At 53.2% G+C, this 69968-nt stretch overlaps 1 protein-coding gene and 1 long non-coding RNA gene across 4 annotated transcripts; both read right to left on the bottom strand.

Moving 5' to 3' along the window:
- Positions 1-53007: 53007 nt before the first annotated feature.
- On the bottom strand, positions 53008-57485 carry LOC133273362 (uncharacterized). The gene is made up of 2 exons (XR_009744762.1): positions 55943-57485; positions 53008-53635 (listed from the first exon to the last, which is right to left on the bottom strand). It is a non-coding gene; the product is annotated as an uncharacterized LOC133273362 (long non-coding RNA).
- Positions 57486-59265: 1780 nt separating this feature from the next.
- Positions 59266-63235, bottom strand: FOXA2 (forkhead box A2). 3 transcript variants are annotated; one of them, XM_061461718.1, is made up of 4 exons: positions 63085-63235; positions 62678-62814; positions 61891-61960; positions 59266-61318 (listed from the first exon to the last, which is right to left on the bottom strand). In XM_061461718.1, the coding sequence occupies exons 3-4, from the start codon at positions 61957-61959 to the stop codon at positions 60056-60058; spliced, it is 1332 nt and encodes a 443-aa protein (XP_061317702.1). In that variant the 5' UTR covers position 61960; positions 62678-62814; positions 63085-63235; the 3' UTR covers positions 59266-60055. The 3 variants fall into 3 exon arrangements, with proteins under 3 accessions (XP_061317702.1, XP_061317703.1, XP_061317701.1); XM_061461719.1 differs by having other exon boundaries at positions 63068-63157; XM_061461717.1 differs by lacking the exons at positions 62678-62814; positions 63085-63235 and having other exon boundaries at positions 61891-62555.
- Between the last annotated feature and the right edge of the window lie 6733 nt (positions 63236-69968).

The raw sequence follows: 69968 nt of genomic DNA, 5'->3' as shown, positions 1-69968 counted from the left end.
CAGCTGGATAATGTGCTCCATTTGAGGGTCTACCATCAGGGTCCATGGCTGTGTGCAGACTGGGAGACTAGGAGCAATCCTGGCATGGCACAAGGTATCCCCTACTGCAGAGGAGCTGCTGCTGGGATAAACCATGGTTGGAGGGAAGAGCTTCTGCCTTATCTCCATCCTGAACTTCTGTTACAGTTTGAACCCGTTACCCCTTGTCCCATCACTACAGTCCCTGATGAAGAGTCCCTCCCCAGCATCCCCAATGCCCTCCATGCTCTGTCTCCCTGCTCCTCATGTTACCCCCACTGCTCAGGACCTGGATGATGCCCCAGTGTGAGATGTTCAGCCATCAGCTGCTGGCACCATCCCAGCTCCCCATCCAGTGCCTGCAGCTCCTGCCTGCCCGACAAGCTCTCCTCTGCATTTCCTCCTGGCCTCAGCCTTCACTGTTTGAAACTGGCTTTTGATTGAGAGATTCTTGCAGCGGGGCCAAGACCTTCCAGCTCCCATTCCTTGCGTCAGGAGCTCCCCCTTGCTCTGCTGACATATAGTCTTTTCCACAAGATATTCCTGATGCAGAGAGCAAACACTTTGCTGTAAGGAAGCAGCTGAGGCTCAGCTCCATGGAAGTCCTGCTTCCAGTGAGTGGCTCCAGGGCTTTGCTGCACCAGCCTTTAGCAACCAGCACACGCTGAAGCTGCCGATCAGGATTGCTCTCTCTGGAAATACAACTATTTTCCTTGGACTTTTAGCATCTCTCCTTAAGCCTGTGAACGTGTCACATGCTCTTTAGCATCTTAGAGAAAACAAACAGATACAAGAAGATGCTTTAAAGCCTGGCATCCAAAAATCCCTTCAATTCCGCCCAGAACTGAGGGTCTCCCCCAGAGCAAAGCCTTGAAAGAGCCCAGCTCAGTCTGAGGTTACAACAGTGCTTCATTTGATAATGAGATACTGCTGTGGGATGAAGCACCCTCAGCGGGTTTGCTGATGACACTGAGTCGTGTGGTGCAGTGACGTGCTGGAGGGAAGGGATGGGATCCAGAGGGACCTGGACAGGCTGGAGAGGTGGGGATGTGAACCTCATGAAGCTGCAAGCTCCTTACCAAGTGCAAGGTCCTGCCCCTGCGTCAGGGCAATCCCCAGCACAAACACAGGCTGATGGAGAACGGATGGAGCAGCCTGAGGAGGAGGACTTGGGGTGTTGGGTGAGGAGCAGCTCCCCATGACCCAGCTTCAGTGAACGCTTGAGCCCAGAACCCCCCAGTGTGGGAGGTGTCCCTGTGCATGGCAGGGGCTGGAACTGGATGAGCTTTAAGGTCCCCTCTAACACAAACCAGGCTGGGATTCTGTGATCCTTAATACAGCCTTTAAAGTGCTGCCTTGCCCATAGCCATTTGATGAGATGGATCTCCCCTTCAGGAGCCTTCTCTTCTCCAGGCTGAACCAGCCCAGCTCTCTCAGCCTGGCTCCATAGGGGAGGTGCTCCAGAATACCTCGAGCTGGAAGGGACCCATAGGGATCACTGAGTCCACCTCCGAGGAAGATGCTCTCTCATTTGATTTGCCTTTTCCATGGCCAAACCCACTGGCTGGGGTGCGGAGAACAGCAGGACTCCCCATCACCACTGCTTTCCAAGGGAGGACAAGCTTCCCTTATGGGAAGACCTCCAGCACCGGCCGGAGTCCTCTGCTGCGGCCGCTGCTGCCGATGTTTTAACAAGAGGCCCCACAAGTATTTAACTGCTGCAAAGGGAGCAAACCTGCTGTAGTGGTGGGGTGGGATGGATGTGTTTGCCAAGAAGAGAGGGTGAAAGACTGTGGAATTTATTGATTGGATTCCCGTTGAAACACAAATGCCTTCTCATAACCCAGGAGGAGATAATGGCTTGGCAAACAAGTACGGACTGAGTGCACTTGGCTGGAGGTATTTATGTTTTGTCCCAGGGAACTGAAAGGAGAGGGAAAGGTGAGGACCCCATTTCACTTTCTAAGGATGTTCTTTCCTCTGCAGGGGGTGGGTGCATTCCTGGGGTGGACAAGCTGCTCCCCGGTGGGTCCTCATGGTGCAGGACCTCCATAGCAAACCCTGCCTGGTCCCAAAGCCCGGGCGGCAGCTGCAGTGAGGATGCTCTGGTTCAGCATCCCCATCACATGCATGTTGTGTGTCTGTCACACTGTCAAGTTACCATTGGTCCTTCAGGTGGAGAATGGCCAAGAGGAGGGAACCAGGGAGAGGAGCTGCCTGTTAGCAGGATGGTTTCACCTCTTTCCCTCCCATCCTTCCAGCACACATTGCAACGGGGTGCCCTGAGCTTCTGTACATGCGGCATGTTGCTCTCCCATCAGGCAGCATCTCTGTTGGGGGGGTGTGAAAGGAAAAATGGCAATTGTCTTGGAAAAAAAACCAGCCATCCATGAATCCCATATGGGGAAAAAAATTAGAACTCCTTTTAAATTTTCATAGACTCATGGAATGGTTTGTGTTGGAAAGGACCTTCAGGCTCATCCAGTTCCTCACCCAGCTGAGAGCAACAGCTTTGCTAGCAAGCGTACAGAGGCACAACCCCAGGTGGGTGAATTTAGCTGTACCTAAACCCATGTGTCCAAATGGGTTTCCCCCAGAAGCTGTGAGGGTGCTGAGGCGCTGGCACAGGGTGCCCAGAGAAGCTGTGGCTGCCCCATCCCTGGCAGTGTTCAAGGGCAGGTTGGACACAGGGCCTTGGAGCAAGCTGCTCTGGTGGAAGGGGTCCCTGCCCGTGGCAGGGGTTGGAACTGGAGGAGCTTTAAGGTCCCTTCAACCCAAAGCAGTCTGTGACTGTACGGTCTTTGGTTGCTCTGCCTGCCTTTCAGGCATGTTCACCCATTCTCCCCCTCCCTATCTCCATAGAGACACCATTGTCTGCTCATGCCTGCCGCAAGCTTTTCCCCCTTTTTCCCCCCCTTTTTTTTCTTTACTTCCTTTTATTTCTTTCTTTTCTTCCCCCCCTCCACGTGTTTCCACACAAACCACCCAAATTTCCATCTCATGAACACCACCTCCCTAAAACCCAGGTGACAGCATCCCAACGGAGACACTGTGCACAACCTAAATGCATCAGCCACCCCTTCCTGCCACCAGCAAATGGAGCTGGTCCACGGGGGCAGCAGGAGCTGGGCTCTGCCCTCCTGCTCCCCAGTGCCCACTCTTGGGATGATTCCCACCCTTCTCCAGGAGGTTTTGCAACCCTTTCCCTGTGTTTTGTCCAGGCAGGGCTCTCAGGGCAGGTGCAGGCAGAACGGGGAGGGAGAAAATAAAGGAGACAGGACTGACCTTTAAAGTTTTGTTCCATCTCTGTCTTGCTGCTGAAAGCGCACCGGCTTACACAAATAACTTTTGACCTCCAGCCCTCTTGCTTGTGTCGCAGCATTGTGCCAGGAGCATTTGTCTCGGGGCTGTGACACATGGCCTTTGTGTCTGGGGGTGTGAGTGAAGGCTGGGGCACCGCGACTGCCTAGGTAGTGAGTTATGAGAGCGCCAGCTTCTCCTTTAGCTGCCTCTCTTTGTGGGTGCAGGAGCAGCAAGGGAGAACGGGGCTGGAAGGGAAAGAATTAAAGGGTTGTTAATAAGAAGAAAATGAAGAAAAATGAAGCCACGCTGCCGTGTTTCGGGGCTGGGTGCAGGCAGGGTCTGGGAGGCATCCCTGCGGCTGTCCGGTGGCAGAGTTAATGCTCTCATCCTGTGGAGTGGGATTTCAGCGGGGTGAGTTAGTGGGGATGCAGTGACACCCATACGGCTATGCTGAGTTACACCAGTTTACAACCTGACCCAGAGCCCTAGAGGGGAACGGTGCCATTTTACACCAGCTGAGGGTCTGCCCTTTGCCACAGGAGCCACCACAAATCAACGTCTCCTGCCTGTGGGTTGGGTTCATCTTATCGAAACACTTGATTTGCCTTGGAAAACAGACCTGGCATTCACCAGCATCTTCCGTGCAAGCAACCCACTCCAGACAGGAGTTATAGGGCCAATCTCAGTGGGCTTTTGTGATTCATTCCCAGGAGGCAGCTGCAGGCATCCTTGCACAAGAGGAATGTGCCTGTTTGCAAGACAAACACACTCGTTATAACTCAGGGGGGCATAATAAGATGCTACCAGGGCTGCATCCCCTCCTAAATCCTAAAGCAGGCAGGTACTGTAGCTACAAAGGAGGGATAAAGGTGCTTGGGAAGCTGACGGAGGGAAGCTGCCTTTCACAGCACTCTCTTATGGATGCAAAGGGCTGGGATAAGGCCAGCATTTGGTAGGGCACATTTCAGCCCTTGGGGAGGCACCGCCTCTCCTCTTGCCTGGCTGAAAGCCTCAGGCACCTTCAAAGAGCAGGAGGAATAGGGTTTACCAGATTACCCCTAAGCACCTGCAGACCTTTGTGAGCCCGGTCCCGGGCTCAGAGTGATGTGATTGATGCGTAACTTACACCCCAATTAGTGGCCAAGTGCTTCTGGGTTTAGCAGTGGGATATTGGCTTGGCCTCTGGTTTGCACCACCAGGGACCACGATGCCACCACAGCATGAGGACGACTCGCCTTCACCCTGCCCCGAGGCCACTGGGCTGCACTGGGTCCCCAGCTCTGCTTCCCACTGCACCTCCACTGCCCTTTTCCAGGCGGCGTGTTATTGACTGTTATTTTGCCACATTCCTCCTTTCCCGTCTCTTTCTGAAGCTAAACAACATCATCAATTCCCATCTCTTTATATCGGGGTATCTAATAAGATAATATCAACTCTAATTTTCCCCTTTCTTCCTTCAGACTCATTATATTTCTCACAAACCAAACCCACTCTTTTGGAGACCTCCGTGCACTCTGCTGTTGATATAATGCTGCCTTTACACGGACAGTACCAACATCATAAGCACATATGTTCTTCCTTTTTTTGTTATCCCTTTAAAAGGATTATTCCAAAGCCAATTCTTGCAATTGCATCCCAGAGAAAGAGCCCGTCCCCCAGGGGTGTTTCATGAGGGGAGCAAGGAAAGCACAGCAAGCACTGGATGCTCACCATGGTGTATGGAGCATCCCACAGCGCTCCCTGCCAGCTGAGCTGCTTGGGATGATGCTCTGCTTTTCCAAAGGCAATCTCCAACTCCTGCCTCTTGGAATTGCATCTTCTTAGGTGGTACTTTTGGCCATCTGCAATCCAGAGGAAAGCAAACCTTCTGTTTGAGGGTGTCCTCCCAAAGCTACCCTGAGCAAAGGCAGGATCCCAGGCCGCCGCTTGCATGGTGAAGAGAAGTAAAGATGATTTCATAAAAGTCAGGCTGTTGAATTTTATAGCATTTAAGTCAGCAAAAATGCATCAGACAATTATATTGCACTTAATACTGGGATAATGGAACCACGAAAGATGTATGTTTGCATTTTGTAAAATTAAACTGTATGCAGTTATTTATCTTTTACCTTAATTGTTTGAGCTTGTTTCTAATGTAAACTGTTGTAATTTTAAATAAATATAATAGAAAAAACTTTCCTAGGTATCGGAAATCCAGAGTAAATTTACTTTGCAAATAGGCTTTGTTGGGGATGGTTTGTGCTGAGGATCTCGACCTGACACTTTCATTCAAAACTATTTTGACTCCTTCAGCGGAGGCTCTATCGCTCCTGAGAGGATGTGGAGAGCTTCAACAGAGGAGAGGAGCTGGCTGGGTGAAGGACTGCAGGTGAGCTGGACCCTGCAGCAGGTCTGGTGTGCTCATTGATCAAGAAGACACAACGTAGTGTTGGATCCTGCAAACAGGGAGCCCTGTGCCTGAGGAGGACCAAGCAAGCTCCTGCTGATGGCCATAACCTGCGCGATCCAGCTCTTGACTTGTTGACCTTCGCATCGCTCGTCTACAAGAGACACGTAAAAATAGGACTGAGCATGGCGGGGCCCGTTTTATGGGTCCGTGTCCTACAAGGTTTGAGTGGTTGAAAGCAAAGGACTTCAGGTCTTTCATCTTCTGTTGCACCACAGCCAAGTATTAATGGTTTGGAAAACATGCCCAAGCGTGTCTTCCTGCTGCCATCGGGTATCTGAGCGCTCGCTTCAGTTTGAGCAATGGCTTCAGGACTCCCAGCAGCAAGCAACGATGTTAGGATCAGGTTTTCAATAAAGTCTATCATCATGCCATGTAAAAATCCCAATTATCCGTACTGAGAAAGTACAGTTCCCTCTTTGTGGCATTTTGAGGAGTTTTAGAGATGATCTTGGTTAAGCCCAAGATGTTGATTAAGGAGGTGAATGCAACTGTTGACTTAGCCCTCGGGGGTTGTTATAAATGTGTCTGTTTGTTTTTCCAGTACCTCGAGGGAAGGCTCCAACAAAGGCAACGCGCTGGGTTGAAAGGTAACCCAAGTGATTAATGACATATACATTCAGCATGACGTCTTTATCACGGGGTGGTCTCATGGATTCCCAGTTGAGCAACCTGCAAAGTGGGAAAAGAGATTGTAAAAGTGAAAGCCCAGTGAAAATTAATTCATTGCTGAAACACCAGTGTCAGACCCCTTCACGTACCTGGAACAGCCCCATCTCGCAGCCCCATCTCACAGGGCTCCTGTGGCAGCTCTGTAAATCATAAGTGATTTTCCTTTCATAGCGTGCAGTGAGTCAAAAAAGGTAAAATAGGAATGCTGGGGTTGGTTCAGGCTTGTCAGCTGCATATGCCAAGAGGATTTTTTGGATGACTGCAGCCCTCTTGACAAAGGGAATTCATCAGGGGGAGTTTAAGATGGGTCAGGGCGCCAGCAGATGTGCCCATGGGTTGACTTGGATTGCTAAACTCAAAAGCTTCTCTGTGGAAGTCCCAGTTCCTGTACTATAACCGCCCCTGATACTCCAGTGAGGCTACAGGGCAGGACTGAGCTTGTACACGTCGGGTACGGCAATTCCAAAACCCCATCCCAAAAACCTGCCCTAAGCCCTCTAGGATCACAACAACTTGGCTTTGGTGTGGATGGCCCTGCTTTGGATCACAGATCTCAGACAGTCAGATGTTTTCCTTGATTTCCCTGATATCCACTATGCATATGATGGAAACAAGAAGGTGCTGGGAGGGAAATACCTTTGAACATCAGCTTTAGGGAAAAGGCAAATTCTATGCAAATTAAGGCCCCCATTATCTCTGAGACAGCGTAAATCCATCAAACACCCATCAGAAACCTCGTCCTGAAACTGGGCCCCTGCTGCTGAGCCACCTCACAGCAGCTAAAGTGATGCTGCGGGTCCCTCTGCACCCCTCAGTGGTGGCTGCTGCTCTTCTTTGCCTTCGGTTCCTTTAGATGGCACCATCCTCCTGTGCTGGTGCCGCGCTGGAGCCCGGCTCCATTAGTATTCACACTGCGAGGAGAGGAAAATTCCTTCATTATGGAGCGGCGGGCACGCGCGGTAATTGAGGTGGTGTCAGCAACTCCATTATCAGCTCTGGTTCCTACCAGGGGGAAAGGTTCACGTGTGTGATGCTGGCAGCCACCTTCCTCCTTTTTATAGGCATCACTGGGAGGATAATCTTTAGATACCACCTTCCTGCGTGGCAGCCTGTGGGACAGGTCCTGGTTTGGGGAGATTGGATTATTCTGGCTATGGAGCTGGGCTTTCAAGAACTGGGAATGGGCAGCAAAGGGCATCCTGGACCATGGGCCCCATACGAAGCCCACCAATGTGCTGGGGGATATGGTGAGCTGGGCAGTGGGTCCCTGGGGCTTCAGTAAGATGCTTTCCCACCTGCAAGAGGTCAGGCCAGGCAGGTTTGGGCACTCTCACTAGCCTCAGCCCTCAGGTTAGCAAGAGGTTGGATGGGTACCAGGACAGGAGGCAGGAGAGAAGGGTTTATAGGTGCATGTATCCCCCTGCAGAGGCTGAGCACCGACAACGACCGAGAGGTTGATCCAAGGTGGCCTCAGTGTGCTGCAGGGCAGTCCCAAAGGGTGAGGAGCATTTGGTCCCATGCACACCGTGCTCTGGGTGCTCTCCATGGAGCAGAGGTTTGGCCCTCGCTCTAATCAGCCACTTGGATCAAGGGAAAGAAGCCTTGGAGGGAGAGGATTGAAGCGGGAGATTTGGACCATGGAGGACGTGGTTGGTCTAAAGGGACCATTCTCACCTGAACTAATGGACCTTTCTTCATCGGGCAGCCTCTTGATTCCTGCCCTGGAGCTGAACATCTGCAAGCCCAAAACCTCAGCAAAGACCAAATCCTTCTTGCCCCTGTACTCTGCTCTGGTGAGACCCCACTTGCAGCACTGGGTGCAGTTCTGGTGTCCCCAGCATAAGCAGGACATGGAGCTGTTGGAGCAAGTCCAGAGGAGGCCACGAGGATGCTCAGGGGCTGCAGCACCTCCTGTATGGAGACAGGCTGAGAACATTGGGGCTGTTCAGCCTGGAGAAGAGAAGCTGCGTGGAGACCTCAGAGCAGCTTCCAGTGTCTGAAGGGGGCTACAAGGATGCTGGGGAGGGACTCTTCATTAGGGACTGCAGTGATAGGACAAGGGGTAACGGGTTAAAACTTAAACAGGGGAAGTTCAGGTTAGATCTAAGGCAGAAGCTCTTCCCTGGGAGGGTGCTGAGGCACTGGCACAGGGTGCCCAGAGAAGCTGTGGCTGCCCCATCCCTGGCAGTGCTCAAGGGCAGGTTGGACACAGGGGCTTGGAGCAAGCTGCTCTAGTGGAAGGGGTCCCTGCCCGTGGGAGCAGGGGTTGGAGCTGGAGGAGCTTTAAGCTCCCTTCAACCCAAACCAGGCTGGGGTTCTGTGATTCTAAATCCCACCCTGTGCTTTGCGCTCCAGGAAGCTGCCTCTTGCCTTTCTTGCTGGAAAGTAGCTCATCTCCACAGAGCTCCAGTAACATCATCATCACTGGGGCCCATCTGGCAGAGCTCTTGCTCATCTCTTGTCAGATTAAAGCTCAGAAAGAGCAGGGATGACCTTCTACAAGGAGGATAGAGCCATGGGGAGTCACCCTCATCGCTAAGGGGTTCAAAAGGAGGTGAAGCCAAACTCAGGCAGGTTTTACCCAGGTCATTCAAGCTCAGGGACAGCAACTGAGCCAGCACCATGCTGAGGCTATTCCTCACCTAAGGAAATCCAGGATAGGGATGTGGGTGCTGATCCCTGCTTTACTGCAGACCCAATAGAGTACAGGCCAGATGTCCCCTGGGCAGGGAAGAAGGGAAAAGTCACAGTTTTATTTCTTTCAAAAACTCCTTTACAGAAAACCACCACATTTTGGAAAAAAAAAAGAGAGAAATAATCTCATTTGTGGTCAAAACTCAGGGAGAACGTGGCCAGAGCAGGAGCTGGGAGCCCCGAGCCTTTCTCACAGTGATGTTTTCCCTCTCTTTGGGGGGTTTTGATTTGAATACCACCTCAAAACCAACAGCACATGAGCCTTTTGCCCCAGCAGAGCCTGATTTTGCCCGTCCCCTCCCTCCCTCCCTGGAAGCAAAGTGCCCCCTTTTTGCTAATTCCTGGCTGCCCTGAAACAATGCAGCAGCGGGAATTCCCGGGGTCAGCCCAAATCCCTTGTTCTCCCGGCCTGCTCCAGGCCCCCAGGAGCTGCAGCCTTGTTCAGGCTTTTAGAAGTGCAAATAATCCCTATAAATGGGGGGGAACAGATCAAGCGATGGGGCAGGAGCTCTCCCCACGCAGCCTGGGAGGACACGGGGCAGAGCTGCTTTTCCCTGCTTGTTCCTCTGCTCGGGATCATTTTTGGCTTTGCGAGGTTCCCTCATTCAACCTCATGAATTCAAACGGTTCTTAAACACGCTCTGGGCCCAGGCAAATGGCAATTGCAAAGTGTTACCATTATAGCCACGGCGTGTGCTGTCGTTAAAGCATGAATCAGCCCCGCATTCACGCTGGGGGTGCCAGTCCGGTGGCACTGATGTGTTCCCCCCCAGGCTCGGTGTGTTTAACCCCATCCAAGAGCGCTCGGTCCACTTGCGGAGCAGCACAGACATTCCTGGCAGTGGCATTTTTAGGCAGTCAAAATAAGCCTGAAAACATGGATGGTTTTAGTGAGGTGGAACCAAACCCCACTGGAACCCCCTCCTCAGCAGGACCAGCGACCCCGCACGAGTCGCCTTTATCTCCCTCTGCCTTTTGTTCCCCTCCAAGCCTTTGTCTATGCCGAGCCCACGCTGCTCCTGGGGCCGGGATTGCTGCCTCCGGAGCAGTCGGTGCCCGGGCACCGGGGATGCTCTGCTCTCTCCCTGCCTTCCCAAACCAGGGTCCCTCCAACCTTCCCTGTGCCCATTGAGCACAATCACCTCCCCGTGCTCATTCCATCGCGGCCCCATGCCTTGCAGCCAGGTCTGCATTCCGGGATGAGCCCGCGGCATCACTGCAGCAGTTGGTTTATTCAGTTACCTGGGAAAACGGGGCTTGCTTCCTCTCTCTCCTGTGTTCCAATGACTTTCTTATTTACTGGTTCAGTTGTTTTCTCTCATCTCTGTTAAATCCACAAAGTCACTCGCTGAGCATCGCACACCGCGTTTTGACCCTTTATTAGGCAGTGCTTAGCTGACGGCAGGAGAAAATCTCCGTCCCTTCCTACATGTATCTTCCTTTTGGATGATCTGACAGAGCAAGTGGGGGGGTGGGAAATGCTCCGTGCAGTTTAAACAGCCTGGAAGTATTTTAATTAACCATTAAAGTTTCATATTTCCTCCCCACAACGACAAAGAGCAGAAGGGAAAGGAAGGGCTGTTGAATTACACGTGCCACCTGAAGGGCAGTTATTTGTAGGGGATGCTGAGGAAAGGACGAGTGTAAACTTAGGAGAAGTAAAAGAACAGCCAGAGGGTGACAATAACAACTGCTGGGAAAATCAAACTACCAAATGCAGCATTTGAACGTGTTGATCTCCAAACAGATTCACCCTCCCCACTCCCGCTGCAGCCGGAGTTTGCAGCTCCTCGGGCTTTCCCTGGAAGCAGAAGCAGTGATTTAGGGACCGGGGGGAAGCTCCTTCCTTTTCCCACCCTCTCCAAAGCTGCGGAGATTCTCATTTGGGAGCGGATGGGAACAATTTTGTCCCCGCGACCCTGCTGTCTAACCCTGTTTGCTGAGTTACGCCGGGTTTGCTGACAACTTCTACTTGAGTAAATTGTATTTAGACAACAATATATTTCATTCAGGTCTTTTGCAATGTCTGGACCAAGGTCAGTTTTATATTCTACTGAAATCATAAAGTGACACTTGAGATAAACAGAATGTTTACTCTCTCCATGTGAGCTGAAGCTGATATGTAAATTTATCCTTATTCTGTCATCAAATTTGCATTTACCCTCTTAGTCAAACACTACAGGGTTCCAAATCAAACAGCTTTAATGGTGGTCAACCCTTTATGACCGATTGCCATATCAGAGAGAAAGAAACGGCAATTTAGATTAAAATGAAAAGAGTAACACAACATAACGAGCGTCATCCGGTTTTCCATAATTGGATAAACTTTTCATCCGAGTGCCTGGTTTGGATGCTTGGCTGCCCGGGAAGCAATCGCCGTATTCTCCCGGTGTTGTTCTAGTCCCTTTATCTGCCCTGCACAGACCGTACTCACCTGTCATGGTTTTTTTTTCCTCTGATCAAACAAGCCAAGTGCCACTAAACAAATTCTGGCCTGGGTTTTATTTCATCTTCCCCCTCCCATTTACATAAAAGAAGGGGACTTGATTCACTGCGATGCGCCCTCGGGTTTTCCTTCTATCTGCAAGGCTCAGGTCGGGGGGGCATGAAACTTGGCAGGGTGATGGGAAGCCCGAAAGGTGGGCTTTGAGGTCAGGCTGCTTCTTCGTGAAGGATTGCAGTATGCTGCTGACAGCTTGCTTCCAGGAACCAGAAGGTACCTGGTGCCATCGCAGCCTGATGCCACGGGGATGGGCTGGGGAAAAGTAAGGCCCTTGGGCAGGAACTTCTGCAAAGTCTGACTGCAAAATAGTACATGGGAAAACACAACCAAGGACTCAGAGTGACACTAGAAATCCTCCAGGAAATAATAAAACAAGGAAGATATTTAGCAGCCAAATAGCACATAAATAGACTCATGGGATGGTTTGTGTTGGAAGGGACCCGAAAGCTCATCCAGTTCCAACCCCCTGCCACAGGCAGGGACACCTTCCACTAGAGCAGATTGCTCTGAGCCCCATCCAAACAGGGGGGTTATGAACTGAGGGATGTTTTCTGGGCCCTGAATGCCCCACAGTGCTAAGCTGAGACCCCACAAGTCATTTCACATGTGCCTCTGAGAGCAGGAGAAGGATCACTGCTTTATCAAGCCAGCACCCAAAGGGAAAAGGTTGAGATTTGTCAGTCACAGTGAACATTTTGGCTGCTGTAAGGAATGAAAGAGGAAATGGGGTTTGAAGCCCGAGCTCCAGCATCAGCTCGGACAATGCAGCAGGAGCATTGCTCCCAAAAGGCGCTCCCTGGATCTGCGGGGCAGGAAGAGAAAGAAAGGAAGAAAAGAACACAGGAGGCACGTTTGGCCGCAGCTCTCGCTAGGTAACGGCAGGTTTGGTGCCTGGAATGCCGGAGCTGTCGGACGGCTCCATCCAGCATCGCAGCCGCACCGGCGCGGGCTGCTCCGAGCTGCAGCCCTCCCCTCCTGCAAACAAAACAAGCCCCCAAAACACCCCACAAGGGAGGCAAAGAACGAGGAGAAAGGGATAAAGAGAAGGGTTAAAAAAAATAGGGAGGAAAAATAAAAGAAAAAAGGCAGGAGAAGGGGAAAATAAAGAGAATTTTCCTTTTCAGCGCGGCTGTCAAATGGATATCTTCTAGTGGGAGGGCTGGGAGGGAACAGATATCTGCCTCTCTCCGGAGCCTGCAAGTATTTCTGCCATTCATGAAGCCAAGGGATGCCACACACATTCTGTTTGTTCAACATAAGCAAACAGATTGTAAACTGGCTGATAATTTTTGTACTGACAATGTCATTTACAGCTGTCAGCCTTTTGTCTGTCATGTTTGCTTTATTCAAATATGAACCAAGTGGACCTCCCTTCCACCGCTTTCTTCTGCATTAAAATCACATCAATTCCGTTCCATTCTGTCTTATCTAAAATTCATTGGAGGCCAATCACTTGGATGAATGCTTTGGGGTTTCCATGGAGGCAAGAAGTCTAGTGTGGACTTCAGGGGATTAGGAAGTTTCAGATTTAAAGCCTTGAAGTGCACGTTTCTTTCAGTTCTTTCTTTTGATTGCGGAGGAAGGGGAAGGGGAAAGAAAAAAGAGACAAGAAAATGATCAGGAAATTTCAAGATAATTTTATTTTTCCAAAGCACCCCCAGCAAGAAGAAATCCCCCTTTTTCCGTGCCTGGACTCACTCAGCTGCGGAGCTTTTCCTTAAGCACTATTCATGGCTGTGATCCTCCCAGCTGAGCTAAAAGGAATATACTGTACCGGCATCTTCATCCCTCCCTCAGCATCCTCAACAGGATGCTGGCCACCGGCTCCTATAATAAATTCAGGCCCGTCTTCAATTAGATTGATTTGGATCCAGCTGCTTCCCATGGTGCTGCCCGCAGGTCTGGAAGCATCTCCCTTTGTTAATAGAGGTCACGGCACTTTGTGTTAAATAATTCACATCAGACTGTGTGTCTGTGTGTCTGTCTGTGTGTCTGGGGGCAGCTGCAGATGTTGCTGTGAGCCCCACGCAAGCCCATGCACCTTTATAGCAGCAAACTTGTCCTCAAAGAGTATTTATTTTATATCAGTGCCTCAGGTGCTGAGCTCGTGTCCATCAGGAAGGAGCCAGCACCAGTGGGATGAATTCACAGTGACTTGTTTTATCTTTGAGCCTCCCAACATGATTTTGGGGTTGATTTTCAGAGCTGGGCATCAATTTGGAGCTGATTTTCCTGGGCTGTTTGTGAGTCAGATACCTGCTGCCAATCTCAGGTTAAGATCATAGAATCATAGAATGGGTTGGGTTGGAAAGGACCTTGAGGTCATCCAGTTCCAACCCCCTGCCACGGGCAGGGACACCTCACACTAAACCAGCTCACCCAAGGGTCTTTCCAACCTGGCCTTGAACACTGCTAGGATGGGACGTTTATCACTTCCTTGGGTAAAACAGCTGACAGTGGGAGTAGCCAAATCATAAACTGAGCATAAATATCTTGGTTTTACATACAAGATGGGCAGAGGGAGAATGGATCTGTTTGCCCAGGGAAAGCTGGGTCTGGGAAGCATACCCTTCCTGGCTGTCCCACCGGGATGAGGACATGGTGATGATTAAAGTCATCTTTTCCCCATCTTCACTCATATTCCTTTCCCTGCACCAAGTGATTAAAAGCCTCGAGTCAAACCTCAAAGAGAAGAAGCCCCAGACTGGTTTGGTGAGCATGAAATATTCAAAAATGTGCCTTTTATTTACCTTCTGGGCCTTGAAACTTGATAAGTGCTCTTGGAGCCTGGCTTGGAGCCCCCATTGCCATGGCAGGGAGGCAGAGCCGAGCCTCCCGGCACAGCACTTGACCCTGGCACAGAGGCAATGTGGCCACTGAGCCACCCCAGCAATGCTGGCACCCCTGCACAAATGGTGATGCCAACGGCAATGGCAATAGCCAAGGTTGTTTTGGGCTAACCCAACAGTTGCAGAGGTTCTCCTGCAAACCCATCATAGAACCCCAGCCTGGTTTGGGTTGGAAGGGACCTTAAAGCTCCTCCAGCTCCAAGCCCTGCCACTGACAGGGACCCCTTCCACTAGAGCAGCTTGCTCCAAGCCCCTGTGTCCAACCTGGCCTTGAACACTGCCAGGGATGGGGCAGCCACAGCTTCTCTGGGCACCCTGTGCCAGCGCCTCAGCACCCTCACAGGGAAGAGCTTCTGCCTTATCTCCAACCTGAACTTCCCCTGTTTCAGTCTGAACCCATTACCCCTTGTCCTGTCCCTACAGTCCCTAATGAAGAGTCCCTCCCCAGCATCCTTGTAGCCCCCTTCAGACACTGGAAGCTGCTCTGAGGTCTCCACGCAGCTTCTCTTCTCCAGGCTGAACAGCCCCAGTGTTCTCAGCCTGTCTCCATACAGGAGGTGCTGCAGCCCCTGAGCATCCTCGTGGCCTCCTCTGGACTTGCTCCAACAGTTCCATGTCCTCCTTATGCTGAGGACCCCAGCACTGCACCCAGTGCTGCAAGTGGGGTCTCACCAGAGCAGAGCAGAGGGGCAGGATCACCTCCTTCTCCCTGCTGGTCACGTTCCTTTTGACACAGCCCAGGATACGGTTGCTTTCTGGGTTGCGTGCGCACACCATCCCTTCTCCTCCCACCAGCCCATGGGATGGGACTTGTCAGGTCAATCTGGTGGTGGCTCTGGCCAGGTTTTGGGGGAGGCTGAAGGGTTTCCCTCTGCTAGCAGCTTCCTCGGAGCTCTGCAAAGTACATCTCAGTCAGAGCTAATATCGCAGTGACCCTCTTCACTGATGCAGATTGAGCAGGGAATGTAAATGCCATGTCTATCAATCCAACCAGCTTGCCTCTCCTCCTCGGTGCCTCCCTGTAACCTCACTTACGCCTCAAGCTCGCGTTCGGTCAATAAAGCCGGCACACACCTACAAATACACAGCACCCATCAACAAACAAACAAGCCCAAGCAAACAGGCAAACAAAACTAATCAAGACATTCCTCCCAGCAGCCAGGAAGGGAAGGAAGGGCTAGCGTTGCATTTATGATTTCTGCTTCCAAGAACTGCTGAGCTGCTCCCACATGAGGCAGTGGGACGTGCCCCGGCCAATACAAAGGTCCTCTCTGGGGTTCCTCATGCCTTTGGAGGCTCCATGTTCCACCACCCAGCCCTGGGCAGAGGTGATGCTTTAGCATCAGACGCTTTTCCCCATCACATTTACAGTGTGCTCAGTAACAAATGTTTTCACCTGGGATTTATGAAACGACCCCATGTCATTTCAGTCACCAAGAGGGTGATGTGGTGGGTCTCAAACCTACCTGTGCCAACAACTTCTCACACTGAAATTGCCAGGCACCAGCCTGCTCCACATCAAGGATAGGTCATGCAAAACCAGGACGGGAGCTCTGGCACTCACAGCATCAGGGACTGCTTCAAGAGCACCAACCACTGCAGCAGGAACTCCAGAAGGGGCTGGAATAAACCAGCACCACAAGGGGAGGATCTGTGGGAAAGCTCTCTGAGAGTTATTAAATATTTACAAACTGCTTGTGCTCGAGAGGCCCTTTCTGAAGGCTTGAGGAGTATTTGGGAGGGGAGCCCTATGTGCTCACCCTCACCCTGGAGCATCTCCCTTGGGCTGGAGCAGGCTGGGGAGGACCTCAGGTGTGATGCTCGTGGTGCCCCCATGTCTCTTGTCCCATGCTGCAGGGGGATTGAGGGCTACAAGCTCTTTGGGGTTATTGATAGAGAAAGTCAGGGTAGAAATAAAGCCCCTGGTTAATTCATGCCCATCTCAGACTGGATCAAGGTTATGCAGTTGTCAGGCTCAGTTTTGGGTCAAGACCAGGCATAACTGGGCTGAGGGGCTGGGGGATGCAGAGCCCCCGTGTCCAGTGAGGGGCTCAGCATCGGCTCATTGCCCAGGGAGCAACCGCAGCGCTGAAGGCAGCGCACGCCTTCCTCTGAATGACTTCTAAACATGAATGCGAGCTCTAAGCTGACCTTTCGCGTTTGGTGTTTCATATTTGGGAATTGTCTTTATCTCCCCTTTTCTCTCCTTTTACTTCTTCTCCTTTCCACAGCCCCTCCAACTCAGGAAACTTTGGAAATGACAGAGATTGTTCCCTTGTAACCCTGGTGCATTTAAACGGTTTCAAATCCCAGCGCTGGAGCTGCTGATGGGTTTTGTTCCCTTGCTGCTCGGGCTCATCTTCCTTTCAAGTTGGGGTCTTTCTTCAAAATTACAAAAGGGAAAAAAGAAAAGGGAAAAGTGGGAAGGAGCTTTTCCCCATCATTTGTCTTGCCGCGTATAATGGTAGAAAAAGAAAGGGGGGAGAGGAGAGGAAACTTTTCCTTTGTTTCAATAATGTCTCATTTCAATTTGAAACAAAACTCAATATGTGTGTGTGCTGCTTTATAAACTCCAAACCTCAGAGAAAATCAGAGAATGGAAACGGCCCCCTCGGTGGGCGCTGCCTTGAGAAACGGGCTTTTAACTGGTGCAGTCGGAACACACAGGTTTGAAGATGAGGGCTGAGGCAGTTCTCCAAGCATGGATTGCTCTGCTTTACCTCGGATTGGTGTCATCGTTTCCTAGACTTTTGGAATTGTGCTGCTCTGCTCTAACTTACTGCTCAAACACGCTGGAAAACTGGATTTTCTACCAATTGCAGGATTTTACTGAGAGTCATAGTTTCCAGGTGCAAATGGGCTGATTGGATGCCATGTAATTGGGCAGAGCACTAGGTTCTGGTGTCTACGCCTCAGGGATCTCCTCATGTCCATCTTCTGGTCTTGGTCTGCTATGGGATGCGGCTGTTCCAGTGTGCTGGCTGTGGTGGCTGTGGTGGGAGCTGCTTTGCCAATGCTCCATGGTCATCGAGGCCAAGAACGGGCCAAACAGTGTCATAGAATCACAGGACCCCAGCCTGGTTTGTGTTGAAGGGACCTTAAAGCTCCTCCAGCTCCAACCCCTGCCACAGGCAGGGACACCTTCCACTGGAGCAGCTTGCTCCAAGCCCCTGTGTCCAACCTGGCCTTGAACACTGCCAGGGATGGGGCAGCCACAGCTTCTCTGGGCACCCTGTGCCAGCGCCTCAGCACCCTCACAGGGAAGAGCTTCTGCCTAAGAGCTCAGCTCAGTCTCCCCTCGGGCAGGTTCAAGCCATTCCCCTTGGCCTGTCCCTCCATCCCTTGTCCCAAGCCCCTCTCCAGCTTTCCTGCAGCCCCTTTAGGCACTGGAAGACTGTTATAAGGTCTCCCTGGAGCCTTCTCTCTCTCAGCCTCTCAATGGGATTTGGGATTGCTGGGGGATGCCATGTGGTCCAACATGCCCCAGAGCCTGGCTCCTAAGGCTCTTGTAGCCAGCACAGTGCTCAGTAAGACCCTGGCCTGGCTTTGACAGGCTTTAGGTCAAGACTTCACCCTGACAGTGCTGCTTCTCACCATCCTGCCTGCCCAGATTTAAAAGCCTGGCCTCCACTTCAAGTCTTGAAGAGCCTTGGCTTCACTTCTGCAGCAGCTCAGCCTTGGGGAGGGGGAATAGATATCCCTGAGGCTCTAAGAAAACCCTTGGGTGATTGACGGCCTTCACCAGCTGGGTCCTTGACGTCCATGAGTGATCCCGGAGCCACGGCAGATACAAAATCAACCAGAAATAAAGTGGGTTTCTTAAGGTTTTGTCTTCCCTTTCTTTCTCATTTCTTTCTTTTCCAAACAAAACCATGGCAAACCCTGCTCGGCCGCCGGGACGCGCTGAAGGCTCAGCCACATGCCCTACAATACCAGCCGTACAATCCAGCCCCACAATTCCTGTCCACTCCTGGGATATTTACGACATATCCCATAGTTGTCATGTCAACACGACAAGCAAGGGCAGCCTTAAATCAAGCTGTCAAGGGGCCAGAACAGTGCTGCTATGTAAAATAACGGCCCTGACTGACACCAGGCATTGCATCTGTCCCGAGGGGAGGTTTACGGCTGCTCCCTCGCTACGTTTGGGTTGGTCCTTTGGAAGGGGAGTAGGGCAGGGGGAGAATATCAATGAGGTGGTGAAGATGGTCTTGTTTTTAGAAAGACAAAAAGGGGAAATTGGAGTTTGTTGGTGTATCAGGTGGTTGCTTTCCTTTGGGGGGGGATTGGTTTGTCAGCGACCTTGCTGCCTGTCCTCCCAAAAGTGATTTAGCCCCATCAGCAATTCTACTATTGAGCCTGGAAGACGTCAAGCAAGCTGCTCTAGTGGAAGGTGTCCCAGGGGGTTGGAACTGGATGAGTTTTAAGGTCCTTTCCAACCCAAACCATCCCATGATTCTGCTCACCACCAACCACCGCTTCACTCAATTTACACTCCTTGGACGCTGCAGTAGGAAGCTTGTCTTCATCCTCACCCTACCCAAAGCAATCTTCCTCCCTCCCACCTTAAATTCATCAAGCCCATGGGGCAGCAGTAGTAAAAGAGCACACTGTTATTGTAGGCAGCTGCTTCCCCAAGGAAAAGGTGCAAACACACTGATTTGGAGGGTGGCTCATCAGACCCTATAGGGACACTGAGGTGGTGGGGTTCTCACGTAGATCACGCTCCTTCAAGTTTAGTGCAAATACATTAGCAGGCTGGAGAATGGGGTTTGCCAGGAGCAGCCAGGAGCTGGTTAAGGAAGAGGACTAATTTTCTATACATTCATACAATTTATCTTTAGGTTTTTTGGATGGAAAGAAGAAATACCACCTGCATCTCAATTCCCCTGCCCCAAAAGGAAAGGCAAATTGGGCAGAATATTCCATTCATGCTTCTGAAACATCAAGATTAAGGAGTATCTCGTGAGTTTAATACATCAGAATGTATAAAACCCTTCTGCATTCACCCAGCATGGAAACCATAGAATCCCAGAACGGTTTGTGTTGGAAGGGATCTTGAAGCTCATCCAGTTCCAACCCCTGCAACAGGCAGGGACACCTTCCACTAAGTAGAGCAGGTTGCTCAAAACCACTGTATTTTTTAGTGCTGGAATTTCAAAGCTGGAAATCCATTTAGCCTTTGATCAAGCTAAACTGAACATTTGAAATGAATATTTTCCAATACCTGTATCATATATATCATATATATCATATACAAGTACCTGCACTGGTGATGCTGACATTAATTGTGACTGCATTTTCAGTTTGTTCATTGCATCATGGTTTCATTTGAGGGTCCTCATGCCCTAAACCACTTTATTACACACTTGAGACTGGAGCATAACCATGTGCTGTGCTGGACCACGGCACCAACCTACTTCTAAACCTCTACCTGACACCAAGACTTTCCTAAAGCAGCTGATTATTCCACATCTGCCCATCATAGCTCCATCTATTTCTATCTATTCAGCTCTGTAGCACCACTAGGAGAGTGAGGGGTGACCTGGGTGGGCAGGAGCTTTACCATCACTGGCACTATGAGCTCTTGTAAGCTCATTTCTGCTTTGGAACGAGCTCCTTCCCTTTGCATTCTCTTATTAAACCGCTGAGGAAATCAGCCTGGGTGGTAATTCGCACCATTAGCAGAGGTGATAAACTGAGCAGGGGAGCAAGGGGGGGCCAGACAGAAAGGTGTAAAGCAATTAGTGATCCCATCAGGAGCCCGCATCCTTCTGGTTGTGCTGGGAAAAGCATCTTGGGATGCTGACGGGGAGTGAGCTGAGACAGAAGTTGGTCCCCAGCACTTTGGTCAGTGTTCATCTTGTGCCTGTTTTGGCTTCCACCACCGCAGTGCCGATAACCAGATGGCTGCAAAGGCCATTACAGCTTCGGGTGGCTATTTTGTGAGCATGCAAATGATATTGCTGGGCTGCATCGCACGGTTGTTTACTGCTAATTGCTAGAGCTGTTGATCATTATTATATTCTGTGGTGACAGGGTTTGTATTTGCATAGTTTCAGCTATCCATCCTATCTAAAATTAGCATGTGGGGTGGGTTTTTATTCAGGAAAAAGAAAAAGTTATCAGTGCCCAAAGAAACCACCGCGGCATCGGCTGGGGTGCAATATCACAGGGCTTTTTTGTATGCACACACCGACACTTATCTGCGAGGAGGATGGAAACCAGCACGATCTGCCTGTGAAGTTTGCAAACAACGTCCCACCCCAGGGTCTGCATCGCATTTCCCTTTGTGTCCTGGCTAAGGGCACGCAGAGGATCACAGACCCCATCCTCGCACTGTTTACTTTGGGAACAATCAGTAATGTATGAATAATAATGCCACCCTCTGACCATGACTAATTGAATTGCAGCATGCTGCGGAGGCAGGCAGAAAGCTTTGCTCCCCTCTAGTCTATCAGCCTTGGTTTTCAAGTAGCAGCAGACAATGATTGATGCTGATGCGCTTTCAAACAAGTCGCCTTAAAACACCTAATGCTAGCACGTATGGACCTGCAGCTCCAGCCCCTGCTAAACACCAGCCTGGATTTATCCCTTTATTTATTTACTCCACTAAAGGTCCTTCTGCAGGCTGGCTTTTTCCTTCGGACAAGGTCCCCCTTGCAGCAGCCTCCTGGTGTGGAGCAGAGGGGGTTTACTTGGCCCCATCAGCGTTAACAGAGCCAGGGCAATACATCCTGGCTTTCCACAGGGATATGAGGAAAGGAGGGATGGCATAGCTGCCCCTTCCCTACAGAGGGCTGCCTGTGGACAGCAGCAGTACAGCAAGGCCAGCTCCAGGCATCCTGCAGCTGCAGCAGGAGCAGGGGGAGAGGGAAAGGGGTGAATTTTGCTGCAATAATTGTCTATCTGCCTGAGAAGCTGAGAAAAGAGCTTGGAAATATGGAGGCAAAACCAGGGCTGATGGAAAAATCCAGCAGCATTACAGGAGCATCCAGGACTCCAACCTCCCAGCTCAGCACCAAGGGGACCCTGAGAGTGATGCTAGCTGTGGCCTCTCTGCTGTGGGAACCCAGGAGAGAAGCTCTGCATGGAGCATCGCTGTGCTGGAGGTGGAGCTTTCCCCCTCAGCTCCAAAACCTCCTCCTTTCTCCATCCCAAACTGGCTCCATAACAACATGCAAACAATGCCAACAGCAGCAAGATGAGCAACAACAAACCCCATCTCCTGAGGGCAGCACAGGTCCCTGAGGAACATCAGCAGAGGACACGGGTGGGATGTGCACCGTGATGGTTCTCAAGCCCGTGACTGTAGTCCCGAACCTCTCGGTTTGGGGTCCTGCCCCGGGTCCACAGGGCCTAAAAAGTGAGGATCTGAGGCCAGGGCACCCAGCCTGAGGTTTTATCCTGCTCCCTCAGCACACGCTCCAAGTTGGCTCCCTCGCTGTGCCGGCAAGGCAAGTGTCCAGGCTCAGCCCCGTGCGGGCAGGGTATTTTATTTGGTTAAAAGAAAGACGAGAAGTCCATTAAATCCTTTCTTTAGCAATACGATTAAGTGAAACGTTAGTGATTTATTTTCTCCTTCTGTACTTGGGTTTTCAGGGCCCGGGTGCCAGGCGCTGGGGTCGGCTCCAAATCTGGAGCATTGGCCTTGTTTAGGAGTCAACAAAAGCCGCGTTTAGCAACCAAAAGCCAAACGGAAATCTGTACTTTGGACCAAGTCAAATCACCGCTCCTCGCAGGGGGAGAGGCAAGTCTCGTGTCTGAGCTTCACCTCCAAGCCTTTTCCAACTTTTTTGTTGGCTGTTGCCATGCGGAAAGCACCACAGGGCAGCTGATGGCACAGGCACAATCACTCGCCCCAGCCCTGCTGTGGCATTGCCAGCTCAGCATCCTGCTGATGCCCCTTTGCCTTGAGGCACTCACCAATGGACCAGCTCCACGCACCTAGGGGAAAAACCTTGGGAGAAAAGAGCTTTACTTCCCTGCTGGAGAATTGGGATGTGGTAATGCTGCTGCCATGGGGATGTGGAAGATGATTTCAGGCAGGTGCTGGAGCATTCCAGCGTTGGAACATTTTGGGGCTGGGTCCCTGCCGCCTGGGATGCAGCAGAGCATCTCCATCCCAACTGGGCTCAGCCAAGATCTGCTGTTTGCACTGGAATAATTCACTTTTAACGCCCCTCCCGAGGAAACACCACGTTTTGGGCTGCAGCAAGTGGTGCCCGGGCTGAGGGCTCGGTCCCCGCAGCAGCATCCCCGTCGGCACGGCCTCGTCGCAGCGGGGCCCTCGCATCGCCCGCACTATATGTACACTTGGTCAGGCTGTGTAAACTTTGACATGTGGATGTCAATCTTTCTCATATTTGCAGATGGCTTTATCAGAGCGTGATTAGTTTCTAGAACAAATTTGAGCAAAAGAAAACATTACCTACAGTATGTAAGCCAACAGACCAGCTAGTTTTCAGATTTGTCTATTTACATGGGCACTGGGTGTTTTGCTAAGGCTCTCTAAAAGTGATGGTAATTGAACAGTGCCAGTGTGTTAGTAGAAGCTGATGAGTTGTAAAGGTTTTATAAACAACCACGGTGGATTTGGCTATAGCCTTTTGAGTAATGTTTGTTAATCTCACTGAGCAAGTGTGCACCTAACACAATGTAAATACTCCCGAATTTGGAGGTGTCAATAGTGTAACTTTTACTGTTTGTAAAATCATTCTCTGATATCATCAGTAAGTTTACCAAACGTCCCATGGCCAAATATAATAAAAGCTTAAGTAAGCGCTCGCAGAGGAAGAGGGGAAAACATGTTTGCTGCTTTTATTTCCGCTGCTGTTTGTTAAAGGATCGCAAGGAAAATAGGACACCAGCTAATACAGATGTTATCCCTGTGCCTTTGGAGGTATCCGTGGGGCTTCCCGGAGCCGTGATGTGCCAAACCCGCTCCCTCTTTTCCCGGGGAATCCCTGGGCAGGGCGGGCTCCTGATGAAGCCGTCTCCGCCGTTTTCCTTCTACTCGCTTGCTCAGCAATCGCGTTATCCAAACACATCCCGGCTTTGCCAGGAGGAAGCCGGAGCCGCGCACGGGGGAATGCCAAAATTCCATCCCCCAAAACGGCATTAAGCACTAGAGGGGCCAAAAATTGTACCAAGCCGCACGGCAGCAGCGGGGAAAGGCGCTTTCGGGAGGGCTCTTCCCTCTGAGGGGAAGTAACTCTTGTTTTCTCCTCTTTCTGCTAATAAAAAGGGGTCTGGAAGGAGAAGCACGATGAGAGGAGCCGGCACCGGGGGTTAATAAACAGCCCCCACGGCTGGAAGTATTGATGGCAGAGGGAGATGAAATGGCTGTGACATTTAAAGGAGGAATTTGTGAACCACAAATATGAGCATGACTGACACAGCATGGCAGCACATAAAATCAATACAAATAACCTAAACCTTAATACCTTGATCCCGGGGAAGAGCATTGCATTACCGGGGACTCGGAGGAGCAGCAGCCGCCCTGCATGTGCCTGCTGGGTGCTATCGACTGTCTGGCGCGGAGCAGCGGGGGCAATGACAATTAGGATGCTCTTTGGGAAGGAGGTTTTCCCTTCACTTCTCCCCCTTTCCAATCTTGAGGGTTGAAGAGGAGACAGCAGCGGCAGGGCCCGGGGGCTCCCTTTGCTCTCCCGTTCCCTGGAACGTGGGGCTCATTATTCAGCTCAATATATAAGGGCAGGTTTTCAAAGGAGATCATCTCCCACTTCACTCCTCAAGCAGTGGAGCCTGGGGGAAGACGAGTGCTTCGTCTTTGGGAAGGAGAAGCTTGATCTCCCTGCAGGGTTTAGAAACATCCAAGGGTGGCTGCTGAAGCAGAGAAAATCAGACCTCAAGCTGTGCCCGAGGCATCTCGTACCTGTTAGCAGCAACTGGCTGCCCCATCCCTGGCAGTGTTCAAGGCCAGGCTGGACACAGGGGCTTGGAGCAAGCTGCTCTAGAGGAAGGTGTCCTTGACCATGGCAGGGGTTGGAACTGGATGAGCTTTAAGGTCCCTTCAACCGAAACCAGCCTGTGATAGCCTGGGTAGGCTGTGTGTCTGCCTGTCTGTCCTCACATCCCCTGTGTCACCACCAGCAACCCATCCTGCTGCTCAGCTCATGCTCCTGGTCCTGATCCAGAGTGAACCCAGCAGCACCCGTGCCCCCCCCTCCAGCAACAAGGTCCAAACCCAAAGGAAACAGGAAAAGGAGCCTGCACCCCCCATGCTCCCTCATGGGGTTCCCATCACTGCTGCCTGCTCTTCAGCTCACCCTACACATCCTCTTCTTCACTCTTCCAGACCCAGAGGGACAAAACAGGGGGGAGCACCGATAGCCACCACAGTGACGGAGGCAGTGGGAAGGTGAAAGCAGGCGCCATCATCATCACCCGGGCTGTGTTTGTTAATGTGTGTACAGAGGAACTCTGTTTGTTTGTAGGTCCTTAGTAGAAGTGTGTCTAATGTTGACTTTTTGAGTCTAATATTGTTTGAATTTTCTATCGTGAGCCTAAGCCACGCCGCCGACTGCTCTCACCCTCCCCTGTTTGCCTGTTCATTACCTTCTATAAACGTCCTGAAGTACCAAAGAGCCCACGGGGTCCTCTGTCCACCCAGCACTGCTGGGCTCACCCATCCCAGCTCGTGTCAGCCATCACTGCCGCATCTTCGCCATCCCACCCCAACAGCAGGGCTCCTGCTGGGTTTAACCTGCCCCAGCTGCAGGCAGGGACCCTGCTTGTCCCCCCGCAGGTTCAGCCTGGGCCAGGGCCATGCTTGTTTTCACAGTCAACAGAAAACACGCTGTTCCAGCCAATTCTTCACTAATCTGAAAGCAAATATGGAGCTCGGGCACATCTCTTATCCACCCTGCAGCTCTTTGAAGGTAAAAGTTTACCATGCCCCCCAATATCACTATGGCTGGGAGAACATTCCAGCCCTCCAACCTGGCACAAAGTGCCCCCTCGGCTCTGCAGTGCTTCAGGAAAAGCAGGAATTGCAGCCCCATATGGAGGAAAAGCTTTTAATCACTGTGGAAAAGCTGCCAGGGTGCAGAAGGACCTTTCTGGTGGGCCCCATCCCGCTCCCAAGAGTTGGATTGGCTTTGGAAGTGCTTTGCTGCTTACAACCAGCGTTCAGAAAGGACTCCACGGAACTAATACCCAGTGATGGAATGACCTTTAAAAGGACATAATTAAAAAAAACCCCTCCTGGATGGGTGTAATTTTTGCTTCCCTCCTGGGTCTCGAGGCTGTAAAAACAAAGGAGGGGGGGGATAAAGCCCAGTTTTCTTCAGGAGAATGCCAGGGGCTCGCTGCAGAACAATGCAGCTTCGGAAACTGGCACTTTAAATGAGGCAAAGAATGCAAAAACTCTGAAACCTGTGATAATTTCTACAGTCACCGGTGCTCTTGCACCATCTTTTATTGCCAGAGGGAAAACAGTGCAAAAAGGCAAGGATATTTCAAACCAAGGGATGGCTGCCATCGCGGGGTCGGTACCCAAAAGCTGTGCCATGGTTTAGTGGTGGCCTTAGCTGAGCTGGGGAATGGTTGGACTGGATGACCCTAAAGGGCTTTTCCAACCTGGTTGATTCCATGATTCAAAGGTGTGGGACCGCCCGAGCTGCTGCCCCTAGCCCCACATGCCCAAAGAGCAGACACCAGCTGCTCCCGAGGAAGGGCTGCAGTGTTATCCTCCTGCATCCCTTCACGGTCCGTGGTCCGGCATCAGGATGGTGACAGCACTGATGTGTTTCAGTGGGTCGGGGTGAAGCACAGCAGAGGAAATGGAAGTGGGAAAAGCCAAGACAATAGGAATGTTGGGATATTTCATTTCTCTGTGTGTGCCATGCAACAAAAGCTGCTGCCTCTAAATTGCCGTGGTGAATGAGAGCCTAAAGCAGGTGCTCAGAGAGCAGCTGTCACATAAAAGCCAATATTTAAGGCCATCATGTTTACATTACAATTATATTTACCTTCACCGTCTTCTGGGCATCATTCATTTCCTCCATTATCACCTATTTTAATGCTTTATTTCACAGAACAGGGCTGTTACCCCTCAGTGGGGTCCCTAATTGCTCCCCACCACCACATCGGTGGGGAAGGTGCAGGAGAAGTCACTTTGGGAGAGAGATGGGGATAGTTTTCCCAGCAGCTCCATCACTCCTGGGGCAGCGGGATGTGGGGATGTGGCACCGCCAAGGCACACTGCCCATGTCCATGGGTCACTGCAGCGAGGCAACAAGGGGACTGCCAGCCACGGGCAGGCTTTTTGGCCAGGGACCCCTTTGAAGCCCAAGGGAACGCAGGAGGTCTCACCCCAGCCCCTTCCCCATGTACCCACATGCTGCCGGAGCCAAAAGCTGCCTTGATCCCGCTTATGCCGCAGTCAGAGCAGGGACAGATAAAAGCATCTGTGTACACACAGAAAGCAGCCCGAGTTTTTTCCAGCCATTGAGGGCGAGTTTTACAAGGGAGAGACGCTGCTTTGTCAGCCCCGTCTTTCATGGGCAGAGGGCTGTTTGGTTAAGCAGCAGCACAGACACCTGTGGGGCAGCACGCAGGGGCTGAGGGAAGCGGGTTTTGTTCGCTGGGCCTTTTTCTCCTGCTTTAACTGTAGGCTTTCATCTTTCAAGCAGAGAGTTTATTGGCTCGCGCTGCCATCCCCGATTATTGAACCCCCCCGGCGTGGTTCCCTTCTGTCTGCTTCCCTGGGAAGAACAATCCTTGGTGAAGGGGGAAGTATCTTAGGAACAAGGAATGGGTAGTTCTGAAGGCAGGGAAAAGGGCACCTCTCCCAGGTCAAACCTCAGCCTGGCACTGGCAGCCCCCAGAGCAAGACTTGGTGGTGGCACTTCAGAGGGGTGCTTTCCCTGTCCTTCCCAGGAGCACAGGGCCTTTGGGACCTCATCCAGCACTGCATTTACCCATTCACACACCATTTAGCTGCTGGGTAATCCCATTAACCTCCTAAGTAAGAGGCCCGGAGGGGAAGGTGACCAGCGTTGGGCTCTTTAGTGGGATGGAGGAGGAGAGGGGTCTGCAGGGATGCTTCCCCTCTGCTGGGATGGGGTGAGTGAAGAGAGGGTTCATAAACACCCCCTCCTGATGCCTAAATGCTAAACTGACCCCCACGGTGGGGCTGGATGAGACATGAGGCAGCACCTCCCAGCTCCCACCATGGGGAGGGGATGGGGAAAAGCAGCATCCCAATGCAAAAACATGCCCTAAACCCTTCTGCTCACACAGCCCTAGCCCCCAAAACCCCACCCAGGGCATCAAAGAGCCTCAAAACACCAAAATCTCCTGCTTTCTGACAGCGGGATGAGCCCACCGCAGGCAGCTTCACATGAAACAGCAGCTCAGCCAGGACCAGGGGCCCCACGGGACCGTGCAGCCACCTCCAAATGCACGGTGTAAGTACAGTATATCTCCGTTAAATTATGGGCACTCAGATTAGCATGTCCTTGTCCTTGCTCTGATAAAGGAGCTCAGGGGCTGGGTTAAATTATAGGAGCAAATCAAGCCTGCTTTTGATTCTGACCCTATAGACACAAGAGTCCCAGAGGGTCCCAGTTTTCTTCTGCCCACTTGCCTTTATTTATTGCTAATTTCCCCTACTACAATAAACACGTCCAGGGTCATCTGATCCCCATACTGTTGGCGTTTTGTAGACGACATAAACCATGCTCGGCCGGCGGCATTCCTGCTCCCTGGTTGCCACGAACCAACAGAAAGTCCTTTATGAACTGGATGGGGAGACAGAGGGTGTCAGAAGGAGCAGGGGCTGCTGAATGGATGGCATTTCTTTCTCCCTTTTCAGAGGCCTCCCTGAATAGATTTGTTACGGGACGGGTCCGACTGGGAACGGGGCAGGACGGAGCCGGGAGCCGTATGGAAATACCCATCGAGAGGCCGGCCGGCACTTATAGCTCTGAAAAACACCCATGTGTGTTTGGCAAGCGGAGCTCCCAGCAGCTGGTTGTGTTTAACCCAGTGGGAGAAACTCCCCTGGGAAGGTTTTTATCATGGCAGGTGGGGAGGTGGGAACGGGATACCTGTGAGCCAGGGCACCCAGAGCCCTGCCGCGGGGCACAACCACCAAACAGCACCCTCAGGACACGTCATACACACCGTTCCCTTCTTTCCATACACACCATTCCCTTCATTTCAGGGCTGGATTTGCTTTGGCTATGGAAGTAAAGCTATTATTGACATCCTTTTCCCCTTTATGGCCTGGGGGAGGCTGGAAAATGAGTGCACGAGGCCACCTCCTCTCCAGAAGCAACCAGCCAGTGGCTCTTCCTTTCAAAACGCTCTTTGAAGCAGCACCAAACCAGCTTTCCCTTCCCCAAAACAGCAACTAAATCAACTTTCTCTCTGAAAACCCCTACCCCTATCAAGCGAGGCTCTACTGAGAGCTCCAGGCTGATGTTTCAAGCTCACCTAAATGACTTCGGAGCATAAGTCCTGGTGCCTTCCAAGGCTCCTAGGGAACCAGTTTTAACAGATATTTACATGCCGAGGTGGGCAGTATCCAGGGAGCAGCTCCTGAACACCCTGGTGCTGCTGCAGACCCCCCTAAAACCCAAGATGCTCTTTAAAAACCTGTCCCCCCCCCACTTTTTGGAGTAAACCCTGAGCGCCCAGAAGCATATGGGTGGTGGTTCTTTGACTTTCTCTCCTGTGATAACCTCAGGTGGGGGTTTTGGTTTGGTTTTGATTGTTTGGGTTATTTTAAACCAAAAGGCCTCTTGGTTTAAGGACTAAGATCTGTTAAAAACAGGAGACTGGGAGTGAACTTTAAAGTAGCAGCCTGTTGGCAGCGAAGGAGCTTCAGCGCAGCTTCATCTACTTGATTTTTGGCTTCCTCTTTGCCTCTGAGACCAGCTAACTCATTGCCAACACATGTCTGACCCTTGCACGGGTGTCTGGCAGCAATATTTGGGTCACTCCTCGCTCTCCTCCCCTCAGCTGGGATGCCATTGCCAAGCCCTATTGGGACCCCCGGCACCATGGGCCACCCGGAGGATGCTCGGGGGGCATGTTTGGGATCCAGGTGCGAGGGCAGCAGCACATTTATGCCACCACCTCTCAAACGGGCTCAAACATCACCCAGGAGGGTCAAAAGTTCGCAGGAGCAGCACTAACCCCGCTGGGGTTCGTTTCCTGCCCAGGAAACACGGGGGTGAAGGAAGGGACCGAGGAGAAAACAAGAGAGAAGAGAGAAATCCAATAAACGCAGGGGTGAGAAGGGAGAGGGGCAGGCGGTGAGAAAAGCAAACAAGGGCGGCAACAAAAGGAGGAGAAAGGGAACGAGGACCACGGGAAGCAAGAGGATGGCAGGTTAGGAGGAGCCGCAGGGGCACGGGGCAGCCTGCACGAGGGTCTGAGGAGCGGCAGCCCTTGCGTGGCAGCAGCCCCGCGGGGTTCAGAGGTGTTTGCTGAGCCTTTTGTCGCCCTCAGCCTGCTCTGGGCAGTGCGACTGCACCACCGCCGGCCCTGCTCACCCCCACAGAGCCATGGCCCAGCTCTGGGCACACAGTTGGGTCTTTTGGGGACACTGACCTCATCATGTCCCACCACCCGTGTCCTCCGCACAACCAAGATCCCTTTTCTCATGGCCATCCTGGCTGGACCTCTCCAAGGCATAGGACATCTACCCTTTCCTTTCCATGCACACAGAGGCTTTGCAGCAGCATGTAGAATCACAGAATGGTTTGGGGTGGAAAGGAGCTTAAGATCATCCAGTTCCAACTCCCCTGCCATAGGCAGGGATGCCTCACTCTAAACCATGTCACCCAAGGCTTCAACGGATGGGACATGTAACCCTTCCTCTCCATGCACGGGGAGACTTTGCAACAGCCCATCTCATGATACACATGAGCGCATCATGCTCCATCCCTGGCAGTGTTCAGTGCCAGGTTGGACAGAGCCTTGGGCAACCTGGTCTAGTGGAAGGTGTCCCTGCGCATGGCAGGTATTTGGAACTAGATCTTCATGTCCTTTCCAACACAAAGCATTGTATGATTCTATGACACATCCCCATCACCACTGGGGGAAGCTCCATGTTTCCTCCCTGGCTCCCCTCCAGCAAGGCATCCCTTCCTGTGCCTCCTTCTGGCGCCGACATCAGCTTCCCCTTGGGTTTATGGGTGCAGGGAGCTTCGCAAGAAGAGGAGAGCACGTCCTGGCATGCACATGGGCTTGAACAAAGCACTCGCACACGGGCATGTGCACCTTGGAGGTGGAACAAAGGCTTTATGGCCCTCACACCGCACGCAGCGGAGCCTTCCCCGTGCTCTCCGGCGACCTTGGGTCTTTATTGTGTCTAAGAATGGACCCTTTATAGGCTCCAGATGGAAAGTGTAAAATTAATAACCTCTGGTTGGCAAATGCCCATATGCTTTCCACCTTCTCCCGAGATACAAGTTGTTTATAGTGACATTTATTTAATGCAGATTAACATATAAATGAAGATACATGGCCCTTCCCAGAGACCTGCAGAAACTGCTTTGCACTGTGCTGTTAGACCCCATCATGTGTGATGATATAACTGAGGGGAGGGGGCTATAAAAGAGATCAGGATGTTTTGCTGGGCTGAGCCCTTGTGCTGCACCCCCCAAATGCCTCCTGCCACCCCCCACCAAGCTGCCCACCCAAAGGGTGCGCCAGGACCATGCCACAGGACACTACATGAAACATGGAATTTAAGGTTATTTTTGAGCTTATTACTAACTCTTCTTCATTCTCAACAGACCACAGTAACTTGGTCACCAAAACCTGACCCTTGGCCTAAAACTGCAAGAAAAGACTGGTTTATTGCCTAATTTTCAGTAAAAAAACAACCCAGCATCTCCCAATCTGCAGGAGAGGTTTCCTTTGAAATAACCCCAACCTTTTTGTCTTCGTTCCAGCCGGGAGGAATTCCGCCAGCCTCCTGCGAGGGCCCTTTTCTTGAACAATATATACCAGCCTTGAGAGGTGCTAATTGCTTTTTATCTAAATGGACTGTTTCTCCTCATGCCACCAGTGCTTTTGGTGGTGGAAGGAATACAATACATTATCAAGGAGCCAGATACATGTGTACAAAGGGTATTTACTTGTAGGAGCTTAAAGATATCAGCACAAAGAGAGCCAGCCCTGCAAGGGTGCCCTGTTAACTAGTGATGGATGAACCACCAAAAGAAGAATGGTCTGAAAGCAATGAGCAGATAAGACCCGTCCAGGCCTTATCTGAGCCTATGGGTACCTCCTGGAGGTGCAACCTGCCTGCAGAGCAAGGTTTCTGAGCTCTTGTCCCAAAGCAGAAGGCTTGGGGCAAGTAGTGATGACCACTAGGGAATGGGGTGGCATCAGGTTCACCTGCACCAGAGGGCTGACATGGAAACAGAAGTGCTTGGACAGGGTTTTGATCGCTTTAGGGCAGTGATGAGCATGGTGTCTGCAAGTCATTTGGGTCTCTTGGGATACTTTGGTCCTCTGCTGCCTGCCTGCAGTGATGTCCCCCTCTCAAACCAGGAAGGAAAGGGCTTGGAGAAGGCCTGGATGGTGGGAGCGGAGCGGGGTGAGCCTGGCACAGTAACTTCATAGAGAAATAACCCCCCCAGACACAGTTACACACCATTTGTCCGCCAATGACCTTAGTTAAACCAGAGCAAGTTTCTTAATTCAGAGCCAGCCTAAGCCTTTAAAAAGTGTTGACTTTCCAGAAAAGCAGGAAGCGGGTAAACACGGCAATTGGCTGCTCCTTCTACTGCCCACATGTCACCAGAAGGCAGAGGGAAGCAAAAACCTCCTTCTATTGGGCTTTTATTTCACATGCATTTGAATGTATTCCAGGTCACTGATCACATAAGCAATCATGATATGGGTAATAAAGAAGTTCCTACCATACCTTTATTTGCTTTCTACCTGCAATAAATCTTTATCACACACCGTGCTGATTGTAACAGTATCGCTTCCTTTTTTTTACCCTCCAGTCTTTCTTTTTTATAGAGCAGTGAAAAACCAACTCAATGCATCTGCAAGCAGAGCCCGAGCCCTCTGCTTTGCGGCTCTGCTGAATAGCCGGGGCTGGGAGAGCCGTGGGTCACGGTGGTTTCCCAAAGGCTGCTGAGGGGTGTTGCAATATCCAGGGTGATTTTCCCCGTGTCCTTCAGCTGGACCGTGACAACCCCATGCAGGTCATGGAGCTCAATGTGCCTCCTCACAGCTCACCTGGGAGCTGCACCCATCCCTCTCCATGCCCTTTCCCAGCACAGATCCCAGGACAAGGCAGAACGCCCCTCTCCGTGGTCACAGGGATTTGAGGCTTCATTCCCCCCCATAGCTCTGTGACTCCCTCTTCACCTTCCCAAGTCTCACCCTGCAAGAGGTGGGAGCTGCACCCAGGTCGTGCAGGCACCAGCACTCACAGGCAAGTCCTTTCAAGTGAGAGGCAGCCACATGCTCTGCCTGTACCGGAGAGGAAGCACGGTTGTGCTGGAGGATGGATGGCATCAACCCCCATGCCTGCAAAGAGTTATTCTTAGGATCATGAAATCAATGAGGTTGGAAAAGCCCTTTAAGCTCATCCAGTCCAACCATTCCCCAGCACTGCCAAGGCCAGCACTAACCCATGGCACTGAGGCCTTGTCTCCACGGGCTGTGAACCCTTGCAGGGACGGTGCCTGCAGCCCTGCCCTGGGCAGCCTGTTCCAATGCCTGAGCACCCTCTGGGGCAGGAATTGTTCCTCAGCTCCATCTAAACCTGCCCTGGGGCAGCTTGAGGCCGTTTCCTCTTGTCCCATCCCTTGTTCCTTGGGAGCAGAGCCCAGCCCCTCCTGGCTCCATCCTCCTGTCAGGCACTTGTAGGGAGCCATCAGGTCCCCCCTGAGCCTTCTCTTCTCCAGACTAACAATGCTGTTCCCTCAGCTGTTGTCCCAGACAAGGTGGGTAGAGACAGGTTCAAACCCATAAAACCCCTGAGAATCTCCCCACAGACTCCAGCTGGTGACCAAGCCCCCTTAGTGTCCCCAAGGATATAGGTTATCGTGCGATAGAGGCGACGACATCCCCCTCAGAGCGTCTATGGCCACAGGGAACCCAAGAAGAGTGTGGTGATGTTTAAAACTACATCAACAACTGTTCTACAAGAAGGAAAGTTGGGATCCGCTTTATCTTTGCATGATGCTGGGAAATACTAACCTGCAAACTACCTTTGGAAGCCATCACAGAAAGGGTTTTACAATAGATCCAAGTGACAACCCTGTGCTAAAGCAGTCCAAGCTTTTCCCTGCTAGGAAGCTTTTCCCTTCCCGCAAACCAAAAGCAGTGCAAAGGGAAATCCAATCAACAGGGTTTCAGAGTGAATCTGATAGAGCAGAGGATTCACCAAGGGAAGAGAGCCTGGCACCCGGCTCTGTCAAGTGCTGGTGGGTGGCCACCAAAACCAGCTCAAACTGCTGCTGGAATAAGAACATACAGGAAAGAATTCCTAACTTGGAAAAGAAATATCAGAGACTGCAACTATTTGGCTTCGAGAGGAGGCAAAGGAAGGGTTAAACTCTACCTGTGCCTGTCACAGATGGCAAACCAGAGATTTATCTTTGGCCTCTTCAAACACAGCAAGAGGGGGCATTCATTGGCTCGGGGTGGAAGGGAGTCTGCAGTAGATAAAAAGAAGCTGTTTAGGGGTTTTCCTGCTGTGATACTGCTTGTGAATTCATTTCTATGAATTCGATCATGAATCCAAAACCTTACTGCGACTCCAAGTGCCAGATATCGCTCTCGCATCCATGGTCGCATTAGGAACAACGCAGTTTCCCAAACTAAGGAACATTTACCTCTTTAAAAGAACATGCAAAGAACAAAAAAAGCCAGAAGCTGTGACAAATTATTCCTGTAATTCTTTTGATTTCTTTGCTGGGAAGCAAAGTTCAAAACCCAAAAGACTTGGTTTGAGAAGAGAATTGCTTTTAAACTTCTCCTTTGGTGGCCGTGTAAGCCCCTAGTTGAATTCCAGGTTGGGAATGCTGGTGAGGGGAAGCTGCTGGCTTGGGAAAACCCCAGCATGGATGGCACCATCTGGTCTCCTCAAAGCTTTGATGTCCAGGGGTGGGACATGCTCCCAGCATCCCTGTCTGCTATAGACCTTGAGATTTGGGGTACCGAGAGCTGTACACACAGGGTAGAGTTTTCCCTGTGCCCACATCACCATTTCCAACTCCAGACACACAACCTGAGCCATTTCCCACTTTTCCCAGCATCCCGCTTCCTGGATCCCTTCTCCCTTAGCCCCTCGTGCTTAATCTGTCTCATTTGGATGATTTGCATCCAAATCTCCCCAGTTTTGTCCTTTCGGTCTCGAGCGCACAGGCAGCTCCTGCTCATGCAAGGGCATCAGTCGCCTTCATCTTTTCCCTATTTAATGATATTTATCCACCATCGCAGGGGAGAGAAATTGGCTGCAGCTCAATTTGGCAAAATAGATTGGTACCAGTTCAAGCATAATCCCGCTAAATACACAGATTTTAATTTCCCCCCTAAGTGAACTGTGCTGCATCTGCACTCATTGTCCTTGGGACAAAGCCTGGACACTGGCTTCAAACTCCTGCATTTTTTCACTGCTCAGAGATCCGCTTTCTGACTGTACCATCTTCCTCAGTGCCACCTTCTTGCTTATGCAACCTAACTCCACTCCATGCTTAAATCACTTGATAGGAAGCAACGGATGTAACCACCGCTGAGTTATCCCAGGCTGCAACTGGTCTCATGGCTGCTTACCAGCACTCAGCTAGCATGCAGAGCCATGCCAGAGTCACCGTGTCTGCAGCAAAGACTCAATACAAGCTCAAAAATACCTCTTGGGCATTGCAGGTTTGAATCCTCCTCCCTTTGGGGGAGTCACCCAACTCTAGGGCACTGTTGGAGCAAGTCCAGAGGAAGCCATGAGGATGCTCAGGGGCTGCAACACCTCCTGTATGGAGCCAGGCTGAGAACATTGGGGCTGTTCAGCCTGGAGAAGAGAAGCTGCGTGGAGACCTCAGAGCAGCTTCCAGTGTCTGAAGGGGGCTACAAGGATGCTGGAGAGGGACTCTTCATTAGGGACTGCAGTGACAGGACAAGGGGTGATGGGTTCGAACTGAAACAGGGGAAGTTCAGGTTGGAGATAAGGCAGAAGCTCTTCCCTGTGAGGGTGCTGAGGCGCTGGCACAGGGTGCCCAGAGAAGCTGTGGCTGCCCCATCCCTGGCAGTGTTCAAGGCCAGGTTGGACACAGGGGCTTGGAGCAAGCTGCTCTAGTGGAAGGGGTCCCTGCCTGACAGTGGTTGGAGCTGGAAGAGCTTTAAGGTCCCTTCAACCCAAACCAGGCTGGGGTTCTGTGATTTCTCTCCACAACCAGCCTCAGCACTGCATGGCCCTTATCACCCCACTGCATTTAGCAGCCCCCTAACGCTGAAGCTGTCAGGGGTGCATGGGAGCCAGGGGGGTGTGAATTATTACAGCCCCTCTCCTCCCATTAGCAGAGCCAGCAGAGGCTGCATCCGGATTACCCAGCCCCTGAAAGGCTGCAAATCCCTCCTTTGGAAAGGCAGGAGGCTTTACTCCTCCTTCAAGGGCCTGAAGAGGAGGCAGCATTTAAATTCAATAGCACAGCTTGGGTACAATTTCACCCCTGTTGTTGTTAATTGCTCGAGTATCAGGCAGGCCGATAGAGCGATTATTTGGAGACATTTATACCATCCCAGGCCTTCTTTTTTATAACTTTATTTCATTTTCTGCTGTTTACTCAAAGTACCTTTATCATCGCACGCTGATAGTCTGTTCTTTATTGCCCCCTGTGATTGCAAGGAGCCTAAGCATAGTGCAATAACACACATATATAAATATTTGAACAGGAAAAGAAAGTCTGTCTGATCTGTGCTATGGAAGGGACAAATTAAAGCAAATAATACCACTAGAGGGACCTTCACTCAGAACGGCAGCACCGGGGAGGTCACACACGTACTGCTCCGAGGTGTAACCCCAGCAAGCGACCGTAACCGAGTCACCCCCATGTTCCCCCCCTCCAGCAACACACTGCTCCAGGCTTCTTCGAAAGGGCCGCTGCAGCCCCCTGCCCATGTTTGCAGGGCGTTGTGTTGGCTGAGCATCACTCAAATAATTCCACTTGAGCACAAGGAACGCGTTTTGGGTTTTGCGGTGAAAGACCCGAGTAGTTTTAATTACTTTACTGGGGTCTTTCACGTGGGGTCCCCGCGCAGCGCTGCGGGTTCAAAGCGGAGCCTTTCTGTGTGTTTCCCCCCTTTTCTCCTCCTTTCTTTTCTCTTTCTCTCTCTTTTTAGCACTGCAAGTGAATAGTCGAAGACGGGAGCGAAAGACGCTGGACTTAGAAAGTAAAATCTCCAGGAAGGAAAACGGGAGGCAAACACAGGAGCTAATTTAGGCAGGCATAGCTGGTGGTGTTTGTGGTTGTCCCTGACAGCGCTGCTGACTCGAAAGCACCTGTGTTTGCTCACTAGCTTTCCCCAATCTGCTAGAAAATGGCCCAAGCATGTCACATGGCAGCGAGATAGTCGGAGCGCCATGGGAATAAAAAGGCCTGAGCTTTTAGCGGAGTTAATCATTAATGCGCCGGTTCTTTGTCCCATTCAGGAGTGCTGACAAGGGCTTTGATATTTCATATTTGCCATCAGGTCAGCAGCAGCCATACCCAGGTACTAATGACCAGCCTGGCTCACGCCTCCCCTTTTCATGGCAGGCTTCCTTTCACCTGCCCACAGCTCCCTGTGCGTACACCTATGTGTGCGCACACGCACGTCCATACACCCGCTTTCCCAGATGGGTTGGAATCCCAGCGTGTCCATGAAGACCTCCTGTGATTTAACACCAAGCATGCAGATCCCTTTGCTCCGTCCTCAGGCTCTTCCCCCCTTCCTTTGGGGTAAAACACAGGGCACATCGGAGCAGGCAGCTCATAGGCTCCACGTTGCCCATCTGAATACAGCGCTTTGTATTTCTTAGCAGCTGCCAATTTGTGTGTGTGCGTGCGTGCTTTGGGGTTGAGCAAATAATCCCTCTCGGATAATGTATGGATGGGGAGGAATGCAGACTGCCTCACTCCTCCCCTCGGTGTCACTGAGGGGATGGAAGGTTTCTGTGTTGCCTTTCTTTTTCTTTAGGACCTCACCTCTTGAGGACATGGTTTAGGAGGAGAGGGAATGGGTGCACTGATAAACGCACCAGGGCCTGGCTCTGCTTTCACTTAGCAAAACAAATGCATTTGCTTGCACTAGCTGTGAGCAGACCCCCCCTTTCTGCAGCACAAAGGACAGGTAGGTCCCCAGGAGCCCATAAAGCTGCTGGGGAAGGTGATTTGTGCCAGCTCAAATGTGAATCACAGACAAACTTCAAGGTGCTTGAACTTTTCCCTTGACTCCATCAAACCTGATGGCACGCTTCGCTCACCCGCCCCGAAAGCAGAGCCTGCCAAAACCACGTGGTGATGGAGGAAGGACAATGCAAGGGGGCTGTCCAGTGCTTTAGCCCTCCATTTATACTACCTACATATGGAAACCCAACCAAACCCTACCATGCTTCCAGCTGGAAAGCTTTAACCACCAATGCCTTATGATCCTGCAGCCAACCATTGATGCAATGGCCACACCAACAGTAAAAGAACAAATGCTTCCTATTAACTGCAACTGCACATAGGAGAGCCCCGAGTTTGCATTCAAACCCAGGCAGGTAAGAAAAGCCATTGCTCAAGCAGAGCAGGGATGAGTGTCCCTTTCCATCTGCAGTTATTTCCAGGATAATGGCCCTCAAGTACCTATAAGAACTTCATGCAACTGAGGTTTTCCTCTAGGACCCCTGCAGGTGGAAAGTGTATTAAATGCCAAATCTAATGAGCAATTAAACAATTCCTTAGCTTTTTGGCCCCCTGTTGCTGAGACATACTACCTGCATCCTTCTGGGCCTCAAAGTGATGCCTATAGAACCCGGATGGAGCCCGTTGAGAACGTACGGTGGGTTCCTCCGTTTGCTCTGTGCTGCTCACCATGGGAGCTATGGAAAAGGCAGCCAGGGCTTGCAGCCCATCCTCTGCAAGAGGAGCTGCACTCAGGAGGTGCAGGGCAGCAGAGAAGTTTCTACTCAAGTAGCTTTTGGGCCAAGGGAGCCCTGGCACCAGGTTCCTCATGACCCTGGCAAGCTCCAAAGCCACCAGAGGCCACCAGCTCTTTGTGCCAGGTTTTATTCGGATTAAAGAGGAAACTCCCTTAAATATCCCAGATTGGTAAGGGCCAGCTAGTGGTGACTCATGGAGATAAAGCTCTCAAGGACATTGCAGGAGCCTGGCAGCCCTGGTACCATGAGCTTCCTGTGGGAACAAGCTCTGCTTCGGCACCAAGGTCACCTGTATTCAGAGAACACCCCACCACTGGCTTAGGTCTCTATGGGATGAAACAGCTCCTGTGTTGAGGCATCTGCACCATTCATTCTGCAGGTGATGAGGGTGTTGCATGTACCCCTGGGCTCAAAAGAGACTTTTAGGTTTAGGTGAAGGAAAAGCACATGTAAGAACATAAACATCACCCAGTCTGGCCAGAGCAAAGGAACAAATAGTCCATACCGGGCCTTTCAGTAGTATATAATATATACCTAAAGATTAGGACAGGATACACGCAGTGATATTTTTCCTGAGGGCTCATCCTCACACCTGGAGACCCCAATGACTGAGTGAGGGGAGAGATTTTGTATGTGATACTCCCCTTAAATATAATCAGTCTCTTTAAGAATGTGTATCCATAGCATCAACACACGTGCCTATAGCATCAACACATGGACCCATAGTATCCACATACGTGCTTCAGACTGATGCATCCCTGGTGTAAGATGCCCATGCCATGGTTTGTGTCAAACACAAGGGAACACATCCAGAATCCAGAGCAGGACCACAGCCAGATTTCCTAAAGCCAGGTAAACATTTGCAGCCCCAAGGCCACCGAGGGCTTTGATCCCCACCTTGCCTTTTGGAACCTCCAGGTTGCTACAGCTCTGTTGCAACAAGGCTGGAGCAGAGCGGCTCTGACAAAGAATGCAACTTAAAACACTGCTGGGCAGCAAAGAGCCAGCCTGCAGCCCTCAGAGGCAATAAAACCACCCCTACACACACCCATGGGGCCAGACCTCAGAGGGCCCTTCTGTCCTTGAGGAATGCCTGCACGCTCACGTCACAGCCAAGGGCTCCTTGCAGCAGCCATGAAGTTTAACACACCCAAAGCCACAGCTCCTGCAGCCCAGCTTGTGCTTAGAGCCAGGTCAGGGTTGGTCCTTTCAGTCACTTGTGCTCGTTTATCCCTTTACCTTGTTAGAAAAAGCCAAGCAAGCAGGAGGATTGCAAAGGTTAGGATGGATAACCCCACCACAGAGGGTGAATCCGGAACCTGGTATGTGCTGCTACTCACATCTCCCATCCTGCATCTCCAGGCAGGTCCCAGTTACTGCTGCTGCTGCATCCCAGGTGGGTGAGGATGCCCCAGGCCCTCTTTGTAGGGTGGGGAGCTCCAGGATTGGCCTGGAGGAGGGTGGGGAAGGGCTGAAGGAGGGCTCACACTTCCTTTTGCACAGCACAGCACTGTGGAGATGGGAAGGGGTCTTTGGACCTATGCTTGACCAACCCAGAGCTCCCCATATTCTCCTGCCCAAGCCTGTTTGATAGGAAGCTCGTGCTTTGCTTGGCTATTGAGGTGCTGCAGCTTTCTCAGAGTTAAAGCTTCCAGAGAGCTGAAGGAAAGATTCCCACAGCTTTCCATAGGCTTTACCTTGGAGCTTCATCTCCCAGCTGAGGACGCAGAGCTGGACTCTGCTGCAGGGGAGAGCCATGAGGTCAAGGCAAGGCTGGAACAAGGAGCTGACGTGTGCTGCAGGCAGGGGCTGGGGTTCAGCATCACATTGAGAAATGACTTGGCTGTGGGGTAGCAACAGCCCCATGGGGAGAAGACCCAGGGTGCTAAAAGGCTCTTCAATGTGGTGGGGAGAAGATGAATGGGGACCAGGCACAGGACCTGCTCCCAGGCATGCCCACGCTGGAAGGGGAGCCCAGCTTCCTGGTAGCAGCAGTGATCAATGAGCTCAGCACTCATTGTGGTCCTCTCTGGCCACAGAGCTCTAATCTCAGGCTCTTCATGAACTCCTGCGATTGGGCTTCCCGGGTAAATCACTTCCATCTTAACACCGCCGTAGGAAACTGCCCTCTCTGAGCTTGCAACCAAAGCTCATTCATAATTGCTTGTTTAAATATTTTTCCTCCTTGGTCGCTGCAGCCCATTCGCCGTGCGCATCCTATGCAGGGGGGAAGCCAGCCAAAAAGGAAGCTTTCCTGGAAAAATAACAAAGGTACTTTCAGCCACAGAAATCCCCATCTCGGATCCAAACAGGGAAGCCTCTGTCCCTTGCCAGTGTAGGCAGGGTTTCCGCCTGCCTGTTATTTCACATAGCAGAAGAGTTAGCTTTGGGCAGGGGAAAGGGGAAGGGGCCGCTTCTCCCGCTTCAGGGTGGAAATCCTTGCTTTTCAAGGTGCTCGTTGCAAGCCCAATCCTCACACTCCGTGCTCACGGGCTCTTTATTAGTCCCTCACAGTGGTAGGTAATAGCTGAAGGCAACGCAGGCACCAGGGAGCAGGCTGTGGGCAGAATGGGCAGCCAATGCCTGGGGATGGCGAGTTGTGTGGAAAAGCAGTGTCACCCCCATTAGCTGCTTCATTTTGGGTGGAGGAATGACAAGCCTGGTTTCTGGAGCTGGGACTCGCTTCATAGAGTCACAACCTGGTTTGGGTTGGAAGGGACCTTAAAGCTCCTCCAGCCCCAACCCCTGCCACGGGCAGGGACCCCTTCCACTGGAGCAGCTTGCTCCAAGCCCCTGTGTCCAACCTGGCCTTGAGCACTGTGAACTGAATGGTTGCCACCACCCAGCTGGCTGCAGTGCATGCATGATGTGAGTTTGGGTGCAGAGGATGAGAGGATGCTCAGCTAGCCCACGTGCATGGCATGTTGCACCCAACCTGCCAGAGCAAGCCAGGGACATGCAAGGGAAATGGGATGTCGTGCCCAGCTCAGGAAGGGACGTGTCCACAGCAACCCCAGCATCACTCCCGCAGCACCAAAATGATGCCGAGCCAATGAGTGAATCTGAGCCCTTCCTAGCATTGCTGGTGACCTTCTCAGTGACCCAGAGCCACTTGGTTAACCTCTCCTGGCAATGAGATAATGACAGGCTCCGATGGGTAGATATGCAATTACAGGGCTGCTTCAGGAGGGCATGGGTGGCCAGGCAGTGGCTCTACAGCCCATCATAGGACAAGGGGTGATGGGCTTAAACTTAAACAGGGGAAGTTCAGGTTGGAGATAAGGCAGAAGCTCTTCCCTGGGAGGGTGCTGAGGCGCTGGCACAGGGTGCCCAGAGAAGCTGTGGCTGCCCCATCCCTGGCAGTGTTCAAGGCCAGGTTGGACACAGGGGCTTGGAGCAAGCTGCTCTAGTGGAAGGTGTCCCTGCCCGTGGTAGGGGTTGGAGCTGGAGGAGCTTTAAGGTCCTTTCCAACCCAAACCAGCCTGAGGCTCTATGATCAGGCACTCAGGAAGTCCTGAGCACCCTCCAGGTCAGTTAATGGGGAAAAAAAGCATCTTTGCCCCCATGGCAAGGCAGGCCAGGAGGAGCCACTCACTCCAATGAGTGCCAGCAGGTACATCCAGGCATGTTTGCTTTCTTATCTTCCATTATTAATAAGGAGCTGGACGTTTCCCATGATGCTCATTACAGCCAAGAGAGAGGAGAGGGTGAGCGGCACAGACGTGCTGCAGGAATGCCCTGGTGTTGCTCAAATCACAGGTTTAAGCTTCTTTCTGCACTGGGAGGAGATGTACGTGACATCAGTGAGATCAGGGGGCTCCAGTACCAGGGGGAGTCACACAATCAAAGCCCCCCATCCATCCATCCTGCAGCACCCTGGACTGATTCCCACCCACTTGCAGGGACCCCCAAATCCTGTGTGTTCCATCATCTTCACCCAACACGGTCTGGAAAGAGAAGACTTGCAGGAAATCCAGGCAGGCACTGGTTTTCTTTACATGGATCACCAATGCTTTCATGACAGACCCCTTTGAGAGGGGATGCTTCACAGGCTCAAGAGGATGCAGAGCGGGTGCGTGAGTGCTGGGGCATCTCTAGGAGATGCCTGTAACCTGCCATCCCCCTGACACGAGAGGGGCCATGCTAATAACGCAGCCAGGTGCTGGGTTTGAAATAAACACAAATGATCTTTACTTGTTCACTTGGTGCTCGGGCACATCTCAGAGCCATGAGGTGTGGATGTGACCAGAGGTAGGAATGACCTCCTGTAGCACCAGCGAAGTCACAAGTCACATAGAGCAGGTCCATCAAGGGTGGTAAAGCACCGGGAGACCCCAACATCGTGTTAAAACCCCACAGCAGCACACAAACAGCTTAGAGACCACCGGGTGGAAGGGGCTGGAGCTGGGGGGCTCCCATGGGTGCTGGCTGCTTGCCCTCCCCGCCGGGGAGGCTGGCTCCCTGCTGCGCAAACACGGCCGGGCGAGATAAGGCGTGTGTGTGCACAGCACTCCGACAGGAATCCGGGGCCCGGCCCCCTGCCATGGCCACCTTCCCAACAGCCACCTTCTCCCGGCTCACTCCCTGCAGCCCTCCGTGCAGCAGAGCTGGCCTCATCCCCATCGCTCCTCAGATACCCACCGGGGTGATGCAGGGATGCTCCCAGCGCAGCATCCCCGGCACGAGCCCTGCTGCATGGAGGGAGAGTGCATGGGAGGATTGAGCACATGCTAGTGTGATGTGGGAGCTGCTATTGGGCATGCAGCCTCCCAAAAACAAGCTAAGGCCATGAGCATCCGTGGAGAGGGAGGGAGGGAGGGGGGATTCACTGCTCTGCCCTTGGTTTTTAGCATGGGTGAGGGTAATGGGGATGAGACACGCTGGTGGTGGGCAAACAGAGCCCATCAGCAATAGCAATGCCTCCTCACCCTCCCAGCACCCCAGTGGAGGGCTCAGTGTAATAAAGGCTGGTTTTAAAATTAATATGGTGATACCTAAGAGATTAATCTTCCCGATAAGCAGACAGCAACATGACTGAATAGGCCCGTGGTTCAAACAAAGGTTTCTGTTGAGTAGGACCAGGTAAAAGACGGATGGTTTGTTAAACATTGCCAGCATACTTTGCTAGTGCCATTCCCCGGTCACAGCTAATGGCAGCTGGGGCATTGTGTGGCAGATGCAGGGGCTCATTTCAGCCAACTTCAACTCTATTTCTTATCTTTGTTGGTCTTGTTGAGAGGAAGGTGGTTTCGGGGTTTGAATGCACTACACTCGCGCATGGAACACATTCCTGACTGTCTCAAGATGTTAAAGCACCCTCAGCCGGTGTGGCTGGCCACACTGGAGCAGAGCGGGGTCTGCTGGGCCAGGGGCTCCCCTGCTTTCACAGCAGGAGCAATCAGGGGCGATTGCGTTGCCCTGTGTTTCGCCTTTCCCATTCCAAACACATTCAGCAAGGTCCAAGGAGTGCCCAAAATGCGTTGAGCAACGCAGACTTCGCCCCAGCCACTTGATAAGGGCTGTTCATCCTCTTGGGTGGCTGCTGCGCCTTTGACCCCAGGGCCCATCCAGCCCATGGAAGCTGGAAAAACACATGGGACCAAAACTGCCTTCGCAAACTGAATCAGTGCACAAGCTCTTTCTTGTTTCCCCATCAGTTCTGCAAGCAAAAGCAGGGGAGGCTTGGACAGCAAAAAATCAGGGCAGATCACATCAACTTCGCTGCTTCTTCATCAACTTCTCTGCTTCTTCCTTCCCCACGTCACCCACCAGAAATTAAACAGTAAAGAACGGCGTGTCAGGGCCACTCGGGTGCTCTTCAGCATCAATTATCATCACTCCAAAGGTCTCTGCGGCTCGCACCTATGTAAGAGCCCCATCTATTTTGATTTCCACCCAGACGGGGTTTCTGGTGTCGCCCTGTCTGTGTGTCCCTCCCCTCCTAACCCTTGAACTCCTCGGCTGGTTTCAATCAGATTTGTCAAGACAATAGCTGTCTGGAAGCTCATTAAGTCCTTAGAGGGGTTTGTGGACATAGGCAGCTGTGTGCAGGCAAGAGGCTGGGGGATGGCCGCGGGGTGAAATCCCCTCGCTGGGACACCTCTTCCCCCGCAGGGGAGCAGGAGCACGTCGCCTTGCTGCTGAGATGCTCCCAGGTTTCCCCCTCACTTTTGGGGGGTGTTTTCTGCCTCCTTTGAATCCTTCTCAGTGTTTTTCCCCCAGCTGGACACATGCGATACCTCTTTTCCTGCAGCAGAGCAGCCAGGATATCAAGGGGGGGTAATTAATGGCATTATAACACTTTTTATTACTGTCAGGCATCCCAGCAATGCTGAGTCACAGGGGGGGATTAGGGCAGCTATAGGAATATGAAATCCTCTGCAGGGCCGGGCTCTGCAGAGGCAGCAGCAGGCACATTTCTGGAGGCTGGGATGGGGCCAGGAGCTGGAGGTGCCCTGCGGGAGGCATCCCTGCCAGGCAGGACCTACCTGGGATAGCACAAGTCCCATCACGTGCAGAGCTGGATGTTTCCTGCATTGCACAGTAGTGCACGGAGGAGCTGCATGACCCATCCTGACTTCCCTGGGTATTTCCTCTGCACCCCACAACACCCCAGGCTAGACCCAGGGTGCCTAAACTTCACACAAGCCCACTGGTGCCTCTGGCTCAGGCACCCCAGGTGCCTGGAGGTGGCCAGGGATTAAATGTAGGAGGTCAAAAAATCCCAAGAAAATATTAATTTTTCCCCATTACTATTATTATTATCAATTCACTTATTATTTTTATTATTATTATTTCATAGTTTTTGTTGTTATTAATATTACTATTATTAAGGGGATCTACAAGAAACCTGGAGAGGGGCTTGGGACAAGGGCCTGTAGGGACAGGCCAAGGGGAATGGCTTGAACCTGCCCGAGGGGAGACTGAGCTGAGCTCTTAGGCAGAAGCTCTTCCCTGTGAGGGTGCTGAGGCGCTGGCACAGGGTGCCCAGAGAAGCTGTGGCTGCCCCATCCCTGGCAGTGTTCAAGGCCAGGTTGGACACAGGGGCTTGGAGCAAGCTGCTCCAGTGGAAGGGGTCCCTGCCCATGGCAGGGGTTGGATCTGGAGGAGCTTTAAGGTCCCTTCCAACCCAAACTAGGCTGGGATTCCAGGATTCCTGGGGATAATGTGGGAAGGCAAATCAGTACCTTCTTACTCTGTCCCTGTCCCAGCACCATCTGCAAGCAGGGTGTGTGGGATGTCTTGATGTGAAGAACAGCTGATGCCATTTCAGTCGTCATCACAGCTCCCTTCTCCCCCTGGTGTTGTGTGTCCCCCCGTCCCCCCATTGCTACTGCAGGGACTGCCCAAGCCCAGGAACGAGCCCTCCAGGAGCAAGAAGACCCGAGGCAAGAAGCATCATGCCCCAGCTTTGTAGCTCTGCGGAGCCTGTCCCCAGCCCTGGTGAGGGGTCCGTGGGCACGGAGATGATCCCAGCAGCCCACCAGGGCACAGCCACCCCGGTCTGGTGGCTACACAAGCCCTGGCACCACTCGGGTTCCTCATGCCAAGGCACCTTATCTGGTGGCAGAGACACGGGCAGCAAAGCCGTGCTGGCAGCGAGCTCCTGCCAGGGGCATTCTATTCGCTTGGAAAGGAAAGAAAAGACAGAAGAATTCAATTGCCAGATATATTGTTCCAGTAACTGTAACAGAAATGACTGTGGGTCTTGCCAGGTTACAAAGCTCCTGTTAAGTAGCTCCCGTGTGTTGCAGTTAATGCCTATTGTTATTGCGGAGCACCCATGCTCCTGTTCAGGATCACCCTGCTTTGAAGTAGATGAATCGGGCTCCGCTCTTTCCTCTTCCCTTTGCTTTTTAATTCCTTTCTATTTTTCTTCATTACTTTTTCCCCCCGAAACCCCAAGTCTGTGACCGGGGCTGGAAGCAGAACCTTCTAAAGTGGTGGGGAAATTGGGTAGACCCCCCCCCAATTTTGTGCTGCACAAGCACACAAAGTGGACATGAGCAGCACTGACTCCAGTTAGAGGCACTCTGGGGGTTTGCTGCTTGGGCTTATGTCATGTTTTGGATGACCTGGAGATGGGTGAGGAGCACAATAGTTCTACTATGGAATGTCAGGGCAAAGGATGCAGGAGGGTTAGAGATGCTCTGGGGGTTGCTGGTTGGGTCTAAGTCATATTTGGGATGACCTGGGAACAAGCTGGGCGGACCTGTGTGCCATGGAATGTCAAGGCAAGGGATGCAGGAGGGTTAGAGATGCTCTGGGGTTTGCTGGTCAGATCTAAGTCATATTTGGGATGACCTGGGCACAAGCTGGTAGGACCTGTGTGCCATGGAATATCAAGGCAAGGGATGCAGGAGGGTTAGAGGTTCTCTGGGGTTTGCTGGTCAGGTTTATATCCTGTTTTGGATAACCTGGACATGTGTGCGAAGTGCCTGTGCTGCCATGGAATGTCAATGCAAGGGATGCAGGAGGGTCAGAGAGCTCTTGTGCTTCAGAACAGGGTCTGGCCAGGTTGGGAAGTCTCCAGAAGGGCCATGGGGATGCTCTCCCTACCCTTCCCTAGGGGAGGAGCCTCCTGAGCCAAGCACGGGGTTTTTGGTCACTACCCTGCTGTGGATCTCCCCTCCACACAGCTGCACAACTCCCTTGAGCCCAGGTACCCCTCCTGCACCCAGGGCAACCCTCGGGAAGGAGCTGGGGCAGATCCAATCCTCGCTGCGCAGGTGATCCCACAGACTTTCTGTTGCTCCTTCTCCCAGCTTACGGCTTTTATCCAATTTAAATGGCAAGGATTTAAAATGCCACCTGAGTTAAAAGGACAGATTAAAACCGTAGCCTCATCACATTTCTTCAACATGCAGTTGCATTGCTGTATTTACATTAGTGTCAACTTTAATTTAAATTCTGCATAACTATATTTGCTCCCCTAAATTCATTCGCCGGGAGCAGAGCACAAATTACTCTGCACTAAGTGCGCCTTCTCTTTGTCTACGGCGGAGTGGTCTGGAAATTAGCACCCTAAGTGAGTGGTGGGAAGTGTCATTCCGCCTCTTTAATGTCTCATTAATTAACCCATCTGGGCCGGGAGCAGATTGATGCCCCGAGCTGGGTGATCCACTGGGATTACTCTGCTTGGCTGATTGGAGGGCTGAGCCTCTGGATTCATTCCTCACCCTTCAGACCATGGAATGGTTTGGGTTGGAAGGGACCTGAAAGCTCCTCCAGTCCCAACCCCTGCCACGGGCAGGGACCCCTTCCACTGGAGCAGCTTGCTCCAAGCCCCTGTGTCCAACCTGGCCTTGAACACTGCCAGGGATGGGGCAGCCACAGCTTCTCTGGGCACCCTGTGCCAGCGCCTCAGCACCCTCACAGGGAAGAGCTTCTGCCTTATCTCCAATCTAAACTTCCCCTGTTTCAGTCTGAACCCATCACCCCTTGTCCTGTCACTACAGTCCCTAATGAAGAGTCCCTCCCCAGCATCCTTGTAGCCCCCTTCAGACACTGGAAGCTGCTCTGAGGTCTCCACGCAGCTTCTCTTCTCCAGGCTGAACAGCCCCAATGTTCTCAGCCTGGCTCCATACAGGAGGTGCTGCAGCCCCTGAGCATCCTCGTGGCCTCCTCTGGACTTGTTCCAACAGCTCCATGTCTTTATGCTGAGGACCCCACAGTGCTGCAAGTGGGGTCTCACCAGAGCAGAGTGGGGCAGAATCCCCTCCCTCAACCTGCTTCTTGGGCTTGGGTTTGGCAGGTTGGTCCCATTTTAGAGGCTTAGAGGTTGTTCCATAGTTGACAGGCACAAGGCTCAAGGTGATGGTGAAATGGTCAACCCTGAAATGAATACCAGTATCAGTTTTCCTTTAGCGCTGTGCCTACAGAATGGCAATCATATTGGATGGTCCTTATGGGTCCTTTCGAACTGGAGATATTCTATGAATCATGGAATGGTTTGGGTTGGAAGGGACCTTAAAGCTCATCCAGTTCAAATCCCCTGCCACAGGCAGGGCCACCTTCCACTAGAACAGGTTGAAATGCAAGTACAATTAAATAAGAGTATCCCATAAGATACCACTTGGACATAAAAATACTGCCATAAAGTAGCCACAAAAGCTCTTTTCTCCAGGGATTACATGGCCAGGCACCTCTGCATGGTTCCCATTTGCTCACATGGGTCTGTGCCACCGCACTAGTGCTCCCTGGGTGCTGCAGCATCCCCGGGCTCAGGGCCCAGCCAGGTGCTCAGCAGCTTCAGGGACGCATGGGGTCAGCTCTTAAAGCAGCACAGAGACAATAGGAGCCCTCCTGCTTTTCAGCCCATCCTCCTGACCACCCACCAGGGAAGAAGGGGGGAAAAAAAAACCAACAAAACACCAAAAGCCCTGCCGGTTCCTCCGCTTTCGGTGACAGCAGCAGTGTTCCAACCCGGTGTTTCCTGCAGGTGTGCTCCTACAAACGCCGCCTCTGAGCTCAGCATTTTCTTTAGTGCTCGGCGTTTTGCCTTTTCACCTCATAAAACCCTTTCAAGCTAAATAAACGTCCTCACAAGAGGACGCCGAGGCACAGCCCAGCTCCCAAAACCAACAGCCCGGGGTAGGACAAAGAGCAAAAATAGCAGCAGCATCCCCATCGGCATCAGCGCCGCGGTGTCCGACCTTGCTGCCGATTTGGTTCAGTTGCAGCATCGTCCCGCTCGGCAGCGTTACAGCAAAGCAAGTGGTGGCCTGGGTGGATTAGAGGAGGGAGGGCGATCTTCAGGGGCAACACGGGGTGCAGGGAGGGAAGGGAAAGGGTGGAGGTGGCTGGGAGGACCTGCCCCTGCAAGGGTATTGCCGTCAGGGCTTGCTGTCGCCCATATCCAAGTGGTAGAAGGTAGCTCCCACCACTGCACTGTGGGGACGAGGTGTGCTCATGCTTGTAAACCACTCAGAGCCTTCAAGGGATGGAAAACGCTGCATGTTGCAGCTCTGAACCCCCAGCTCATGATGGCTGCAGCCTTTATCTTTAGAGCACGGAGCTTCTGCAGCTGGGGCAGCTTGCTGTGACCAAAGACGTGCTTGCATGCGCGTGATGGCAAGGGGCACGTGCAAGGCAAGATGCGCATCACCGGTGCCTTGGCTTCGCATCCAGCCCGCTCTGACCTGATGGGAGAAGGGATGCACCAAAGAGAGTGTCCCACAGGAGGACATACAGTAAAGGGGAGATGAGATTTGGGTGAATAAGTCAAAGGCCTGACTTAGCCGCGCCGCCGCAGCTGTGCTCTTATCTGGCTGGAGGAAGAGGCTGAACAACAAAAGGGGCTAAGAAGCCTGGTTGATGCATGGGAAAGCCATTGGCCGAGCATTGTGGCTGCCCTTCTGCTGAGCAAATAGTTCAAACTGTTCATTCCCATCTCCTATTCTCTCCCTGGTACATTGTTTGTGTCCTTGCATTTCATTCTGCGAGGAAGATTGCTCTCTGGGCCTATAAGCAAACAGTCCAGAAAAGAGCCAACTATCCTCTCCTTTTCCCTGGAGAACTAGCATTTTTATTTCAGCTCCAAGCTGTCAAAGAGCTGGAGAGTTTATGTCAGTATCCTGAATTAATTGCTTTAAGCTGGAGCAGCCTATACCCGCCACCAAATGGCCAGAAGATGTTTATTAATAATGTTTCCTTTAGGTTTTTTGGGGGTTTTTTTGTTCCAAGCTGTGCTCTCACATCCAGTGCCCTCTATTAACCGCCGCCGTGGCGCCTGACGCCGGGTGAGGGTGGCGAAATGAAAGCTGCTTATAGGGAATTATGAACAGCTCCCGAGGTATTGTCAGCCCCCGGTGCTCAACATGTCGGCTGGAGGCTCGGAATCCTCCCACCAGGAGTTTTCGGGGGTCAGGAAGGAGAAGAGGAAGACGGATTGCTGGAGGGATGGAGAAGGACACAAATATCTTTGGTAATTAACCAAGGTAGCGAGGAAATTAGTGGTGGGGAAAACAGAAGCACATGCAAGGTAAATGGGTTTGTGTTTAAACACGATACATTTTCGAGGGTTCCCCAGTGTGAAAGTCCCTGTTTAAGGGAATGAAGTAATAAACCAATTTATATACCAATAGAAAGTCGAGATCCTGAGTGCCTTTGTGTAAATTTTCCACTTGACTTTTCATTATCTACCTGAACAAAATCAATCTATATGTATGGGATCAACATGCAATATGAGAGATAAAAGACAAAATAAATGTGCTTTGCATATCCCACGGATAAAAGCCGCCGGCTCCGGGCGCTGCCTCCTTCCCAGGCAGATGCGTTTTGGGGAATAAATCATTTTGCAAGGGAAGGAGAGCCGGGCAGAGTGGTGCTTCTTAAGTGTTTACTCCCTCGCTTGAAATATTGATCCTGTCAAATGAACAGTGGTTAATAAGTAACTCGGGGAAATATGTCGGCTCTGCCTTTGCTCCCTGCGGGAGCAGGACCCATGGCTGGACCCTGCCCGGCTCCAGGGGAGCACAACCCGGAGCATCCGCACTGCAGGCAGGACCTCAGGGCAGAGCCCAGCCAGGCTCCCGGCCCCTTGCAGGGTGGAGAGGATGAACAGGGATGTGGCAGAGACCGCGGAGAGGGGACAGGTCCCTGCAACCCCAGGGAGCCCGGAAACCCCAAACCCTCCAGCACCCCAAACCGCACTGCATCCTAAACCCTTCCACATCCAAAGCCCTGCCGCATCCTAAACCCTGCTGCACCCCAAACCCTTCCGTGTCCCAGCCCCTTGCTCATTCCTCCTGCCCTGCCTGCAGACCAAGCTGCCATCCTAGCACATCAGCCGCTGACACACAGACGCCTTGCCCTTGGCTTGCCCCAGCAGAAGCCATCCCTCACCCAAAATATCCCGTTTCATCTGAGGGAAGAGCATTGTCATTGGATGGGGATCAGCTCTACTAAACTGGGTTAATGTGGAAACCGGAGTAACACTTTGGGAATGTGGGAGCTGAGGACATAGCGCAGAACAAGGAAAACATTCCCAAATCTCTTCAAGCTGCATCAGCAAGCACAGGTGAAACCAGCAGGTAAAACACGTGCCCTGCACTCGTATAACCCAGAGCCTCACCAGCCTGGAGCAAGTGCCCTGTCCTGTCACCACAGCTTGGATGTCTTCTCTTTTCACCCATCCGTCCTCCTCCCCTCTCCCAGGACCTGGCTGATGCTTGGCTTTTGGCCACAACAAAGCTCATCTGGTTTCATGGATCCCACCACCTTGGAGAGCTGGGGAATAGCATCCTCTCTTATTCTATGGTTAGGTGAAGAGGCAGGAACTCCTCGTGATTCCTTTTTTCCCCTTTAGTAACAGGATATAGAGAAGGTTAAGAGGTTCTTCAGCAGATACAACCCCCTCCTGGTCACAGAGGGTTCTTATGCTGCTGAAACCCAGCTCCATTCCTGCTTGATGTATCCCTCCTCCTCATATCCTCAAGTACTCCACAGCCAGGGAAGCACCTGCCTCCTGTGGGGTTTATGTCTTTGAGTGTCTCTCCACACCTCCTGGCTCTGGCAGATGCACTGTGGGGTTGGATATGGGCTTTCCTCCAGGTCACGCATCAGATTTTTACCTTTCCTTATGCAAAAGGTCCTTTCCAGCCTTTTTTTCCTCCTTGTCCCCCTAAAAATCCAGATAAGAGGGAAGCAACTGGGGAGGAGATGAAACAAAGGGAAAACCAGGGCACGCTGATGACTTTCCAAGCCGGAGTTTGTCAGGATGCTCCCAAGGAACATGCTCTGCTGTCGGCTCAACATCTGCAGCCATTTTATTAGTTTGCAAATGATGCCTCAGATTGGGCCCAGGGGTGACAGAAAGTCCTGGCAACCCCTCCTGAAATTAAACCCACCTTCTGCCCCCGTCCCACTGCATCCACCCGGGGCCGTTGGCCTCGTGTCCCCATCTCCCAGGCTGTCAGCTCAGAGGGGATGCACCAGGAGCACGCATCCGTACATCCATCCCTTCCCATGGGACACCCATTTGCAGGCCACCTGGGATAGAAATACATTGAGTACAATGAGGGGTGCAGAGGAACAGAGGGGAGCTCCATGGTGGGGCATAGTAAAAAAGCTTTGGCATAGGAAGGGGGTTAATCATCGTTTTGGGGGTATTTTATGGCTGCTTTCCCTTCCAAAGCCCTTCCTGAGCTCTCTTTTAGCACAGCACCAACGCGCATCCCCCAAAGAGCCCCACAAATCCATTAACTCCTCAACTTTCTCAAGGTGCTCTTATGATTTATGCTTCCCCCCACTGACTTCCTTGAAGCCTAAAAGTCTCCATCCCAGCAGAGCCCCCTTTGAGGCTGGGATAATGCTTCTCCCCATTCCCATCAGGAATTGCTGGAGCATGACACAGGTATCACACACGAGTACAGACACAAAGAGGCAATCGGAGATGGGAATCTGTGGCTTTAATAAGGGATCTGTACACGGCAGCAGCACGCTCGGGGGAGCCCAGAAGTTTGCCCCAGCTCCCCCCGACACTGATTTCTTGTGCCATTATCACAACAAATGGGGGGGGGGAGTAAGTGCAGGCAGATGGTGAAGCCCCGCAGCTGACAGTGACACACAAAACATTTCAGGGTCTCCAAAATCCTTCAATCTCGATGCGTTCAATACAGGGTGGGAAGTAAAATCACCGCATTCCCGCTCCCCCGTGCTGTTTGCAGCTGTTTTCCAGCCGTGGAGAGATGAGGATCATTCTTTTTACTGCTGGTGTGAGGCAAAACCAGCAGGAAGCCACAGGGAGAGCACCTTACACGCTGGCATCGGTGGTAGGCAGTTCGGGCAGGTAGAGCTCTCCCTGCTGCAGAAATCCGTGTTACCTGCAGCGAGCGATGTGTCAGGGGCTTTCCTGCCCCTTGGTTTATTGAAACAAGGAGCCCGTGGCCAGCGGGGACCAGGAGGAGGGACCCGCTGCTGCGGTGCTCCGCCGGTGCCCATCCAAGTGGCATCGGGGCTGCCTCACCTGGCTGCGCTGTGCCCGGCCAGGGAAACGACTCCTCTCCCCTGGAAAGGGGCTCTGGGAGATGGGAAAGGGTAGAGTGGGAAAAGGTGGGATGTGAGGGTGAGGTGTGAGCATCGAGGGGGCAAAGGGAAAGAACGGGAAAATGGGAAAGAAAAGGGGGGAATGAAAGAAGGGAGGAAAAAGGAAAGAAAGGGAGAAAAGAGAAAGAAACTGAAAAAAAAGGAAAACGGGAAAAGCGAAAGAGAAGGAAATAAAGGGGGAAGGGAAAGAAAAGAATAGAATGACAGAAAGGGGGAAATGAAAGAAGGGACTGGAAAAGGAAAGAATGGGAGAAAAGGGAGGAAAGTAAAAAAAAAAAAACAGAAAAAGAAAAGAATGGGGAAAAAGGTAAATAAAGGGAAAAGGGAAAGAAATTGGATAAAAGAAAAAAGGGGAAGAAACTGGGAAAACAGAAAAAAGTAGGGAAAGGGAAAGAAGGGAAAAGCGAAAGAAATTGAAAGAAAGGGGGGAAAGGGAAAGGAAAAGAAAGGGGATAAAGGGAAAGAGGGGCGAAAGAAAAAAAGCTGGGGAAGGGAATAAACGAAAAAGGGAGAAAAATAGGGGAAAGGATGAGGAAAACGAAAGAAATGGAAAGAAAAGGAAAGAAATTGAAAGAAAGGGGAAAGGGGAAAGAAACTGAAAAGGGGAAGAAAGGCAAAGTAAGGAAAAGGAATGGGGGGGGGGAAAGGGCGAAGAAATGTAAAGGAAAGAAAGGAAAAAGAAAAAAAGAAAGGCAAAGAAACGAAAAGAAAAGGAAGGGAAAGGAAAGAAATGGAGAAATGGGAAAAGAGGAAAGAAAGGGGGAAAGGAAAGGGAAGACAGAGCAATGAAACGAAAGAGCGCGGGGGCCGTGGCGGGGTGCACGGACGTGGCCCTGCACACGCGTGTGCAACCACAAACCCCTTTTGACACGGGAATGGGGGACAGGATCCCCCCCTCCGGCCCCGTTTCACCGCCGCCCCCCACCGATCCCCACACCCCCACACGCCCCTCCGCAGCTGCCTCGTCGCCGTGTGCAGGTTTTATGAAGTTTTCTTTTTTTTTCCTTTTTTATGATTTTTTTACACACAATTTCACGCGCGGCTGCCCCGCAAACAGACCACCACCACCCCCCCACCCCCCCCCGCCGCAGCACAGCCCCTGCTCCCCACCGCCCTCCCGGCCCGTTTATGTCCCGTTTCGTTCCTTAGCGCTGCCCGTGCCGCTGCCAACACCCCCCGTAACTACGCTCCCCAGAGCCCTGCGGCCTGGGGGGGGCAGACCCAGTCCGTCTTTCCATCCATCCATCTCCATCCATCCATCTCCATCCATCCATCCATCCATCCATCCATCCACCCATCCTACATCCATCCCTGCATCCCTCTGTGCCTCCATCCATCCTTCTATCTTTCCATCCCTCTATCCCTCTATCCCTTCATCTATCCTTCCATCCACTGATGTGTCCCTGCACCTCTCCATTCATGCCTGCATCCGTCCCTGCAACCTTCCCTCCACCCATCGCTACACCTACACCTGCATCCTCCCATCCCTGCATCTATCCCTGCATCCCTCTATCACTCCATCCATCCCTGCATCCCTCCATTTCTCCATCCCTTGACCCTCCCGAAACAACATCCCGGGCTCGATGCAGCGTTTCCCATCCCTCGGACCCCGTTCGCACCCTCTGGGGCATCTCCCCCTGCCCTGGGCTCGGGCTTGAGGGGGTCTGTATCCCACCGGCAAAAACCAACCCTGCCCAGTGGTTTAGAGCCGAATCCCGGGGTTACCGGGGTGGGGGGGAGCGTTAGACACCAGCACTCCGTGAATGGGGTGAAAACGGATCGCGGTGCCTGAAGGTGGCTGCAAGCGAGTTCGTTTGGGTTTTATTTTCCTTCCTCTTTATTTCCCCTTTTTGTTCTTGTTTTAATTCGCTTTAGTTTGTTTTACCTTTTTTTTTTTTTGCTTTTGTTTTGCTTTGATTTATTTTGCTTTGCTTTCTTTTTTTTTTTTCCCAATAAAAATAACCACCTACCAAATTCCCCTCTCCCCGCCCAGGCTCCATCTGGAAAGGAGGAATATTTCGCTCTCCTGAGCCTGGAAAACGACCGCCACGAGAGAGAAGGAAATAAAAGAACCCCGAAATCTTTCTCCTCCCTAAAGCGGCCCCGCAGACCGGGTTTAGCTCCGCTGGCCACGAAGCTCCCCGTAAATAAGGAGCCGTCAGATTCTGCATCATCCTTTAATATTTACTCTTTTGAAGGTTAGACAGGGCAGAGGGAACAAACTCCGAATGGGTTTGGGGTTATTTTTTCGTATTCCCCTTTTCCACCCTCTTCCCTACCTGGTTTTATGTGGTTTCTGGATTAATCTAGTGCGGAGCAGAAGCGGACTTTACCCGGCCGAAATACAGGATTAGGACTATTTCTAGAAGAAAGAGGACAGTGTGAACTGCCTTTAGCCTGCAATAGTCTAAAGCAGAATTACAGCTTGTAAAATAGGTCTCCATCAGTTTCCCAGGAGACGAGTTAAGCCCTACTTGGGTGTTCCAGCTCTTTTTAGAACCAGCAATAATTAGACTCATCTCACCCCCGAGTTGTCCGGTCCCGGGTTGAGTTGGGTTTTAAAAGATCATCAATAAACGCACTTTCTGCCCACAGTCCATGGGCAGGGCAGGCAGCGGAGAGTTATCCCGCACTTATCCCGCGGTTATCCCGCCGAGGGGGCAGGTTTGGGAGCGGGCAGCGAGCCCTTCTTAACGCTCCCCACCCGAGCTGTGCCACCTCCTTTGTGCTTCCATGGCCATCGCTGAATGACACTGGGGGGGCGAGCAACTAAATAAATGTTTTTCCCACCTCTCGGTGAATGGGAAGTCAGGAAAAATAATAATGAACCCCATATATATATATATGCATAAATATATATGAGTGAAGGATGGATAGGGGCTCATCTGGGGGCTCAGACCTGTTCCCCCCTCCCCGGCCCAATCCAGCTCAGCCCTCACCAACGCCACTGCTGCCCCTCGGTCCCCCTGCAAAATAAAGGCGGATTTGGGGGCAATTAACGACCGAAACGGAGCCGAGCGCTCAGCCCCGCTGTTAACGGGAGAAATGAGACCCGGAGACGGGGGGTGCTAAAGGAGCTGGGGGTACTCGGCTACAGGGAGAGGAGGGAAAACAGAGGGAGGTCGCGGGCAAAAAGCAGTGACCCCCCCATTCCCCTGCAGGGAGCGGGGGACGCTGCCCGGCCCCGGTGCGGGGTACGGGGCTGTGGTTCGGCTTCCCCCGGAGGGATGCTCCGAGGTGGCCGCAAGACAGGGCCCTTCATCCCACTCTCGTCCCCCTCCCTGCAGGGGCGACAGGCCTTTAATGACAAGTAATTGGCGAGCGCGCAGAGCTGCATTACGAGCCGGCCGGGCTGTTATGAATTATTGAGAGCCCATTAGTCGCCGAGCGGCTCTTGCCGGCGGGATGTGACCCGCCACGGCTGAGCGGGGACGGGGACACGGACATGGGCACGGATATAGACCCACCCGCTCCGGCCCTCACTAAGACCGGCCCCCGGACCTCCCATCCCGGGCCATACACCCCCCGCGGGAAGCATCCCGGGATCCGCCGCCCCGCATCTTCCCCCCCCCCCGGGCCGTGTCACTCGTGTCCGTGTCCGGTGCGGAGCGGGAGAGCCCCGGGAATGGGATCCCGGCAAAACTCCCGGGTTTTTCCTTATATCGAGGAACTGTTTAGGGTTTTCCCTGTATTTTGTTGCCAGGAAGCGGGGCCGGGCCCGCGGGGCCGGCTCTGGGCCGGTGACAAGGGAGGAATCACACGGCTGTGGTGACTCCCAGCCCGGAACCACAGAGAGCCACGGAGGGAAAAAGTGGAAGGAGGGGGGGTGGTGGTGATTAAATTAATACAATTCATAATAACAATAACAATAATGACTAAATAAAGATAAATATTAACCAAGCAAGTGTCCGCTCGCACGTCTCCGACCCGCCGCCGACCCCGCCGCAAGGTTTCCCACCCCGCAGCACCGAGATCTGGTGTTGAACAGGGCAGAAACAGCCCCAGACCCCCCCTTGTCTCCCCTGTCCGCGCTTCCCCCCCCCCAAAAAAAAAACCAGCCGGGAGAAGGAAGGCGGCGGGGATGGGGCCCCCCAAAACCCGCTGGGAGGATCCATCCGGTGCCGCCGCTCCAACGAGCCGGGGAGGAGGAAGAGGAGGAGGAGGAGGATGGACCCGAAGGAGAGGAAAGGGAAGGAACGGCGGGCGTCACCTACCTGCGCCCCGGCCGCCGGCCCGGCTCTGCGGGAGCCGGGAGCATCCCGGCATTTATGGGAGCCGAAACTGTGCTGGTGTTGACTTTAGCACAAAGCAAAGATTTCGCTGCCCGCTAGTTTAAAAATGAATATTTTACCAAGATATCGATCAGCTTTATAAAATTCAGTTAAGCACAATGGCTCGAAAGGAGCGCGGGGGGGTGGGGGAAGGAAGGAAAGGGACGCAATATAATATCTGTGTAAATTTGCTGAGGTATGACGTGGTGTTGAAAGTTTACCCTCCTGGAATTTGGATCTAGATTCCCCCCCCCCCCTTTTTCTTTCTTTGCCCCCCCCCCCCTTTTCTTTTTTGTTTACTGACTTTGTTTATTCACAGATCACGGTCTCTTAAACCGGAGGAGCAGAAGCGGTTGCAACGGGGCTGGGGGGTGGGCGAGGAGGGGGGAATACACCGAGAAGGGGCTGGGGAGAAGGAGGAATAACGCTCCTAGTGAGCCTATTTCCTTTTATTCCCCGTCTGCCCCAAGTCCTCCTCGTTGCGTTTCAGCCCGAAACAGGCCAGAGGAAACGGGGAAAAGGAAGGAAAAATAAAGGGAACTGAGGGAAAGCGGCTTGTGGAGCATCCCGAGGCCGGTACCGGCGGGGCGCGGAGCCCCAACCGGCGGCACCCCCGCGCCCGTGCTCTTCCCTGCGGGAGCCTTTTATGTGCTAATGAAACACATTGCATGCCTTGGTTCACAACGTGTGTGTCCTTCCCGTATAGAGACGGACAGATTTCTGCCTGGATCCCTGTTTTGTTTTTTTTGGGGGAAGGTTTTTTTTTCCACCCCCACCCCCTTTCCCACCCCCCCTTTTTTTTTTTTTTCCTCCCCTTTTCTCTTCCCGCGGACAATGCGGAATTTTAAGAAGGATTTGAATGTTATTTCGCAAAGCAACGTCTACGAGCGCCGTAAACGCGTGGGAAAACAACAAGTGGTTGGGAGGACGGGCTGGAGATTGCAGCGGGGAGGGGGCAAAGACACGGAAAATAACCCGGGGGTGTCTATGGGGCGGCCGGGAGAAGCGGGAGGGGAAGGAGACACAAAGAGCATCCCGGTTTGCCGACGCCGGTTTCGCGAGGTTCCAGGGGTCCCCCCAATTCCCACCGCTCGCAGGGGTGAGGAGCTGCCCCGACGGGGTGTCCCCCCCGAGCAGAGGGGCTCTTTGCTAGGGGCAGCGGCTCCCCGACCCCTCCTCGTCCCTTCCCCGTGTTGAGCTGCTCCGGGGGGACCCGTCGGGAGTGGAGTGGGACGGCACCACACCGTCGGAGCGGCGGTGGGACCCCGGCCCGGCCGAGGAGGAGAAGGAGGAAGAAGCGGGCGAATCCCGGCGGAACAGAGATGCAGGGGGAAAAAAACCGCCAATAACACTTTAATAGAGTTCTGTGAAAATCTGGCTAGTCGCTACCAGAATACACATTTATAAGCCATAAATAAAGCGTACAGAAACGATAAATTAATCAGATCCAAGTAGTTTACTCTCCCGGTAACATCAAGCGTTTGTTTCAATTACAACGATCTATCCTGACTTTTTTTATTATTATTATAATTTTTCACAATTTTTTTCTCTTTTTTTTCTTTTCTCTTTTTTTTTTTTTTTTTACCCCTCTTTTCCCCCTTTTTTACAATATTACAAGACTTTTGGTCCTGGGATTCCAAACTAGCATGGGTTTCACACTGAAGGAGGGTTTCGTTTTGCTTGTGTTTCGTTGTGGTTTTTTTCTTCCCCGTCACTTCCACACAAAAAAATAGATATATTTATACCTCCTTCCGACGACGACAACGAAAAGTAATAAAGTAAGCCCAATAGAACCCCCTTTTCCCCATCCCTTCGCCCCCAACCCGTCCCTCCCCACCAAAACCAAGGGAAAACAAGGGAATTGCAGCCCAACCCCAGCACAGGTGGCTTTGGGGGGTGACCCCCGAGATGCTTGCGGGACACACGGCTGCTGTTTCCCGAATGGATGCAAACATCTGGAGCCAACGGAAAAGGAAATAAAAAGAAAATATATATAGATATATATATATGTATATGTACCGTGCTCGAGAGCGTTCATAGTCCACTGCTCTGCCAGGGGCTGCATGGGGGTACCGGGGGCTGCCCCCCTCGATGGGGAGGTGGGTTTTCCCCTCACCCCTTTTAGGAGGAGTTCATGATGGGCCGGGAATACACACCTTGGTAGTAAGAAGTCTCTCCGGCTAAAGGGGAGGACTCTAAGGCGTTTTTGTTCGTTACGGGCCCCATGGCCAGGCTGCCGGGCATGGGCGAGGCGTAGCCCGAGTAGTGCATCACCTGCTCGTAGGCCTTCAGGTCCATTTTGTGGTGGTGGTGGTGGTGGTGGTGAGGGTGGTGGTGCTGCTGCTCGGAGGAGGACATCAGGTTGTTGATGGAGAAGGGGTGGTTGAAGGCGTAGTGGTGCTCGGGCTTGAGGTGGGCGTCATGGGGCAGGCCGGCGTGCGGGGGAGCCAGGAGGTGCTGGGCCGGTGAGGATGCTGGCTCCCCGGGGCTCAGCCCTGGTGTCCCCTTCAAATCAGCCAGGGCTCGCTTGTGGTCCTGGCACGGCGAGGTGCTGGCCGGGGACTCAGCACCGGCAGAGCCTTCGGAGCCCCCCGAGGAGCTGCCTTCCCCTAGGGGCTGGCTCGGGGGCTGCCCGGGCCCCTTCTTGCCCCCACCACCCGCTCCACCGCCCGCCCCACCACTGTCCTTGGAGGCCAACTGCTTCTCGCACTTGAAGCGCTTCTGGCGGCGCAGGTAGCAGCCGTTCTCAAACATGTTGCCCGAATCGGGATGCAGCGTCCAAAAGGAGCCTTTTCCCGGCTTGTCCGGGGAGCGGGGCACCTTGAGGAAGCAGTCGTTGAAGGACAGCGAGTGGCGGATGCTGTTCTGCCAGCGCTGCTGGTTCTGGCGGTAGAAGGGGAAGAGGTCCATGATCCACTGGTAGATCTCGCTCAGCGTCAGCATCTTGTTGGGTGACTGCTGGATGGCCATGGTGATGAGGGAGATGTAGGAGTAGGGTGGCTTGGCGTGCGTGTAGCTGCGCCGGTAGGTCTTGGGGTCCCGCGAGCGGTTGAGGTTGGACTGCCCGTAGATGGGGCTCATGGAGTTCATGTTGGTGTAGGGGGCCAGGGCGTTCATGGAACCCGCTTGGCCACCCATAGGGCTCATGCTGGGGCTCAGGTGAGTGCCCATCCCTGCCACACCGGCTGAGCCCATGCCAGGCATGGCCCCCGTGCCCGGGGACATGCCGGTGAGCGAGGGGCTCATGCCCGTGTTAGCGTAGGACATGTTCATAGAGGTGGCGGCCGTCATGTTGGCCGTGGTGCTCATGGCCGACATGGTCATGTACGTGTTCATGCTGTTCATGCCCAGCCCCGCGTTCATGTTGCTCACCGAGGAATAACTCTGCAGGGGCAAGCGAAAAGAGAGGAGGGAGATTTTGGGGGGGGGGGGGAGGACAAGACGGGGTGGCCCCGCCGGGGACGCGGGGAGCCGTGGGGGGACCCCGCAGCCCAGCCCAGCCCAGCCGGTAGCGCCGCCGGTGAGAGCGTCCGCAGCGCCGGGGCTCCGTGCCCCGCGGGGTAGGAAGGGTTAAATCCCGGAGGGGGGGTGGGGGGGGTGCGGGGGGGTGGGGGGGGTGGGTGTTTTTCTTGTTAATGAAAAGCAAATATATATTAAATAAAACAAAACAGAACCGGGACGGGGTGGCCGCAAGACCGGCGGCTCCGTCCTGGGAGCGAGGGGAAGGGAAGCGAGAGAAATACCTGGAGGAGAGGGAAGGGGAACGGGAGGGGGGAAATAGCGAACGGCAGCCCGCACCCTGCCCGCGCCCTGCCCGCACCCTGCCCGCTCCCTGCCCGCTCCCCGCTCAGCCCTCGGTGCCGAAGTTGACCGTGTCCCGGGGCTGGCACGGCGATGGGGACCCCAGGACACCTCTCCCCTCCCAACCCCTCAATTCCCGGTCTCCCTTTGCTTACCTCGGGCTCCCCGTAGTAGTTGCTCCAGTCCGTGTGCTCATGGCCTTCCATTTTCACCGCTCCCAGCATACTGGAAGTGGAGTGCATGGCAGTTTAAAATTTAACAGCCACAACAAACGACGACAGAGAGCAACCCCCCCCCCAAAAAAAAAAAAAAACGGGTGAAAAAAAAGCGCCGAGCCCTCCCTCCCCTCCGACGGAGCCTCTGGAGGAGGAGGAAGAGGAGGGAGGGAGGAAGGGGGGGGGGTGTCGAGCGGCGCTGGCGCTGGTTTTTTAATCGCTGCTACTCCTTGGGTGGGTTTTCGCAGCGCTTCGCGGTGAAGAGTCGCCCGGAGGCGATGGAGGAGCCGGAGGAGGAGGAGGAGGAGGAGGAGGAGGAGGAGGGAGGAGGGAGGAAGAAGAGGAGGAGGAGGAAGAGGAGGACAAGTGCTGCAGTGACGTGGGTGCCCGAGTGATATAGCACGGAGCGGCCGGGCGAGCCTCCAATCCCCAGGTCCTCGGCTGCCCATTTGAATAATCAGCTCACACCTAAGCGGGAGAGGCTCCTCCGCGGCCCCCCGCGCACCTATCCGCACCCCGCCGCGCCGGGACGACCTCCCCCGGACCCGGCTTCCCCCCGGTTTGCAGGGGGATCCAGTGGGAACCGATATCCACAACCCCACTTTTTCCCCGGGCAGCCCAGAAGGGAGCCGACACCCCCCCCCCCAGCACCCCCGACGGGAGCTGCCTCCCCCCCACACCGCCGCCCCGACGGGAGCACCCCCGTCCCGTCCCGTCCCCAGCGCACCTTTCCTCCCCGCGGTGCTCGGCGGAGTCCCGGTGCCGGGCTCAGGCCGCCGCCCGCCCGGCCGTGCCGCGGCTCGGCCCCATCGGCGGGCCCGGCAGCCGCCGCTCTGGCTCTTGCCCGGGCTCCGGCTCAGGTACCTACAACAAATTCGTAACTAAAACAAACAGGGAGGGCGGGGAGGGTGAGGAAAGGGGGGGGGTGGCTCGGCGGGAAGCGCCGTCGGGGGCCCCGGGGGCTCCCCCGGCGCCGGGCCGGGAGCTGCGGGGTCCCGGTGGGCTCCGTCGGGGGCAGCGCTGCCGCTCCGAAAAGCCCCCGGCAGCCTCGGAGAGAGGAAAAGAGGAAGGAAGGAAATAAGGACAGACGGACGGACGGACGGACGGCAAAACCCACCCGGCTCCAAAACCCACCCGGCTCCGCCGCCCGCCCCATCGGCGCTGCGGCCGCGTCGGCTCCCGGTGGGGTCCGGCCGGCGGAGCGGGACCGAGCGCGGCTCCTGCCCCTGCGGAAGGGAGCGAAGGTTCCCCTCCACCTTCACCACCTCCTCCTCTTCCTCCTCCTCCTGCTCCACCCGCCCCGGGCCGGGGCCGTGCCTCCCCGGCAGCATCCCTGCCGCCCCCCCGGGGGATTCGGGTTCGCCTCTTTCCTAGATCCCCACCTATATCTAACCCACCTCCTAAACCCCCCCTAAACCGCCGGGTTCGGTTTTTTTTCATTCATTCATTCATTCATACACCCACTTATTTATCTTTTTTATTTATCGCTCCCCAGAGGGGGGATGAACCCGCCCCATCCATCCGCGGAGGCTCGCGATAATTCTTAGATCCTAACCCAAACCCACCGCAGAGCAGGATTCCACCTCCCGCCCTCTGAGGGACCTTACAGCTCTCTCCCAGGGCTCCAGCACCCTCAGGAGTCACCGCCAACCCCGCTTCCAGCCAGGAGGGCACGCTCCTATCGCGATACCCTCGGCGACAGCAGCAGCCCGCCTCCCTCCCTCCCACCGCAGCCGTTTTCTGACGGTATTTAGGGCTGTGGGGGTTGGATGGGGATGACCCGAGGGGGGCTGTCTCCGTCGGGAGGGGGGGGACACCCCAAAAGCGGGGTGGGAGCGGCGGGTCCCCCCCCCCGTCCCGACGTCCAACAGCGGTGGCGGGGCGCCCCCTGTCGCCTGCTGCCGGTCCGCTGGGTCGGGGGGACACCCCGGGGGACCCCCGGTGGCTGCATCCCCTGGGGCAGGGGTCTCACTCCATGGGAGCACCCTGCCTGTGCCGGGGGGTTATGATCACCCCTAAATCACCCACCCAGGGTGGTAGCAGAAAGGGGCTCCCGGTGCACCCTGGCTCTGCCTTAGGACAGACTCCCCACCTAATGCATCTCCATAGAGCTTTTCGCTCCCTAGAAGCGTCACAAAGCACAGACAGCTCAGAATTCCAGGAGAATTCCATGAAATTAGCGACGTGGCCACTGGACATGATGGAGATCATCAGTTCAGGGATCCTGCCCGCTCAGCTCCCTGCTCACAGCTGACTTTGGACATTTAGGATGAGGTGTGGTTGGCTTTAGCATTGATTTTCCCCTCTGGACATGAGGTGAGCGTGTGCTTTCAGCATGGCTGGGTTTGGCATGGAAATTCCCAGTGAGCTCCACAGGAGAAGGAGAGAATCCATGTGGAGAACTTCCCTGTGCAGTAAAACTGCTCCCCGAGCCTGTCTGGCACCTCTGCATAAGGTGGCACATGCTCCTGGAGCTCTGTGGGTCCCAGTCTCACACCACTCCTCAGGAGGTGCCACTTCCCTCTCAGGTCAGCAGGACTTTGAATCCTGTTGTCACTAAAGAGGTTTTTCTACTTCTCTCTCACACACACACACACATGTAGAATGGAAGCTGTGGATCAGCAAAAGAGGGTTGCTCCCATGAGAGTCCTGTTCACTTGGATTTTGACCCAAATTGTTCCCTTGAGGATGCTCCTCAGTTACAGAAGATGCTCGCGCTGTTGTTGTTCCAGCCCTGGCACTTAAATCCAGTTCTGCCTCCCTGGGCTGCTGTTGCACCCTTGTCTGTCATAGGTTTGTGTTGAAGGGACCTTAAAGTTCACCCAGCTCCAACCCCTGCCACGGGCAGGGACCCCTTCCACTGGAGCAGCTTGCTCCAAGCCCCTGTGTCCAACCTGGCCTTGAGCACTGCCAGGGATGGGGCAGCCACAGCTTCTCTGGGCACCCTGTGCCAGCGCCTCAGCACCCTCACAGGGAAGAGCTTCTGCCTAAGAGCTCAGCTCAGTCTCCCCTCGGGCAGGTTCAAGCCATTCCCCTTGGCCTGTCCCTGCAGGCCCTTGTCCAAACAAGCAGAACAGACAACTGGAGGAAGAAGAGGAGGATGAGGACGATGATTCCCATTTCTGACCTGGGGAAACACACTGCAGAGAGGTTGAGCATCCTCACCAAAGCCCTCCAGGTAGCCCCATGGCCCAATGCCAAGGTCACGTTCAGGATCAGGTGGGCAATCCCGCTCCTGAGGATGCTTCCGTCATTTCTATGGGGGCACGTCAGGAAACAATGTCCTTTGCTCATTGATGGGATCCTTTCCTTATCCAGGGATTTAGATGGGAACCACTGAAATAGGTGGAATTCCATGGTGGGAAGTGCTTTTCCCCCATCCATGGAGTCACCTACACATGAAAACAGGCGGCGTCAGCTGCGGCACCGCCGGGAATTACCACAATTACACCGTGTAATGTTGACTTAACTATTTGAAGAACTCAAGTTCTCTCCTAATTAGATTCCACATTTAATGGGGCTTCTTAATCCATGAAAATATTTTCCAAGGCTTTAATCAGTCTAAGAAAGGAAGAACCAGGAATGCACAGGATTTGTGTCATTTTTGGTATCTGATCGGAGCCCAAGGATGTCATAGAACCAGGGAGCGGGTTGGGTTGAAGGGACCTTAAAGCTCACCCGATTCCAACCCTTGCCAAGGGCAGGGACACCTTCCATTAGAGCAGCTTGCTCAAAAGTGATATTCCCAGGTTCTCAGGTACCCCATCACAAACTCACTTCATCCCAAGTCATCCCCAAGGATCTGGCTAGTCGGGACATGGCTGGCATCCCTATTTCTGGCATCTTCAGTCCTCCAGGTGCTATTTTAGCCTTCCTCCCCACTCTGTAATTATTCAGTGTGCCAGTTGAAGGTAACCAGTCGCTGGAATCAGCGGTTGGCACCACAGGGTAAAATAAAACCCTAGAAGTGCCTGAAAAATGTGTTGGGGAGAGGAAATAAGGTTCCATTATTGTCCTGTCTCTGGGATGGGGAGGTCCCCCCAGCCCACTGGCATCACTGGGATGCTCAGGGAGGGATGGTACCACTATGGATGAGGACAATGAGCTCCTAAGAGGCAACTGGGAAACCTGAGGGCATTTGATAATGGGCAAGGACAGCCCAAAGCGGGGACCTCCCTGGTCCATGGCACCCGGGGATGCTGCGATGGGCACCAGGGCTGCTGGCGTCTGGCATCCACCACCGTGTAGGACATGGGTGTGGGCAAACCCCCCTCCAAGGAGCCCACCATCAGAACGGTGCCTTCTGGAAAGGCTCTGAAGCAGAACAAACAGAGTGCATCTGCTGGCTGTTTACCGTGGCCCACGTGATGCCCCGGCACTGGTTTGCTCCACGAGCACATTCTGCTGGGTAAACAAGATGCTCAGGCATCTGGAATGATGTCCAGGGGAGGGAGAGGGCTTGGTGTGGGAAGCCTGGAGTTAAGGATTCACCCCAGCCCTGCTTTCACGTGGTGGAGGGAGAAGGAGGTGCTGAGGGAGATGCCCACTGATGCCAGCTTTCCAGATGGAAAAGAAAAGGAGGAGAAGTCTTCTTCACATCCCAGGGAAGTCCTGCCATGGATGTCCTCTTTAGCTCAGGCCCCAGAAGGCCCTGGCAGGCTGGGGAAGTTTTACCTGACCAAAATATTCAGGTTTTGGTTTCACTTTTTTATGAAGGGGAAATATTTTTTCACGTTTAATGATCAGTTTCTGAAAACTGAAATGTCTTTGGTTTTACAATAAAAAAACAAACACTTGAATATAGAGACTCCTCCCAAACCCTCTGCTTTAAAAACTCCCCTGTTATTTCCTAACAAAACCCCTTTTCTGCTGGAAACCTTCCAGCCTGGCAGACTCTGAAGGTGCTTCAGTTCCAAAAGGGGCTGCAGGAGGAGGAATGCAGCAGCTTTCGTTATGGAGTGGGATAAAGCAACCCCACTGCAGCCCAAGGGGGTCCAGTGCATCGCCCCAGGTCCAGAGCATCATCCCCATTGCCTTAAATCATAGAACCCCAGACTGGTTTGGGTTGAAGGGACCTCAAAGCTCACCCAGTGCCAACCTCCTGCAACAGGCAGGGACCCCTTCCACTGGAGCAGCTTGCTCCAAGCCCCTGTGTCCAACCTGGCCTTGAACACTGCCAGGGATGGGGCAGCCACAGCTTCTCTGGGCAACCAGTTAAATGGGGACCCAGTTACAAAAGCCCTAACACATCCCATAAAACCCAAGAGATGTGACAGCCAAAGTCACTGGAGCATCCCATTGTCTCCACGCTCAACCCACAGAGGGGATGCGGCTGGAGGATGGAGACAGGGGGACTGCAGGGCTTGTACCCACACAGAACCCAAGATGACCGTGGAGGAACCACATCTATGAACCCTCAGGCCATGGATGCAGGGAGGTTAAAGGGGTGCTGCTGGTGGGGCTGGTGCTGGAGCACGGGGACAGAGGCATGCACAGGCTGCCTGGTCGGAGGCCTCTTTGCCGGGGAGATCAATCCCCGACAGCTCCACTGAGGACTCTGACGGACATTTATAGCCCTCTGAGTCATTACCGGCCTTGTTTAAACCAGTTATACCTGGCCAAGACCTTTAAAATAGCCTCATTTATACTGAAAGGCTCCTCTCGCGCGCAGCGGGTATAAATAGCAGAGGGAACCGCTCGCCGAGCGCCGCAGCTCCTCCGGGCCCAGCGAGCAGCGCGGTGGCACCCTCGGCTCCGTCTGACACCCTGTGGCACCTCACTCTGTGCCCCCTCCCCGGCTGCCACGGGGCTGGGGGACCCCGCTGCTCCCAGGGGACCCCGCTGCTCCCGAGGGACCCCGTCTCCCCGGGTGCCCCATCCGGAGCCGCCGGCTCATGGGAACGAGGTGTGCCTGGCAGAGCCACTGGGAAAACAGCCGGAGCGGAGGTTTCGGCTCCGAAAGAAAACACAGGAGCTCGCCTGGGCCTGAGCCTGTGTCTGTGAGTCTGCGGCTCCCTGACCACTAATAGCAGCCCAGGATCACCCCATAAATCTGCTCAGGGATGCCGGGACATCCGGACCCCTGATGCTGCGAGCTCAGTGCAGCCTGGTTATGGTGGGGTCTTTGGTCCACCTCATCCCAGGGACACCCGTGGGTCAGTGTCACCCATCACTAGAGCTATAGGTTGCTGCCACCTGCAGTGATGTTTCAATTCCACCCACTCACCTCCAGGCCAAAAACTCAATCTCAGCCTGTCCTGAGGATCCAGGAAAGCTTTGATTGTGTGGTTGACTTAACTTTCGCCATCATCTGGCTCAGCAAACCTTTCTTTATGCTAAGAAAATGAATCTTTCCGATGAAAAACCCCACCTCAAGTCGAGGAAGAGCATTCAGCACCTGCTTGTGGCGCTATAAATGGCCACAATGAGGCTGGTGAGAAACGGGGCAGCTTAGGAAAAGGCATCTCAAAAGCTGAGGCTGCCCATTCCATGGGGATGGAGCCACAACACCGACTTGGCTTTCACCCAAGGGCCACCTCCTGCACGCTGCTGGGACCTTTTCCCCCCTAAACCTAAGCCAGTTTTTCCCCCCAGGTAAAACCAGCGTCCCTGTATCCTTGGGGGATGCAGCAGAAGCATCCCCCCGGGGACCAGCATCACAGCCAAGCCCGCAGCAGCCGCTCCTGCTTTGCCCCCTCGGCAGCACGTACCCCGCAGCGGCTGCTAAATAAAGTGCAATTCCAAGGGAGCGCCGCGCTGCAGAGGGATGGAAAAGCTCCTCCGGAGGCAGCAGCAGGCTCTCTCCCAGCATCCCCCCCCAGCTCTGATCTTTCTCCCTCTTTTTCCCTTAGAGGAAACAGTGCCCAAACCAACACATGCCTCAGGAATGATTTTACACGGGTCGGACAGCGCTTTCTGCTGGAAAACCTTCCAATCGGCTGCATTCACAAGCAGGGGTTATTTTGCACAGGTTTTCTGAGTCCGTTTTGTTTTGGTGCCAGAGTAAAGACCCGGAGGTACATATTTCAGCCCAACCTGCAACACCATCATCGTCACTGGGTTTCAATGAGGAGAGGGCTCTGACCTACATTCCCAGCCCTGCCCGGGAAGGAGCTGGGGCATCCCTTTACATCCCTGCTTTGCGATGCGTGGGACCCCGCTTCTCTCCATCCTTGGGCAGTGATAGTGTTAGTTTAGTGGGAGGTGTCCCTGCCCATGGCAGGGGGCTGGAACTGGATGATCTTAAGGTCCTTTCCAACCCAAACTATTCTATGATTCTATGATGCTGGGGAATGGGGAATTAAGCACCCAAGGCCACGCTGCTGGGCACGGAGGGGATTGAGCATCCCAATGGGAACCCATCTGCCCCCCTCTTCCCCGCCAAGCAGCCGCCGGGTGTTTTGCAGCCTCTAAAGCCCCGCTCTGCAGGGGTGGAACAAGCTTAACCAGAGCTTTTTAAAGCTCTCCCACCTTCGCCTCCTCTCTTCCTCCGGGTCGGTGTCCCGGCGGCGGCAGAACAAGACGGCTACAGAGGGCTGCTGGAAGCCGTCTGTGTGAAATACACTGGGAGGCCTCTTTTTTTTTTCCCCCTTGGCTTGGAAAATATTTCCTCGCTGCCGCAGGCTGCGGTGACAGCAAACATTCCTACCGGGAATGGCGCAGGGAGGCAGAGCTGGGGCGCCCGGCGCCGGCTCCGGGGCTGCCGCTGCTCACCGGGGTGCAGCAGCACCCATTGACTTGCATTCACCCGCTCCCCATGGGAATAGGGGCCACTGCGGACAAGGGTCCTTTATAGTTACAGGATTCGGGTTTGTTTTTCCAATGGGGACACGGGGGCAGCTCCCGTTTAGCTCCAGCACGGGGAGAGCCCTGGCCTCACGCACGCCCTGGTTTTGAGGAGCCGATGGGTCACACGCAGGGATGAAAAGAGAGGTTTGTTCATAAAGAAAAGCCCAAATCCGTAACTGTTGGGGAGCAAAACAGCCCATTAAAGGCAGGGATGTGGTTGTAAACCAACA

Source organism: Pezoporus flaviventris, unplaced genomic scaffold (assembly GCF_033815535.1).
Source record: "Pezoporus flaviventris isolate CSIRO_AGI_PZ_B2104156 unplaced genomic scaffold, CSIRO_AGI_Pfla_v1 ptg000031l, whole genome shotgun sequence".
Taxonomy (NCBI): domain Eukaryota; kingdom Metazoa; phylum Chordata; class Aves; order Psittaciformes; family Psittacidae; genus Pezoporus; species Pezoporus flaviventris.
This window is presented reverse-complemented; position numbering and strand designations above follow the sequence as displayed.

What these genes read in the sequence shown, in the direction of transcription:
- FOXA2 (XM_061461717.1), bottom strand. Translation starts at nt 61,977, where the DNA reads ATGCACTCCACTTCCAGTATGCTGGGAGCGGTGAAAATGGAAGGCCAT. An exon ending in ACTACTACGGGGAGCCCGAG is followed by an intron (nt 61,319 to 61,890) that starts GTAAGCAAAGGG and finishes TTGCCCCTGCAG; the next exon opens with AGTTATTCCTCGGTGAGCAA.